At 41.0% G+C, this 69,154-nt stretch overlaps 7 protein-coding genes and 2 pseudogenes across 8 annotated transcripts in view; all 9 read left to right on the forward strand.

The window, feature by feature from the left end:
• The first annotated feature begins 551 nt into the window (after positions 1-551).
• On the forward strand, positions 552-6,481 carry LOC104422826 (protein DETOXIFICATION 45, chloroplastic). 2 transcript variants are annotated; one of them, XM_018864575.2, is made up of 15 exons: positions 552-702; positions 911-1,621; positions 2,141-2,274; positions 2,670-2,813; positions 2,897-3,045; positions 3,193-3,328; positions 3,434-3,530; positions 3,612-3,712; positions 3,974-4,137; positions 4,878-4,949; positions 5,055-5,171; positions 5,265-5,360; positions 5,466-5,587; positions 5,852-5,909; positions 6,237-6,481. In XM_018864575.2, the coding sequence occupies exons 2-15, from the start codon at positions 1,338-1,340 to the stop codon at positions 6,246-6,248; spliced, it is 1,686 nt and encodes a 561-aa protein (XP_018720120.1). In that variant the 5' UTR covers positions 552-702; positions 911-1,337; the 3' UTR covers positions 6,249-6,481. The 2 variants fall into 2 exon arrangements, with proteins under 2 accessions (XP_018720120.1, XP_039159800.1); XM_039303866.1 differs by having other exon boundaries at positions 585-702; positions 1,336-1,621.
• A 2,156-nt stretch (positions 6,482-8,637) lies between these two features.
• LOC104422827 (protein STRICTOSIDINE SYNTHASE-LIKE 5) lies at positions 8,638-12,007 on the forward strand. Its single transcript, XM_010035268.3, has 4 exons — positions 8,638-9,221; positions 10,680-10,990; positions 11,100-11,232; positions 11,526-12,007. Exons 1-4 carry the CDS (start codon positions 8,781-8,783, stop codon positions 11,778-11,780), a joined length of 1,140 nt encoding a protein of 379 aa, XP_010033570.3. The 5' UTR covers positions 8,638-8,780; the 3' UTR covers positions 11,781-12,007.
• A 13,669-nt stretch (positions 12,008-25,676) lies between these two features.
• LOC104422828 (protein STRICTOSIDINE SYNTHASE-LIKE 6) lies at positions 25,677-31,035 on the forward strand. The gene is made up of 4 exons (XM_010035269.3): positions 25,677-26,227; positions 29,935-30,242; positions 30,336-30,468; positions 30,705-31,035. Exons 1-4 carry the CDS (start codon positions 25,787-25,789, stop codon positions 30,957-30,959), a joined length of 1,137 nt encoding a protein of 378 aa, XP_010033571.2. The 5' UTR covers positions 25,677-25,786; the 3' UTR covers positions 30,960-31,035.
• Positions 31,036-32,079: 1,044 nt separating this feature from the next.
• Positions 32,080-34,790, forward strand: LOC104422829 (annotated as a pseudogene).
• A 6,824-nt stretch (positions 34,791-41,614) lies between these two features.
• On the forward strand, positions 41,615-46,156 carry LOC104422831 (protein STRICTOSIDINE SYNTHASE-LIKE 6). Its single transcript, XM_010035270.3, has 4 exons — positions 41,615-42,258; positions 45,027-45,334; positions 45,429-45,561; positions 45,797-46,156. Exons 1-4 carry the CDS (start codon positions 41,821-41,823, stop codon positions 46,049-46,051), a joined length of 1,134 nt encoding a protein of 377 aa, XP_010033572.2. The 5' UTR covers positions 41,615-41,820; the 3' UTR covers positions 46,052-46,156.
• Positions 46,157-46,905: 749 nt separating this feature from the next.
• Positions 46,906-50,491, forward strand: LOC104424000 (protein STRICTOSIDINE SYNTHASE-LIKE 7-like). The gene is made up of 3 exons (XM_039302738.1): positions 46,906-47,414; positions 49,966-50,251; positions 50,359-50,491. Exons 1-2 carry the CDS (start codon positions 46,974-46,976, stop codon positions 50,110-50,112), a joined length of 588 nt encoding a protein of 195 aa, XP_039158672.1. The 5' UTR covers positions 46,906-46,973; the 3' UTR covers positions 50,113-50,251; positions 50,359-50,491.
• On the forward strand, positions 50,221-51,239 carry LOC120288827 (annotated as a pseudogene).
• Positions 51,240-54,848: 3,609 nt separating this feature from the next.
• On the forward strand, positions 54,849-60,030 carry LOC104422832 (protein STRICTOSIDINE SYNTHASE-LIKE 6). The gene is made up of 4 exons (XM_010035271.3): positions 54,849-55,594; positions 58,677-58,984; positions 59,078-59,210; positions 59,450-60,030. Exons 1-4 carry the CDS (start codon positions 55,142-55,144, stop codon positions 59,702-59,704), a joined length of 1,149 nt encoding a protein of 382 aa, XP_010033573.2. The 5' UTR covers positions 54,849-55,141; the 3' UTR covers positions 59,705-60,030.
• A 4,098-nt stretch (positions 60,031-64,128) lies between these two features.
• Positions 64,129-69,154, forward strand: part of LOC104422833 (serine acetyltransferase 2) — a 5,189-nt gene continuing 163 nt past the window's right edge. The window contains exons 1-10 of the mRNA XM_010035272.3: positions 64,129-64,613; positions 65,364-65,561; positions 65,642-65,701; positions 66,494-66,589; positions 66,671-66,695; positions 67,028-67,122; positions 67,755-67,921; positions 68,032-68,105; positions 68,612-68,671; positions 68,806-69,154. The exon at positions 68,806-69,154 is cut by the window's right edge and continues 163 nt beyond it. Coding sequence (XP_010033574.2) covers positions 64,383-64,613; positions 65,364-65,561; positions 65,642-65,701; positions 66,494-66,589; positions 66,671-66,695; positions 67,028-67,122; positions 67,755-67,921; positions 68,032-68,105; positions 68,612-68,671; positions 68,806-68,843 — 1,044 coding nt within the window. The 5' untranslated portion in view covers positions 64,129-64,382 and the 3' untranslated portion in view covers positions 68,844-69,154. The remainder of the gene's footprint in view (positions 64,614-65,363; positions 65,562-65,641; positions 65,702-66,493; positions 66,590-66,670; positions 66,696-67,027; positions 67,123-67,754; positions 67,922-68,031; positions 68,106-68,611; positions 68,672-68,805) is intronic.

The following is a 69,154-nucleotide window of genomic DNA, read 5'->3' on the forward strand; positions in this document are numbered from 1 at the left end:
TATTATAATTTTTAAGAAATAAAAAAAAATTTAAAAAGAGTTTGTCGATTTAGGAAACCGAAAATCACCGGTTTCAATTTTATGCAACAAGGAACCGAATCAACACCCTAAAAATCAGACCAAATCAGTCGGTGCGGATGCTGATTTCTGATTCAATCGGCCTAATATGCTCACGCTCATGAGAAATTGGTGAAGTGGAAAGGCAATGCCATCGCCAACCCCTCGACCTCATGCTTTTTCATGTTGTTGTCTTTGGGTGCCGGTGGACAAGGAAAGGGATTGGGAAGTCATTATCGGTTCTAGTTGTCTCCTTAATTATGGCCCTCCAACCTTTGTGGAGGGAAGAAGAGCACAAGTACATTTGTCTTTTACAAACCTCGCGTTTCTTCACGAGGCAATGCAATGCAATGATTTAGTAGATCTGGCGAGAGTTGACAAAGTTGGGTAATCGCAAAACGATACATTATGCGGTACACACTACAGTTCATCTTGCATTACGTGGCTACTGTACTGTAATTGCATCGCACTCCCCAAGGACGCTCACCAGATGGATGGGGTCCCATCCCCATGTTGCCTACAGTTTTCGGTTGGGAAGTCTCTTCTGAGCGCCACGTTATCTTTATGATCGTACAGAAAGAAGTTAAAAAAGGGAGCTCGGAGTCACAGGAGGCATTGCTAAAGAAAGCTCAAGAATTACTGGAGGTATGCTCATTTCTCTCTCTCTCTCTCTCTCTCTCTCATTCCCAAAACTTGTTCTTTGATGTTTTCTGCTATTTTGTTGATCGCAAAGCTTTAAAATTCGTTTTCAGTGAGAAAGAAAAGGAACAAAAAATAATAAAAGAAAGAGTCAAAAGTGATTTGGTGCAAGAACGTTGCTTCACCGGTCCTTGTTTGTTGATTCTTTTTACAGTTTCGGAGAAAACGAGGAAAGAACAGCAAGATTTTTCGGTGGGGCTTGCTTGGATTGAGGAAATTGTTGAGAGGGTCGATCCACATTACTCAATCGAGTGGCGGAGCTCTCTTTTCTTGTTCCCATCTGCTGTTTTCATTTACCTTCTGGAGCTTTCTTGCATTATTGAGCTCCATAAACTGAATAACTACAGTTGATTTTGGCTAATTACTCAAGCTTCATTTTCAATCGGACAAACCAAAACATTAATGAGTGGCAAGTTTCTGTCTATATCAGGCAAAGTCACTCTGATATGTCGATTTTAAAGTGCGCGATATGAGTCCAGTTTAGTTTATATTGTATTAGAATTCTCTCTCTACTTCACAGACAGAGTCTGCCTTTGGTGGTTCTTACTTGCTGAACCCGCAACTCCTTGGCACCTCTAGTTATGGCAGTTGCTCAGTTCACCAATGCGCCTTGCTGGGGTGTGGCTGGTAAGGAAAGGGAAAGAAGGCCATTTGTGAATTTGAGCCGCGAGTTGCCCTTAAATAGATCGGAAGTCACTCAAACCGGTGGCCATTCCTTGGTGAAAAAGAGGAGAGTATCGATCTTTGGTGGCGTTTCTAGGCGTTGCCAGTCAATCAGTGATCAGCAAGCATTGGATTTTGAATTGCATACAGATCCTTATAATGAAGATATCTCTACGTCAACCGATGGAAGTGCACTGCATGAGTAAGGCTTAGTAGCTATAAGTTATTACCTCTTTCTTTTGATCAGTACCTGCAATCGTTCCCTCTTTTTATTAATTTCCTCACCCGCATTTTGGTGCCGAAGCACTTCCTGCAATGTGCTAATTCTATTTCATGATTTTTGGACATGTATTGATGACTACTCTCCTCGGTTATGATAGTACCACTTGCTCTGGTGTCCAATTTGAGCTTAGCATGACAGAGTCATCTCCCCTGTCTGACCATAAATGGTGATCTCATTAAAAAAGCCAAAATTTGGAATTATTGGGTAGATTTGACCGGATTTTAGGTTGCGATAAGGTAGATTTCAGAAACACAAAGCATGTCAACTCATTATGAGTAAACGAAAGGCATGTCAGACTTCACTGTATTTAGTGAGCACCTGACCCTGTTTTGCTCTGGGTGTCATTTTTGGAGAAACAGGCGCCACCATATGAATCTTTACCACCTGAATTTTTCGTACAACCTGGTTTTCCACTCACTGTGTTATCGATTCCTGCAGTGAGTCGACACAACATTCAACAGACTCCCAAAATCTCCAGACTGAGCTGATAATGCTCTCTTTACCTGCAATTGCTGGACAAGCGATTGAGCCCTTAGCGCAATTGATGGAAACAGCTTACATCGGTAGACTTGGTACATCCTTGCTCTTACTTGGATAGTTTTGTCTGTTAAGCTAAACACACTTTCATGTTACTGCCCCCCGCTCTTCAGATATGTGCCTCCTAGGAGTCTTACCAGCTGGATAGACATTATTGGTTACAGGAAGTTGGGACACTGTACATAATAGACACATCTTCAAAACTTATAGAGTTAGCAGTACTTGGGCTCTAGATTAGACATCAGAGCTGCTTCTTGCTTATACATTTTGTTAAATCAGTTTCACAATATTATCCTTTCTTATCTCAGTTTTCTCTTCCTTGTGAATTGAACTTGCATCAATAAATTTTCCTAGCAAAGATTTTAAACTGATATTACTAGCTTTGAATATAAGCATAACGCCAAAATCTCACTTGTGTTCTGACAAAAAGGACCTCTGGAGTTGGCATCTGCGGGCGTTTCAATGTCAATCTTCAACATCGTGTCTAAGGTCTTTAATATTCCTCTCCTAAGTGTTGCAACATCATTTGTGGCTGAAGACGTTGCAAGGAGTGCAGGCAACAATTCTGCTCCATGTAAGTACCCACTCACCAGAAAAGAGAGATTGATATTGCTGGAAATTCAGTCGCACGCTCAGTTCAAATTTCCCAATGCACAGGTGGTCAGTATCAAAATGGAGCATATGAAAGAAGGGAGCTGCCTTCAGTATCTACTGCCTTATTATTAGCTCTAGCAATTGGTGTCTTTGAGGCACTGGCTTTGTACTTCGGCTCAGGATTGTTTCTCGACATGATGGGCATATCATCAGTGAGTGGAACTTTCTTGGTCTTCCATTTTCATATTGACACGCAGAGTAGATCTCTGGTTCCACATGGCACCTGAGACTTCTATTGTGTTCAATGTCTTTGTTCTTTGACTGGTGCCAGCATTCAAAGGCTTTTACATTCTGAACAGGGCTCTTCTATGCGCATACCAGCAGAACACTTTCTTAAATTAAGAGCTTTTGGCGCTCCAGCAGTCGTCATGTATTTGGCTGTTCAGGGCATATTTCGTGGCTTCAAGGACACAAAAACTCCTATTCTGTCTCTGGGCAAGGATTTGGTTTACTGTCTGAAATTACATTGAAAAATAATCTCATTTGTGATGCTTTTATCAATTTCCATCTCACTAACTGATGTGGAACTCTTATCGACAGGTTTGGGCAACTTTTCTGCTGTATTCTTCTTTCCACTGTTGATGTACTATTTCCACCTCGGTGTGACTGGTGCTGCCATTTCTACAGTTTTGTCTCAGTATGTAACTCAATCTATTACTGTCTAGATTTCTTACTCATGTATCACGTAAATGACCATACTGTGATTCTTTTTCTGCAGATACATTGTTGCCTTTTTGATGATTTGGCATCTCAACAAGAGGACTGTCTTGTCACTGCCTAATGCACACAATTTGCATTTTGGTGGCTATCTGAAATCTGGTATGTGGGTCTTCACATTGACTTCCATATTTTTCTTGGGATAACTATCATCTTAAGGTCTTACAAGAGAAACATCATTACCTCCTGAATCATTGCACAGACATCTGATGTGTGGATCAAAATGAATTCCTTGATGCGTTGCCTCATAATCACCTTGTCACATCTATAAGTGCTCATTCTATCTCAAAAGCACATTGTCATTTATAAGAGTCATCAAAGAAAGATACTCTAAGCTTCTAACCAATAAGTTATTTTTCTCAGGCGGCTTTCTTCTAGGGAGAACTATGGCTGCTGTGATGACCATAACCTTGAGCACATCTATGGCCGCTCGTCAGGGAGCATTAGCCATGGCTGCACATCAGATATGCTTGCAAGTCTGGTTATCTGTTTCTCTCCTTGTCGATGCGCAAGCGGCAGCAGGCCAGGTAAGCAATCTTCAACAATGTGCTTATCTGATATAGGAATGCTAACCAAATTTTCCACTTTTGCTCCCATTCATAAATGAGTCTGTTTCCTGATAAATATGCATGCCAATTACTAGAACTTAAGTGTGTGTGGATACCATATTTTTTCCTTTTATTCAAAATTGCCTCTTGGGTGTTCAATATACCTCCCTAAGACAGACTATGTACATTTCAATTTGTCTTTGGATAAGTGGTTCCCTTTTATAGTAAGGATTGGAAACAAATTTGAGGACCTTTAACTCGACCTTAAATCTAGTTGCAAATCCTGAGATGATGAATTCCCTTTATCCCAAAAAACAACTCATCCTTCAAGCAATTCTAAGTTGGAAAAAATGTACCAGACTCACTCTTCTACCCCATATGTTATCCAATTGATTAACTGGATGGAATAAGTGCACTACAAGTTCTTAAACTTGTAAACTAACACAAATACTTGATTGCACCTTTCGGATAAGTTTTAGGACTAGATTGATTGTACATTTTGAAAGCGTCCAGACTTGATTACACTTTCACTACATGTTTTAGGACTTTTGATATATTTATCCTTTTGGATTTGTAGTTCTTTCTCAATTTTACTCAAGCCCATTGTTGTTTACTTTGAAATGAATCTCCACTTTTATATTGATGTCTTCTTTTTTACCTGAATGGTGTGCACACTAAGATATCTGAATCATCTGCTAAATCCCGGTTCCTTTTGTTAGGCTATGATTGCAAGTTCATATGCAAAAGGTGACTATAGCACTGTAAAGAAAATTGCATTCTTCGCTCTTAAGGTAACATATTTGGACAGATTATTGGATTGTGGTTTCTACCTTGTACTAGATTCCATTTCCTTTTTAGGCCTTCCTGTTGCTTGACTTGTAGTACGTTTTCTCCAGACAGGACTAATTACCGGTGTGTCCCTAGCTCTGTTGTTGGGGTTGTCATTTAATTCTCTGGCAACTTTGTTCACCAAGGACGCACAAGTACTACAAATTGTTGGATCAGGCTTATTGGTACAATTCCTGCCTAATTTTCGTTCTTCTGGGATTTTTGTTTAAAATTAGCTATTCTTTTCAGTTATATTGATTCTAACTCAATCTATGTAGTTTGTAAGTGCCAGCCAACCGATCAATGCTCTGGCTTATATTTTTGACGGTCTCCATTATGGCGTGTCAGACTTCTCATACGCAGCTTGGTCTATGGTAAATGAGTCTCACCTAGCAAATTGCATGACAGTGATCTTGACTTGGTTGTTCTCATAATATTTATTTAGCATGTCTTCTAATAATTACACTGATGATGGGCAGATGGCCGTGGGTGCGTTATCTTCTGTGTTTTTGCTTTATGCTCCATCCATTGTTGGTCTTTCGGGAGTCTGGTCTGGATTAACTCTTTTCATGGGCTTGCGCACATTAGCCGGATATGCAAGGTGCGGACTGTATGCTCCCTTTGCTTTATTCTTTCTCCATTATTTGTTAGCATCAGCGTTCTTTAGCATCTCTAATCCTTGTTCCACTCTGCTTTTGCCCTGGCTTTTGTGTTTTATTCAAGAGGTCATGCCGCTTCCCATCAAACAGACATTTATTCTCGTTTCACCTACTATTTGTTCCTCTTGATGCACCACATTGTTTCTAGTTGTGTCACTACACACCAATCAATGCTTATAAGATCTGACAAAACTGTGCATTATTAGATTAAGCTCGAAGGAAGGTCCGTGGAAATTTTTGCATGGAGATGCCTATAAGTTGCAGGTGAGTGGTAAAACTTTCATTCTCAGTGATATGCTATTTCCATCGTCCATTATGGTAATTTTTCTTCAACGATCAATGTTTTGTATATGCTGTCATGTGATACTATTTTAGCTTATGAATCAAAGGAAGTTTGACATCTGAAAGCATTAATCAGTGAAAATGCTATTAAAGATATAGCCACCTAAGCAGTTTATCTATTTTGAGCAATTTCTTTTCCATTATCAAAACTACTATTGAGCATACGCTATCTTTAAATACGGTTGATACTAGCATATTACATGTTCCGTCAATTATGAGCTTAACCTCTCGAGTCGCATACTTGTGCAGGTTGCCATTTGAGATAAGAATCAGGAGGGGAGCTTCGTTTTCGTTCCCCTAGTTTCTTTTTGGTTCCAATGGAGTTGCATTGCCGTTCACACTATGCGTAGCTCATGTATAATTTGTATATAGTTCTTGTACTCAACTCATCGTACCGGATGAGTTCGCCATTCCTTTTGCAGCATTTGAAACACGTGTAGTAACATCAGCCTCAATATTCATATCTCAATTCTCTCCCCGATTTACTATCATCATTGACTATTGTCGCTTTTAAGGTCTGTGCTAATTAGATGCTATACATTGTGTGAATCTGCGTTAGAATTGTTGTGGATAGAAAGATTCCACGCATGTGTCATGGGCTGATCGTATAGGATTAAGATTGTGCAGTGACTTAGGCTTCCTTAGATCGCGTAAGCTTAGGCCTTTTCCAGTGATCATAGAGAGATAGTCTCGAGAAGTTTGTATTGCTGAATATTTGGATGGATATAAATGAGGGGAGAGCTCCTTTATTTATACAAGAAGTCTTCTCATTACATCCGATGATTGACTCTAGATTTAATGGACAAGATATTATCTTCACGTCTATCAACTACCGGCATTTAAGCCATGAAAGCTCTAGAATTCAGCACAATTATCGTCTTGCCCATATCTAAAAATGTTCCGGAAACCTTAGGAGATTTTGAATGATCTTCGTTGATCAAGTATGGTTGGTCTTTTGGTGACGGGAATCTTGAGATCGTGACGCATGCATCTATTTTGGAATGACAGTCTCTCCTTTTTCTTTGCTCATTTGTATTTTCAGCTAATAGAGGAAAACCCAGGATTAGCATTTGTGCAAATCTCGATTGATATGCGGTCGCACATATGATTCCGGAGAATTCTGAGAATGAAAAATCATTACGTAGAAATCATCTATTGCAAGTGTATTATCTGTATTTTACTAGAGCTTCCATCTAGCGCAAATAATGGTAACCTTTGATGTAGAGTATGATGAGACCAGTGCACAGCTTTGCTGATGAGTCAAAAACCAAGAGAGTATCAAAATTGGATCATGGAGCAGGCACGGCTCTTGCGAGAGACAATTGCGACACCTGAGAATGAGAACAAAAGTCAGACGAAACATTGCAGTCATAAGCTACAACATCTTTCTTGTTACCTCTTTTTAAGTCCGAAACATCGACTTTGTCCGACACCGAGTCACTGAAACCTCCTCGTCGCATCCATGTCCGAGTCAAGACCCGATTCACCATCAACCAAATCTTGGCTCCCTTTTTAGCAGCCATGGTTCTATACCAACACGAGTCCTTTGATCCGGCTCCAATGACAGGATCGGTCGCTGCTCCGAGAATGAACCATCACATGATGATTGGCGCGATGACGGTCAGGGCATTGCCCATGTTCGGTCCTGAAAATGCCACACATGACCCAGCGTCGCAAACCATTTATTTTGGGTGGGAAGTCGGGTGGGTAAAGCAAGTTGAGGTGAGTGACTCCGGAGGTGACCCGGTTGGCGGAGGGACTGGGTTAATGCCGGTGGATGGCCAGCCGGCGTCGCCCTTGGACATGGTGGCGAGCTCATTGTGTGCGACTCGACTCCTACAAGATTGGCCGACGATTTTGTTAGACAGCAATCACACATTGGAATTACAAAAGATATAAATTGCTCCGGTCAAATAAATTTGTCTCAACATCCCTTGTCCAAGGTCCAAAATATCTTGAATTATTTGAGGATATTAGTGAAGACAATAGTCCAATAAAAAGATATTTTATTTTCCCCAAAAATGTCCCAATCGATAAGCACTGATCGATATGGTTAGTGAGCTGTCCTTCACTAATCAATCAATCGCTCAATTAAATATAATCCGCCGGCCATTTGGGCATGACAAGGTCTTGAAGCCGACAGCCGTCAGAGCAGGTATCAAGGTATTGAAGCGAATGGGATTAATCCAATTCGGAGTCCAACTTTGTAAGCTAAGCACGTGATTTGGTTTGGAGTTTGGAATTTGGACTCTATACAAGAGGAGAAAGTCCATGATCCATTTTGAAATATAGGCTAAAAACTCTCAGATCTAATATTTGTAAAACCAAAATGGGTTGTGATTATCCATATGTTAAAAAATTTTACGCGTTCTAGGATCTAATAATTGTAAAGAAAAAAAAAGTAAATAAGAGATTATGCATAATTTTAAGTAATTCGGATTAGATAAACAGTGCTTAATAAAAAAACTTAGCCACCTCATATGCGTCGTCCTGAGGATTCTCGAGGATCAAGACATGTCCGACGTTGACGGGAACGGTGTCATCGCCCAAGCATCGCCGCCCACGTCGTCGGATGTGCGGCGGCCTAGTATTCTAAGGCGAAAGTCCAAGCAAACATGCAACAACAAAGTAGCTATATTCCAAGATTTGTGGCCACTTTTGCGTCATCAGATACTTCACCACCCCTCTGAACTGAAGTCAAGAAAGACGACGAGCCATTTCCCGATTCTCTCGCCGAGCTTTATACTCGCGAGAACATCCACCACGAACCTCTCTTCATCACCCGTCGCACACATGTCTGAGTCAAGAGCCGGCCCCCCGCCGCCGCCGCCACCCACCAAAACCTCGCTGAAGCCCTCGCTCACAGTCACCATCCTATCAGTTTTGGCTCCGGTTCTAGCGATCACGATCCTGTACCGACTAGAGCCCTTTGATCCGGCTCCGCTGCCCCCCCATGGGCTGTCCGGGACAGTCGCCGCCCCGAGGGAGAACAGCCGCATGCTGCGTGGCACGGAGATGGTCGGGGCCGGGCGAGTGGTGGGCCCCGAGGACGTGGTATACGACCCTGAGTCGGGGGTCATCTACGTGGGGTGTGCGGACGGGTGGGTAAAGCAGGTGGAGGTGAGCGGCTCAGGCAAGGACTTTGCGGTGGAGGACTGGGTCAACACCGGCGGGAGGCCACTCGGCCTCACCCTTGGGCGGGACAGCGAACTTATTGTGTGCGACTCCTATAAGGTCGTCGGTACTTACCATCTATGTTTGTGAGATCATTAAACTGTTACATTATTCCTATTGAAAGTATGGCATAGGAGGGACAAATATTGATTGGAATGATTTAATTCTAGAATCTCTTGCTCTGATATTAGACATGATTTTGCAAGACTACTGATAATTGTTGAGAAAAATTAAGCTATTAGATGAAAATTAATTTTTATACATTTAAATATATATTGGTATTATCAAAGGACAATCATTGCAAGATGATATCTTGTCATTACATGGAGTAAGCTTGAGCTTACTTGTGTCCGGGTCCATCGTCTTTGACCTTTTCTTTTAAGTAATATCAATATAAAATCAATGGACAAAAATTATATATGACAAAATTATAAATATTTCATAACCGAATGTTTAGTTGTAATATCTAATAAAAGACTCTAAACAACATTACTTAATATATTACTTTTCAGATCAATTTTAATGAATATTTCTACTATTAATTCAACTTTTTAATACAATGACCTATTTGTATTGATCAATTACATATGCAAAAATTACCCAAAAAAAAGTCTTAAACCCATCATACTTATGCCAATTCAATCATAAATATTTTAATTTGACAGATTTAGGTCTAACACTTTTAACAATTTACCAATTCTGTTCAAAATCTTTAAATTGTATCAATTTAGTCCTCAAACTTTTAATAATTTGTCAATTGAATCTTAAACTTTTGACAAAAATTAAATTAGCACAATTGAAATGTTTACAACTAAATTGGTAGTCATACAGTAAGTTTAAAACTAAATTAGCATAATTAAAAGACTAATGATTGAATTGGTTATTGTACAATAGGTCTATGACTTTTAGGACAATTATCCAACCCTCAGGCCTATAATCAGAATTATATAATCGAATTCACTATCCATAAATTTTGCAGAAATAGAAGTAATTCTAAGCACGTTTAAGTTCCTAAATTATGATCGTTATAAATTAAATGAGTTTTTGCGGGAGAAGTGAGCAGATTTAAGGATGCGTGTTATTATTACCATGCCCTTAATTATTAGACTTCCTATGCTTTGACGTAGGGTAATGTATTAATTACCCGCTTGATTCTTTCGCTGTCATGATTGGTCATCGTGACTATCATTTTATTTTTCGCGAACATATAAATATATATGTCGCGTTTTCACATTACGAAAATCTATAATGCGATGGGAATAGCTAATTATGTTCTGACAACAGCCCATGCATGCATCAAGTCAAGCAAATTTTGTCGGAATTGTCCTGGAACTCATTTCATTCATGACCGAAGAGTAAAAATTCTTAGAAATCAGTAAGAAATCGAAACTAATGAATATTTTTTGGCTAGAAATTAGTGAATTGTCGTTGGGACGCATTTTGTCCAAAAAGGTGACTATATATAGAATTAGGACTCTCGAATAATATGCATAGTATTGAAACTGTCATATCCCACAGGGGCTGCTGAAGGTGAGCAAACGCGACGGAACCGTGGAGCTATTGACGGATGAGGCGGAAGGCCTGAAGTTCAACCTAACGGACGGTGCGGACGTGGCCCGTGACGGGACGATATACTTCACCGACGCCTCATACAAGTACACCTTGAAAGAGGCCATTTGGGACGTCCTGGAGGGCCAGCCGCACGGGAGGTTCTTGAGCTACGACCCGACGACCAAAGAGACTCGAGTGCTGGCTCGGGATCTCTACTTCCCCAATGGCGTCGCGCTCTCGCCCGACCAAAGTTTCGTGATCTTCTGCGAAACTGTCATGTGAGTTCGATGTGATGTTCAGAAAGACTTCTTTAGCCAAAATCCTCACAAACTTCATAGATAAGATCAAGCGAGTCTTCTTTGTTTTCTTTTCTTATGGGTTTTCCAGGAGATGGTGTAAGAGGTACTATATCACCGGTGAGCGAAAGGGACATATCGACACATTCATCGACCGTTTGCCAGGTTATCCGGACAACATCAGATACGATGGAGAAGGCCATTACTGGATTGCTCTGTACTCGGTGAGTAAGATCATAGTCGACTTCACGTGTTCCTTGCAATTATCAGTGCTTTAACATGCATGCTTCATTTGAGGAGCTTCTTTTTATCAAGGCATTGAATCTCTTATAATCGTCGACGAGTCAAATACCATGCTGGACGCTGCTGTACTCATATCGCGTATCAACCCCATGAACTTTGTTGAGGTTTCTGCGATTCACTCGCGACGGATTACTTGCTGGCCGAATTCCACAGCCAGAATATGCATTATGCACTGTATCTTCATTCACGTAACATAACGGAAAAAAAATTGCAGGGGAGCTCGATGTTCAACAAACTGTTGTTGAAGTATCCATTCATAAGAAAAGGAGCTGCGATCTTGGAGAGATTCGACAGACGACCGGTGATGGACAAGAACAGCGGGGTTTTTCAAGTCGACCTGGAGGGGAAACCGGTTGCGCATTACTACGATCCTCAGCTGTCATTCATATCGAGCGGGAACAAGATTGGTGACTACTTGTACTGTGGCTCCCTCTACTACCCTTACATCCTTCGCCTCAAGTTAGACTAGAGGCTTCTTGTTGTGAAATGGGATTTAAGCAACCGGGCCGTGATTATGTTTTGATTAAGCCGTGCTTGATTCGGCTTAGGTTTTGCTTTCTTCTCTCTGGTGTCATGCAAACAAAACTCGTTGGATAATTGGTACTGAGAGAAAACTCATAAATGTACCAACATACACGGAAAAGTTGTAAAAAAGTCTTAAAACATTTTATGTTTGTGCCAATTAAGTTCTAAATATTTTTTTAATTCTAATTTAATTCAATTTTTTTTTTTTTACTTTGTGCCAATTTAGTCCTTTCCAGCTAGCTTTAGCCGAATTTTGATGACCTAGGCGTCGGGCGGCGACGTGGCACGATCGGCACTAACGCAAACAATTTGTAATAATATTTTAATATTTTTGAAATTTGTATTTTCTTTTTTTCTTTTTCCTTCTCCTTCTTCCTCCAGCAGGTTGCCGGACCTCAGCCACCGACCAAAGGTAAGGCTCGAGCCCTCGCCAATGGCTGCAAAGGGCAGCCTCGCGCTAGGCTGCGAGGCTTTACCCTCGCCAACCTACTCAAGGCCGCTCAAGCTGGCCCTCGACCTTGCTAGATCCGGCGAGGTCAAGCCTCGCCTAGCCTCTAGCGAGTCAATCTTGCAGCCTCTCGAGTATTTTGGACCGTCGGCGGCCTTGGGCTAAATTTTCCACAGCACCACTTGGTTGTCCCCATCCAGGTTTCTCTCCGGCCTTTAGACACCAAGTTCAGCTCGCAATCTCGTTCTCTTGAGATACTTCGAGACGACAAATTATCGCCCGCAAAGACTGGGCCCCTGATCTTTTGTCAACGAGACAGTTGTTGTCATTGCCGTCATTACCAGGCATCGCATTCCCACAATTCTCCGGGCTTCGATACTAACTAATGCAAAGGAAACGGATAGCCACGAGAAAACTCGCAAACATATTCGCGAAACCTAAAAAGGTATAGAGTGCACTAAGAAAAATCTCTCAATTTTCTAGACGCTGAAAAGGAACAAAATTCCATCAAATGAAAGTAAAAAGACATATTTATATGAGTAAAACTCTAACCCTAGCAATTTCTTCACATTATAAAAAAATTGCAATTGGGCGAGAGAGCGATAACAACCCCAAATAAGAAAATGTTATGACTTTCGATGCGATATCAGCCACCCTAATACATCTGACTTTTTAAAAACATCATGAGCAGAATAATGTACGATTTCGATTGAATATTTAGATACCTCATAATGCGAATTAGATTTAATAAAGTTCATGAAAGGTCAATTGCCTTTCAATTTGCAATCGCATTCTCTTGAGATGCATAGAGACAATGAACTATCGCCCGCAAAGACTGGTTCCCCTAATCATTTGTCAATGAAATGATTGTTGTCATTGCTATCGTTACCAGGCATCGTGTTCCCACAATCCTCTAGGCTTCAATACTAACAAATACAAAGGAAACGAACAGACACGAACAAACTCGCAAACATATTCGCGAAAATTAAAAAGCATAGAATGCATTAAGGGAAATCTCTCAATTTTCTAGCCGTTGAAAAGGATCCATCAGTACATGTTGGAGAAATTCCTCTTGAAGTGTTTTGAAGTTGACAAAACGTTTCCATCAGTCTAGTCTGAAGGATTGCAGACTCTGTTATTTAAAGTCTGAAAACCTACGAACAGCCAGACTCAAGACTCAAAGTCTATCCTCATTGACAGTCTCTAATCCGTTGAAAAAATGCTATCCAGAACTGGATGTTTCATTAAGGATGTGGCATTATCGACTGGAGAAGATCTCTTGGCTGGATATGACATAACGGAATTCTTTATTTGATCACAATTGATTCGAATATTAATGATCTGATGATTGGCAAAGTATACTTGGAAGGTTCTACTTATGGAAACCGAGATCCTGATTGTATGGGCGAACATGATTGATGGGCTATCGACATGTTCCTTTAATAGCTCGAATGATCTTCCTAATTGATTCCGTCCAATGGGTAGATTGGAGGAATTCCTTTGATAAGTGCCAACGGGTATGATGGCATGAAGGAGTATATAAGGAAGACGTTCTAGTTGTTCGAAAGAGTGCACGATAGAAGAATTCCAAAGTCTGAAGCTCCTTGTTTCTAGTCAATTCATTTGTTGAGCATAATCGTGTAAACAAAAGAGAGTCTATATTCGTGAGAAACCTTGAGGAAGTGTGGTAGAACATCTACCTTTGTGGAATCAAGGAAAAGCCGTCTTTGTAACTTCTCTTTTGTTCATAGTGAAATCCAGCCGGTGGGGCTGTCGGTGCGGAAGAGTGGACGTAGGCTTGGAATAAGCCGAAACACTATAAATCTTGTGTTCATTTTCTCTTCCCTAACCTTTACTTTACTTTGATCGTATTTTCCTTTCTATCGATTGCCTAAAATCGCTTCCGTATCTCGAAAATTTATTTGTGCACCTATTCACCCCCTCTAGGTGATTATACTAGCTATCTCAATTGGTATCGAGCTTTGTGTACTCACTTTTGTTGAAGTGTTTTACTTGAGTTAAAGATCCATGGCTAGTATGTTGGCTCGGGGCTGGTAGAAGGGCAAAGCAATACCAGACCACCTTACTTTGATGGAAAGGATTACAACATATGGAAGAACAAGATGAAAACATTCCCAAGATCAAAGGATCCCTCGTAATGGGATGTTGTAGAAAAGGAATCATTCCTAAAGCTGCATCTTGTCTCGAAAGAGGAAAAGATGTTGTTGAGTCTAGCGAAATGACTCAGGAAGAGAAAATCAAGAGACAAGCTCTTGATGCAAAAGCAATTTATTCCTTATATTGTGTTTTATCCCCTACCAAATATAACAGAATATCTTCTTGTGTTACAGCTAAAGAAGTCTGGGATAGATTACATATTACTTATGAAGGAACCGATCGAGTGAAAGAGACTAGAATCAACATTCTCCTCGGCCAATATGAAGCCTTCAAAATGAAACCAGGAGAATCTATAATTGATATGTTTAGTCGTTTTACAGATATTGTGAACGGTCTTGAAAATCAAGGTCAACCAATTTCTGATCCCATGAAAGTAAACAAGCTACTGCGTGGACTCTCCAAGGATTGGAATCACATAAAGACCTCAATCAGAGAGACCCAAAGTATCATGCCTCTATCTGTTGATGAGTTGGTTGTGACTCTTCAGTCTTATGAAGTGGAACGAATCAATGAAGATGAAGACCCTAAAGGTAAGAAATCCATTGCATTAAAATCTAATGATGATTATGATGTTACAGATTCTGAAGACGATATGGATGATGAGGAACTTGCTCTCATGATAAGAAGATTCGGAAAGCTGAACAGAAAAGGAAGAAGATTCAATCCAAATAAACAAAGCTTTCAAAAGCAAATGACTAAGTCTCGTTGAGGATGATGAATCAAACAAAGATATAGTCTCGCTTTGAATGTAAGAAAATGGACACATCGTATCAAACTGTCCTCTTCGAGGAAGAAGAAAGGAAAGACTGAAAAGTACCGAAAAGCTCTTAAAGCTGAAACTCGGAGTGATACAGGAGTGTGAAGAAAGTGATGAAGATTATGCCAATATATGTCTCGATGGCACAATCGGATTCAGATTCAAATTCCGAGACAGATTCGAGACTCGAAAGCGAATTTGAAGTAAGTAACTCCAAAATCCCTATTAAGGTTTCAAAGTATATTGATGAATTGTGTTTCATCTTAAGACTTCTCTTAAAAAAATTTCCGAACTCAAGAAAGAAAATTCTGCTCTAAAACAACAGGAAAATATTTTGAAAGAAAAAGTGAAAAATTTAGACAAGAACGTTTCTTCTCTTAAAGAAAGTGAAGACAATTTGTTAAAAGAAAATGCATTCTTGAAAAGAGATATCTCAAATATTTCCAAAAGATTTTCTATAGGATCTGAGAAACTAGAAAAATTATTTCTGTTCAAAGACCTTATTTTAATAAATCTGGTTTGGGAATGACTGATGAAACCATTCCTTTAATTGATTTTCCTAAGGTGAAAGAAAGAATCAAACAAAGACCCACAAGAGATGCTTACAAAAATCATTTTAAAAAGAATCTTTGTAAAACCAGTAGGTTGCAATGCTCTCGGATGCTCAAAGTGCAATAGTATAGATCATTTTGAAAAAGAATGTCCTATGATTTGGAGACCTGTTAAAAAGGTATGAGCAAAAACCGCATATCATACTAACACCAATGGACCCAAGAAAATATGGGTACCAAAGAAGGCTTGAGTTTCTTTTTTAAATGCAGGTCACTATCAAGAAAAAGGTAAAATGGTATTTTGATAGTGGATGCTCAAGACGCATGACAGGAGACTCAAATTACTTCATAAAGCTTGTTCGAGTAAATGGTGGAAAAGTTTCTTTTGGAGGAAACAACAAAGGAAAAATTGTGGGATTTGGGCGTAAAGATTGGAAATCTCAAAATCAACAATGTTTCCTTAGTGGAAGGGCTCAATTACAATTTGCTCAGTACTAGTCAGCTATGTGATACTGGTTTCAAATTCAACTTTCAAGAGGGAATATGTTCTAGAATTAGTAAAGATTCTACTCAGTCATTCATGGGTCGAAGACATGGAAATATCTACCTCTTGGATGTGAAACCAGATGAATCACAATGTCTAATCTCAATCCAAGACGAAGCAAACTTATGGCACAGAAAGCTTGGGCACGTCAATATGAAGCAAATAGCCAAAATCTCAGCAAAGAAGCTTGTTCGTGGACTACCCAATTTATCATATCAAAAGTCGATCTATGTACACCATGTATATTGGGAAAACAGGTAAGAAATTCCTTTAAACCAATAAATCAAGTTTCCACTAAGCGTATGTACTGCGGCTTTTGCATATGGATCTTTTTGGACCAACCGAACGCAAAGCATTGGAGGTAAGAAATACTTTTGCCTGGTAATTGTGGATGATTACTCACGATTCACTTCGGTATATTTCTTGGCAAGTAAGTCTGAAACCTTCTCTCACTTTGAAAAGTTTGCTAAAAAGGTTCAAAATGAAAAAATGGTATGTTATATCGAGTATAAGAACAGATCATGGATGTGAGTTTGAAAATCATGATTTTACAAAATTCTGTGATAAATCTGGTTTTCAGCATGTATTCTCCTCTCCATATACTCCAGAGCAAAATGGAGTTGTGGAAAGAAAGAATAGATCTCTTCAAGAAATGGCTAGAACTCTTTTAATTGAAAGTAACATCTCTTCACGTTTCGGGTGAAGCGGTTTTACAAAGATGTTATATTATAAATAAAGTCTTTCTAAGGCCTATTCTGGAAAAAAAAAAACCCTATGAACTATTCAAATAAAAGAAGCCTATTGTTTCATATTTTCATATATTTGGATGCAAATGTTTTATATTGAAAAATGCAAATGATCGAGTTGGAAAGTTTGAAGAAAAATCAGATGAAGGCATCTTCCTTGGATATTCAACCACAAGCAAAGCGTACAGAGTCTACAACAAGAAGACTCAAACAGTGGAAGAATTAATGAATGTTAAATTCCAAGATTCTATGCAAAATGAATCCATTCATACTCATCTTGAAGAATCTGAACCTGCTCCAGACTTTACAAAGTCTAAAATAGCTCGAGACTTTGAAGGACCAAAGCAACAAGTGACCGTTGAAGATTCAAGTGAAGAAAGTGACCATCAATCGACAAATTAACCAGCAAGAATCGGAAACATAAGTCTAGTCATCCCAAAGATCTTATTATTGGCGACATCAATGAAGGAATTCGCACAATATCCAAAAGGCACGAAGAGTCTAGTGTTGTGGCTCTTATTTCTGAAATAGAACCCAAAAGCATAGAAGAAGCTTTATCTGATGAAAGCTGGATTGAAGCTATGCAAGAAGAGCTCAGGCAATTCAGTATTAATGATGTCTGGGAATTAACTCATAAACTGAAAGGTAAGTATGTTATTGGAGCTAAATGGGTTTTCAGGAACAAGATGAACGAGAAATGAAAGGTCATAAGAAACAAGGCAAGACTCATAGCCAAGGGATATACACAAGAAGAAGGGATAGACTATGACGAGACTTACGCACCAGTAGCAAGGTTAGAAGCAATTCGATTATTACTTGCTTTTGCTTGTTATAAGAATTTCAGGTTATTCCAAATGAATGTCAAAAGTGTCTTCCTAAATGGATTCATCCAAGAGGAAGTCTATCTGGAACAACCACCTAGGTTTGAAGACCCAAAGAAACCCGGACTCGGCATTCGAGACTCAAAAGGCTTTATACGGCTTGAAACAAGCTCCTCGAGCTTGGTACGACATGATCGAGTAAGTTTTTAATTGAAAATGGATTTGTTAAAGGTAAAGTAGACACTACTCTTTTCATTAAAAGAGAAAGCAAGAGTTTTCTACTTGTTCAAATATATGTCGATGATATTATTTTTGGATCCTCTAATGAAAGTATGTGCAAGAAATTTTCTAAGACTATGCAGGATGAATTTGAAATAAGCGTGATGGGTGAGTTAACCTTCTTTCTTGGACTTCAAGTAAAACAATTGAAGGAATGAACTTTTATTTATCAAGAAAAATATGCTAATGATATTGTGAAGAAGTTTGGCTTGGACAATTGCAAAAAGGCTGATATACCAATGTCAAGCTCCGTGAAGATAGATAAAGATGAAGGATGAAAGAAAGTTGACCAAAAGTTATACAGGAGTATCATCGGTTCGCTTCTTTATCTTACTGCTTCTAGACCTGATATTTTGTTTAGTGTTTGCATTTGTGCCAGATTTCAAGCAGACCCTAAAGAATCACATTTAAATGCTGCAAAGCGTATTATCAAATACATTGCATCAACTTCAAGCTTCGGTCTCGGTATCCTAAAAGGGAGACTTTACTCTTCTTGGATACTCGGACGCGGACTTAGCCAGATGCGAGTTGATAGAAAGAGCACCTCGGTACATCCCAACTACTTGGAGCGGGCGGTGTCTTGGTTTTCAAGAAAGCAAAGTACAAGAGCTCTCTCTACGGCGAGCGAGAATATGTAGCTCTTGGAAGTTCTGTTCACAAATTTTGTGGATAAAACAAAGCTAAGAGACTTGAATTGAAGATTCATGCACGAAGATTAAATGTGACAACACCAACGCAATCAATCTCACCAAAAATCCAATTCTTCACTCAAGAGCAAAGCATATAGAGATTCGACATCACTTCATTAGAGATCATGTTCAAAATGGAGAAATTTCGATTCGGTTTGTTGACTCAAAGAACCAAGCGGCGGGTATATTTACAAAGCTTTTGGAGAAAAATCAATTTGAAATTATCCGTTCAAGACTCAACATTTTGAAGTTTGAAGAAGTTAAAGTCTAGAGACTCTCGGACTCGAGACTATAAGACTTTGATTTGCAAGACTTTATTTGTAAGTTATTCTCTCTCTAATCTCATTTTGAAAAGGTACGTTGATCAACCGTGTTGATTATTGTTATCTCAATCGCTATCTTTAATTGACGAAATTATTGCATCGTTTCATTTAGAAAAAGAAGTTATTTTGATGTGACTATTTTTCGAAAAAGGCAGTTATTTTTTTAAAATGCATCTTTTCACTTACCATTACGACGGTTGGTATCCCCTCCTTACGTTTGTCTTATATATAATCGGTTTCTCCTCGCTTAACTCCAAAACCCTAAAAAGCACCAATCTTCTATGCCTGTTTTCTTCTCTTGTTTAATCTTCGAAAAAGTTGTCATCTTTCTTGGGAAAGTCAAGCAAGGAATCTTTCAAAGACTAAGAAAAATGTCGTCTTCAAGAAAGTCTTCGAGGATCGCAAGCGGGGGACCACGGTGAATGAGTGAGGGGCCTACGCACTTCGATCTCATCGAAGAAGAAGTGTCTCCAAATCAGCAAAGAGAGCCCACAACATTCTCGGCGGCGTCATTCTCCTCCATCTAGTCCTCAAGATGTTGATCATCATCAAAATGAAGAAATCATTGAAGATGCAGACCTTGTAAGAGTTCAAAGGCCCTCTTTTATTTATAAGTTGTATCGTGCTTTAAAAGGGACTGGTACTCCGTTGAACTATGTGGATGATTTTCTTAAGGACAAAGGATATGGAAATGAATATATCTTTTTGCGAAAAATGGAAAGTTTGGGAATTGCTCGTAAGGGTGTGGCAGAAGAATCCCTTGCGAATATCCCAAGTGACCCTCGTGATTAGGGAGTTAATCCGGTGGATGGAAATGATGATGACAAAATATACAGCGAATTTCAGCTAAGAATGGGAATTGCGGCGGAAAATCGAGGAAAAGGGGGAGAGTTGTTTAGATCGAAGGAACATATGGATCTATACTCAAAATTGCTGAAGCGTGGGGTGATAAACCCTATGAGTGTGGATTTTGACTTTCTGGATGCTGTAAATGTGAATTTAAGGGAAAAGTTTGGTCATCTTCAACTTGAGAAATTCTGCTCTGACTCCACAGAAGCCTATCCTCAACTATCTACATATTTCTATTTAAATCTTAGTTTCTTGGATTCGAATAGATTCTCCTTGATGTCAAAGATCAAGACTTTGTTGTGGATATGGATATCTGGTAGATGTGTTAGGAGTTGAGAGAGGAAGGTATCAACGGATCAAAGTTTCTATTGCTCGTACTACTCGGGAACTTGTTAAAGACAAGAGAACGAGAGGGAAAGATTTCCTATTCAAGGATGAGTGCATTTAACATCTTGCTGCAAAAAATTGTAATTAATTGCCTCAGACCGAAATCAACTTCCAAGACTAATGTCTCAAGTTCAGAGGCAAAGCTAATGTATGCCATCATCACTGGGAAAATGTTTTCACTTCCTCACACTATTATGTTCCATATGTATAGAGCTGTGATGAAGGACAGATGACAACTTCCTTATCCAGGTCTTGTAACAAAATTATTCAGACATCTAAACATTCAGCCTCTGCAAATTCTTTGTGCTCGATCGTGCGATCATATGGTGGTAGGACTGAAAATAGTGACCAAGATGCGTCTGAAGGAACTAAGCAAGGCATTGGAGAAATTTAAGGAGAAGACTCCAGTCAAATCTCATCAATTCTCTTCGTAGGAAAAAGGAAGGGGAAGGGACCCATGGATGCTCCATCCAAGAGAAGAAGAGCTCTCCTCGTTGAGGATGAAGATGATGAGGATAACATCACTATCTCTGCTTTGAAGAATCTCATTCAATCTGTTCTAGAGAAAGAGTCAGAACAGCAGACAGAAGAAAGAGCAGAGAAAGAGGCAGAGGAAAAAGAAACAGAGGAAAGAGAAGAAGAAGAAGAAGAAAGAGATGTTGAGCAAGAGAGAGTTGAAAAAGAAGAAGAAGAGAAAAGAGATCAAGAAGAAGGAGAACATGAGGAGCACTCTCCACCTGAAGGCATGGACACGGGGAGACCAAGAGAAACTAGGATTGACCTCAAATCCGCAACCAGTGAGGGAGTCGGTCGATCCCAGCCAGATCGAGAGGAGGTTTTTGCCTCTCAGTTTCCTGAGGAAGGTCATGAGGTTTCTTCGCCAAATCTGCGTGATTATGCTAATCTACCATCGTCTGCATTTATTCCATCAGATTGTGCTAATGCCAGTACGCAGACCGAAAATTCAGCAGACTTTCGCAGAGTGATGGAAATTCTCTTGGAAATGCAAGGTCAGATTTATGCATTGGGATGTGAAGTTCAGAACTTGCAGAATGCAGGACAAGTCTCTTCGGATTCATTAAATGATCAAATCCAAGCCCTTTCTCTTCAGATTCAGGCTAATGCTAAGGGAGAAGATGTTGCTCAGCTGAAGGAAAACTTTAAAAGGCTGGAAGGCATCGTTCAGTCGATGGGAGATTTTCAGCTTGTTCGTATTCCCAAGAATTCCTAACTTCATTTTCATATCAATATTTTTTTGCTGACAAAAAGGGGAGAGTTGCGAGACTTGAAAAACTTTGAACTTAAATTTGAACTTTTTGCTTGTTTTGTTTGTGGTTTGTTTTGACTTGACTTGTGTCCGGATGTGGACTAAATATGGGATTTGGATTTGACTGCTTATTATTAACTACTATTGATGTCTTATGGATGGCTTTATTGCATACTGGACTAACCTATTTTATGTGATTGCAGATTCTAGTGTTATTCATTTAGCCATTTTATCTATAAGATATGCATATGTGTTTGAGAAATATTTTGCAGGTCAAAATTTTCCAAATCTGCAGGAAAGTTTTGTCACCATCAAAAATGGGGAGATTGTTGGAGAAATTCCTCTTGAAGTGTTTTGAAGTTGACAAAACGTTTCCATCGATCTAGTCTAAAGGATTGCAGACTCGCTATTTAAAGTTCGAAGACCTCCGGACAGCCAGGACTCAAGACTCAAAGTCTATCCTCATTGACAGTCTCTAATCCGTTGAAGAAAGGCTATCCAGAACTTGATGTTTCATTAAGGATGTGGCCTTATCGACTGGAGAAGATCTCTTGTCTGGATATGACATAACGGAATTCTTTATTTGATCATAATTGATTCGAATATTAAGGATCCGATGATTGACGAAGTATACTTGGAAGGTTCTACTTATGGAAACCAAGATCCTGATTGTATGGGTGAACAGGATTGATGGGCTATCGACATGTTCCTTTAATAACTCGAATGATCTTCCTAATTGATTCCGTCCAATGGGTAGATTGGAGGAATTCCTTTGGTAAGTGCCAACGGGTATGATAGCATAAAGGAGTATATAAGGAAGAAGTTCTAGTTGTTCGAAAGAGTGCACGATAGAAGAATTCCAAAGTCTGAAGCTCCTTGTTTCTAGTCAATTCATTTGTTGAGCATAATCGTGTAAACAAAAGAGAGTCTATATTCGTGAGAAACCTTGAGGAAGTGTGGTAGAACATCTACACTGTGGAATCAAGGAAAAGCCGTGCTGTAACTTCTCTTTTGTTCATAGTGAAATCCAGCCGGTGGGCTGTCAGTGCGGAAGAATGGACGTAGGCTTGGAATAAGCCGAAACACTATAAATCTTGTGTTCATTTCTCTCTTCCCTAACCTTTACTTTACTTTGATCGTATTTTCCTTTCTATCGATTGCCTAAAATCGCTTCCGTATCTCGAAAATTTATTTGTGCACCTATTCACCCCCCTCTAGGTGATTATACTAGCTATCTCCGTACAAAGACACATTTATACAAGTAAAACTCTAACCCTAGGAATTTCTGCACATTATAAGAAAGTTGCCATCGGGTGAGAGGAGAAAATTGTCTAAAAAGTCCTAAATCTATTGCACTTTTGCTAATTCAATCATAAACCTTTTAATTTTGCTAATTCAGTCCTAAACATTTTCACTTCTTGCTAATTCAGTCTGTTCAGCCAATTTTGGCTGGAAAATGCTGACGTGAATACCAGCAGTGCCACATAGGATAGCCGGCCTTGCGCGTGGACAATTTTAATAATATTTTTTTTTATTATTTATTATTTTTTTCTGCTTTTCCCTTTTCTTTTCTTTCTTTTCTTTTTGGCTTTTTTTTTCCTTTTCCAAAGGCCAGCCACCGGCCCCCGGGCGATGGTCGGCCACCGGCCACAGCCGGTCGGGTGGCCTCGCCCACCACACGGCGGGCTGGCCGGGTGAGGAGGAGCTCGGCGAGGGGCCCTCGCCCGGGAGTGGCCCAACAAGGGTCGCCAGGTGAGGCCGACCCTCACCGAGCCCGGGCGACGGTGACACCAAGCAAGGCCACCCTAGCTCGGGCGAGGGCTGGCCTCGCGGGGCTTGCCCTCGCCGGGCGGGCTGGCCTCGCCAGGCTTGCCCTCGCCCTTTGCCGGCCAACACCACCCACTCGATGAAATCACCTCTCTCTCCTCTAGCGTCGGCGCCGCCGCTGCCGCCATCATCTTCGTCTTCTCCACTGAGGAAGACGCGCCTCTCGCCTTACCTCTTCGCCCTGCTGTCGTTCGTCGTCTTCATCTCTGTCCTCTACGGCGAGGACCTGGCTTGCATCTTCAGCCAATAGCTCCAAGTCCACCCGAGCTCGGCCAGGGGCAAGGGCCAGCCTCGCCAGATCTGGTTTGGGCGAGGCCGACGCTTGCCTGGGCAAGGGCGAGCCTCGGCGAGGGCTCCCCTCGCCAGATCTGGCAAGGCCGGCCCTCACCCAATCGACCCTTGCCAGGTTGCACCTAGGCGAGGGCTCCCCTCGCCGAAGTTCCTCCTCGCTTGGCTGGGCCTCGCCTATGGCAGGCGAGGCCAGCCGGCTGGCTATGGCTAGTGGCTGGCCTAGGAAAGGCAAAAGAAAAAGGCAAAAGAAAAGAAAAAAAGGAAAAAAAATACAAAAATACAAAAATATTAAAATATTAAAATATTATTAAAAATTGTCCACGTTAGCGCCTGCAGCCCCTACGTGGCACCACCAGTGTCCACGTCAGCATTTTCTGGCCCAAATTGGCCGAATGGACTGAATCGGCAAGAAGTGAAAAGGTTTAGGACTGAATTGGCAAAGTCAAAAGGTTTACAACTGAATTGGCAAAAGTATAATAGTTTAGGACTTTTTGGACAATTTTCCCAGTGAGAGAGTGATAGCATCCATTCGTTTCATAGAAAATAACTTCCCATAAAATATTTTTGAATTTTCCAACATTCATTTCAAGGAAAATGAATTGCTTGAGAAAAACATTTTCCATGAAGAGAAACAAGTTTTCTAAATTAGGGAAAATGTTTTTCACTTTTTAAAAAGTGAAAAACATTTTCTTTACTTAATTTCTCTTATCTCACACTCCTATAAGCCTTCACTTCATCCTCCTCTTCCTTTTTTTTTTTAATTCGAATTATTGTTTATTTTCTTTGTTTTCCCTCTTCTTCTTTATTTTTATGTTTTCGTTTTGTTTTTTTTTCTTTTTTAAAATTGAGTTTTTAATTCTTTTCTATTCACTCTATCAATAAGCGAGCCGGATCTGGTGTATCATAAGGGATTTGCATTTTCTATGGATTCTTACGTCCTTTGTCTTTCCTTTTCTTTTTCTTTTTCCTTGGCCGGTTGGTAGCCACAGCGGCGACCGGCCACAGGCTAACTCCAGCCTCCCGAGGCTAGATTTGGCAAGGGCGAGGCTCGAGCTTGCCGATCTCGGAGAGCCCGAGCTCCATCGAGGACAGCAAGCTCGATACTCAGCCAATCCAAGCGAGCCGCATCCTTTGGTTGGCAAGCTCGTCGGATCTGGCAATTGTGTCTTGGTCGACCGCCAAACAACTGACCACGTTGAGGCACACGGTAGCAAAGGAAGGAGGAGGAAGAAGGAGAGAGGAAAAGAAAAGGAAAAAGAAAGAAAATTTAAAAATAATAAAAATTCATTTTAAAAAATATATAAAAATTAAAATTAATTTGTTTGGTCAATTAAAATATTAAAATTAAATTTTTTTGATAATTTTCCCAAGAAAATCAAATTAAATAAAACACTAGAAAATATAGTCATTTTATCAAAAATGATTTTTTAAAAAATATTTTTCGAAAACGTAATATTTTTCATAAAATGAACATAAATAAAATATTACGACTTTCGATGCAATGATAGCCGGCCTAATACATTCGACTTTCTAAAACATCATGAGAGGAATAATTTACGAGTTCACTTGAATGTTTAGATATTTCAAGATTCGAATTAGATTTAACGAAGTTCATGAAAGGTCAATTGTCTTTCTATCATACACTCCGAAAGGTTTCAAGGTTCGTGGAACACGTTCCGCGTTCGACGCTGACGGGGACGATTTCATTGCTGAAGGATTCACGTGGTTCGTGGCCAGGAATCGTGACACGTACCGCGGCTCAGTACATCGCGTCGGAAATTCGTATGAAAACAGGCAATAAGAAAAATCTCATAAGGAAACGACGTGATCGTAAAGTCCAAGGTTTGAAGTGACAGAGCCGCCCGGCGTTTTGATTACTCCACTTCGCCTTCGAACCGAACCGAAGGAAGACGACGATCCATCTCCCGATTCTCTCGCCGAGCTTTACGCTTGCCAAAACATCCGCTGCCGACTCCTTTCCATCGCCGCACCCATGTCCGCGTCAAGAACCGACTCGCCGCCGCCGCCGCCGCCAACCAGATCCGCCCTAAAGTCCTCGCTCGCAGTCACTCTCCTATCAGTCTTGGCTCCGATTCTCGCGGTCACGGTCCTCTACCGACACGAGCCCTTCGACCCGGCTTCGCCGCCCATCCACGAGCTGCCCGAGACGGTCGCCGCCCCGATACAGAACGGCCGCATACTGGGCAGCGCAGAGATGGTCGGGGCCGGGCGAGTGGTGGGGCCCGAGGACGTGGAGCACGACCCGGCGTCGGGTGTCATCTACGTGGGCTGCGCGGACGGGTGGGTCAAGCGGATCAAGGTGGGCGGCTCGGCCGGCTACGCCGCGGTGGAGGACTGGGTCAACACCGGCGGGAGGCCGCTCGGCCTCGCCCTCGGGCGCGACGGCGAACTTATCGTTTGCGACGCATACAAGGTCAGTACCAACCGTCCGAATTTTTGTTTGCTACAACTACATACTTCCGTGAGATCTTCTTTTTGCTGGAATTAAATATTTTTGAGATATTTTGTGAAAGGAATTTTATTTTATTTTTTGGTCGAAGTGAGAGGAATTAATTAATTAGAAACTGTGTCATATCTACCATTCATATTTTCAATGAAATCAAGATACGGCATTATCCTCAACCGAAGAAACTGGGTGGTTGAGGACAGTGCCATAAGGCATGTCAATTCAGTTGTAAGCATTTAACTCATTCACACTCACTCTAGGTACGGAAGGCTATTATACATGCTTACCCGGTAATAGTCAGGACCGAAGTCTCGATACTATTATATTTGCCTACCTAGTAATAGTCAAGACCGAAGTCCCAACGTGGTGTCTACCTTCACCAAGTTCCCTAATTTTATGTCTATCTTTATCTTCCAAAAAAAAAAGGAGGGCAGCGTGGGGTCTTCCACCCCAGGACGGATCTCCCCGCTTGTTTCATCCATGAGCTTTTAAGGACCTGCTCAGATCCAAGAGTAACTCTTTTATCCAGTGAGCAGAGAATCTCGCTCGGGATTTTGCCCAAATCCCATTAGGAAGGTTCCGTAAATATAAAAGAAAAATAAAAAAGGGTAGATAAAAAAATATATTAGAATAGTATCACTAGAAAGAGATTATTAAAATTATTGGAAATAAGAATCGGATTTTCAAAATAGAAAACACTACAACTATTGTAGCCCACCTCAGGTAGACTATAGGAGCGGATAACGAAAAGAACCTGAAATTTTTATTTGAAGATTGGAGCTATTAAAATATGATATTTATTTTGTAGTGTAAATCTGAGCCACAAGTTCCTACGTAGATCATTCTTATAAAAATTGCTTTTATAAAATGCGTAAAAAGAATCACAGAAACTGCAAATCAAATTTGGCGGGGCACTTGTTAGACAACTGTATAAAATCTGCATGGAAAATCAAGATATTATCTTATAAAATACATTTAAAAAGTGAAAATAAAAATCCAAATAAGTACTCGTGGGGTTTTATTTAGGAGAATCAGGCAATTAGTCAAATGAAGTTTCGAGATTGGCTGCAAGACGAATTTTTAAAGGATATATTTGGGGGCAAAGATCAAGACCACTGAAAATCATTAAGGGCGCGTTTGGTTGTGTTTCATTTTAAAAATTGTTCCAGGAACAGAAATAGAAAAAAAAGTGTTTCTGTTCGGGAACAATTTTGAACAAAACAACGCGTTTGGTAAACTTGTTCGGGAATAAAAAATAAACAGAAACATGTTTGGTAAATTTGGATAATTTTTTATTTTTTTTATTTTTTCTATTTTTTTTCTTATTTTTCCTTTTCTTCTTTTTTTCTTTTTCATTTTTTTCTTCTTTTGGCCGGTCGCGGCCAAGGCCTTGGCCGGCGACCGGCCGGCGAGGGTCGGCCTCGCCTTGATCCGGCGAGGCCGAGCTCGCCCGGCCGGCGGGCGAGGCGCGGCCTCGCCGGGCCACCGCCGAGGGCGAGGCCGAGGCTCGCCGCCGCCGGGCGAGCTCGGCCTCGCCGGAATCTGGCGAGATCGAGCTCGCCCGGGCCGGTGCGAGGTCGACGTCGCCATGGCTGGGCGAGCTCGATCTCGCCCAGATCGGGCGAGGCCGAGCTCGCCCGGGCCGGCGAGCCTCGGCCTCGCCGAGCCACCGCCCGGGCGGCGTGCTCGCCGGCCGCCGGGCGAGCTCGGCCTCGCCCGATCGGGCGAGATCGAGCTCGGCCTCGCCCGATCCGGGCGAGATCGAGCTCGCCCGGGCCGGCGCGAGGTCGGCCTCGCCATGGGCTGGCGAGCTCGAGCTCGCCCGGATCCGGCGAGGCCGAGGCTCGCCGGCCGCCGGGCGAGCTCGGCCTCGCCGGATCGGGCGAGCTCGAGCTCGCCCGGCCATGGCGAGGCCGACCCTCGCCCGGCTACGGCGAGCTTCGGCCTCGCCGGGGGACGGCGAGCTTCGGCCTCGCCGGGCGGCGAGCCTCGCCGTGGCGGGCGAGGCCGCCGGACCCCTCGTCGGCCGGTCGCCGGCCATGGCCGAGGCCGGCGACCGGCCAAAAGGAAAAAGAACAAGAAAATAAGAAAAAAAGAAAAAGAAAAAAAAAAGTATTTCTCATTTGTGTTTGAAACAAGAAACACAAAATTTGTGTTTCTTGTTGTTCCTTTTGTTCCAGGGAACAAAAAAACAGAAATTTCTGTTCGGGAACGAAACACCGGTCGCCCAAACAGGCCCTAACTAACCGATGAATCTAGCAAAAAAATAAGGTAGCAAAAAAAAAAGATTTACAAAGAAAAATTACTTGGGTGTATCGGCCGACGTCGATTTATTAGGCCCCGCATGGTAATGTTCTTTTTCTTGTTTATGAACAAAAATTTTGTTTTTTTGTTCCCGGAAAAAAAAAGAATAGAAACACGTTTGTTTGCGTTTTTGTTCAAAATCTATTTTTTTGTTCCCGGAATAAAATTGAAAGAGAAATTAGAAACAAAAAAAAGTTATTTTTTTGTTCCATAAACACTTTTGAAGAACATTTTTTCTCTCTCCTCTCTTTTCTTCTTCTTTTCTTCTTCTTTTTTCTTTGGCCGGTCGCCGGCCTCGGCTATGGCCGGCGACCGATCGTCGAGGGCCAACGACACCGTCGGCGACCTTGCCGGAGCGTCGCTGGCCCCGGCGAGGCCAAACGTCGCCGGCCCCTAGCGAGCCTCGCCGTGGCTGGGCGAGGCGACCAGCCTAAAGAAGAAAAAAAGAAAAAAGAAAAAGAAAGGAAAAAAAGGAAAAATATTAAAAAATATTAAAAAATTAAAAGAAACAAACAAATATATAAATTTACCAAACGTGTTTCTATTCATTTTTTATTCCGGAACAAGTTTACAAAACGCGTCTTTCGGTCAAAATTTTTTTCCCGGAACAGAAATATATATTTATATTCATTAAATTTTTTAACAGAAACGTTACCAAACGCGCCCTTATAGTCCGATGCACATCAACCCTTCCTCAGGCCCATTAGCCAATATTACATAATTCAATATTCATTCATTGTCCATTAATTTTTGCATTTGATATAACACGAACAATTACTTTTTAATGTTCATAATTGATAATGATTATAATGGGGAATATTATTCAAAAAGTCATAAACTTATTGTACATCAACTAATTTAGTTATAAACATTTCAATTGTACAGCAGAGGTTGCTAGGCCTCCTTGCCAACCCTCAATAATAAAAAAGAAAAAGAAAAAAAGTCAATAAATAAATTCTCAAATTTCTAAAAAAATTCACAAAACTTGTCTAGATTAGCACCAGTCATCCTATGCCAACACCGAATGACCAGTGTTCACATTTGTGATTTTCAATCAAAATTGGTTGGAATGACTACATTGGCAAATCGTAAAAAAAAATTAAAACTAAATTGGCATAACTAAAAATTTAGAATTGAATTAGCCGTCATATAATAGGTTTAGGTTTAGCACTTTTTGGGCAAATATTCCGGCTCCCTTCTTTAGCTGTCTTTTGAGGTGGAGAAGCGAGTAAATTTAAAAATGTGTTTGAACATAATTGTACCCTAAATGATATATGTAAATATATATATATATATATATAGAAAAAGGGTTTTCGAGTAATACTAATATGCATTAGTATTGATTCTATTTAAATGGTTGTATGCAACAGGGGCTACTGAATGTGAGCAAACATGGAACGGTGGAGCTGTTGACAGACGAGGCAAAAGGCGTGAAGTTCAAACTCACAGACGCTGTGGCTGTGGCCACTGACGGGACGATATACTTCACCGACGCCTCGTACAAGTACACCGTCGGGGAGTTCATTTGGGACATTCTAGAGGGTCGGCCGTATGGGAGGTTCTTGAGCTACGACCCGGCGACCAAAGAGACTAAGGTGCTGGCTCGGGATCTCTACTTCCCCAATGGCGTTGCGCTCTCGCCCAACCAAAGTTTCGTTATCTTCTGCGAAACCGTCATGTGAGTTCGACGCAATGTTTACAAAGACTTCCTTTTGCCAAAAAACCTTCACAAATTGATGGTTGATAAATATGAATGATTTGCATTCCTTAGGCGGAGGTGTAAGAGGTACTACATAAATGGTGAGCAAAAAGGGCATATCGACACATTCATCGACGGTTTGCCTGGGTATCCGGATAACATCAGATATGATGGACAAGGCCATTACTGGATCGCACTCGCCTCAGTGAGTCTGTCATTGTCGATGAGTTTCTTGTCTATATTTCTTCTATTGTGAATGTAAATCGCAATTCTAGTTAATTGAGAGTGTGTCTGCTTATTAGCTGATTCAGCATTCCTATACATTTCTGTTGTTCCAACTTGAACAATCTCTGATGCAATGCAGCAGCATCGTGCACTGCTCAATGAACATGCATGATGCACTGAATCTTCCTTCGCATAACATATGAATTGGTTTCACAGGGGACCTCGGTGTCATGGGATTTGGCGTTCAAGTATCCCTTCATAAGGAAAGCAGCCGTGATCTTGGAGAGACTAAACAGGCGGCCGGCAATGGAAAAAAATGGTGGGGTTTTTCAGGTCAACTCGGAGGGAAAGCCAGTCGCACATTACTACGATCCTCAACTATCATTGATAACGAGCGGGAACAAGATTGGTGACTACTTGTACTGCGGCTCCCTTCACTATCCTCACATCCTTCGCCTCAAATTAGATTAGAGGCTTCTTGTTTTAATTAAGGGTACATTTGTTTTACTAAAAATCTCATAATAAATAAAAATACTTTCTAGAAAAATGATTAATTTTTATTTGTATGGTAATTTTAAGGAAATTGATTTTCTTCTTTTCAGACGGGGAGAGAGGTCGTTTTCCTAAAATTATACTTATCATTTTCAATCAATAAAAACTTTTTTTATAAATTAATTAATTTTCTGTTGTTCATTATGGTCTCCCTTCTAAGCTGTGCTTGACGTGGATCGGTCAAAAGAGGATGTTCCTTATCATGTCAGTGAATGTTGTCAATTAAATATAATCCGTCGGCCATTCGGGTATGACAAGGTCCTGAAGCCGACAGCCCTCGGACCAGATATCAAGGTACCAAAAAGAATGCGATTAATCCAATTTGAAGTCCAGCATCGTAAGTGGTTTGATTTGGAGCTTGGAGTTTGGACTCTAAAGGACAAAGTCCAAGATCCATTTTGAAATATAAATTAAGGTTCTAGGACCTAATATTTGTAAAACCGAAATGGGTTGTGATTATCCATATGTTAAAATATTTTATGTGTTCTAGGATCTAATAATTGTAAAAAAAAAAAAAAAAAAAAAAAACACTAGGAGATTATGCATAATTGAAAGTAATTCGGATTAGATAAAATCGCCCAAGCACCGCCGCCCACGTCGATGGAGGCATGAGAGGCGACCTGATATTCTAAGGCGAGAACCCAAACGAACATGCGACAACAGAATAGTTATATTTTAAGATTTGTGGCCACAATTGTGTTGTCAGATACTTCACCTCCCCTTTGAATTGAAGGGAAGAAAGACGATGAGCCATTTCCCGATTCTCTCGCCGAGCTTCATACTCACAAGAACATCCACCGCGAACCTCTCTTCATCGCCGTAGCACACATGTCCGAGTCAAGAGCCAGCTTCCCGCTGCGGCCGCCGCCCACCAAAACCTCGCTGAAGCCCTCGCTCGCAGTCACTATCCTGTCAGTCTTGGCTCCGGTTCCAGTGATCACGATCCTGTACCAACTAGAGCCCTTGATCCGGCTCCGTTGCCCGCCCGCCCCCCCATGGGCTGTCCGGGACAGTCACCACCCCGAGGGAGAACAGCCGCATGCTGCGCGGCGCAGAGATGGTCGGGGCCGGGCTAGTGGTGGGCCCCGAGGACGTGGTATATGACCCGGAGTCGGGGGTCATCTACGTGGGGTGTGCAGACGGGTGGGTAAAGCGTATCAAGGTGAGCGGCTCAGGCAGGGACTCTGCGGTGGAGGACTAGGTCAACATCGGCGGGAGGCCGCTCGGCCTTGCCCTCGGGCGGGATGGCAAACTTATTGTGTGCGACTCCTATAAGATCGGTACTTACCATCTATGTTTGTAAGATCATTAATCTGTTACATAATTCCTATTGAAAGTATGGCATAGGAGGGACAAATATTGATCTCTAGAATCTCTTGCTCTGATATTAGATATGATTTTGCAAGACTACTCGTAATTATCGTGAAAAATTAAGTTGTTAGATGAAAATTAATTTATATATATTTAAATATATATATATTGGTATTATCAAATGACGATCATTTCAAGATGATATCTTGTCATTACATGGAATCAGCTCAAGCTTACTTTTGTCCGGGTCCATCGTCTTTGACCCTTTCTTTTAAGTAATATCAATATAAAATCAATGGACAAAAATTATATATGACAAAATTATAAATATTTCATAACCAAATGTTTAGTTGAAATATCTAATAAAAGACTCTAAACAACATTACTTAATATATTACTTTTCAGATCAATTTTAATGAATATTTCTACTATTAATTTAACTTTTTAATACAAAGAACTATTTGTATTGATCAATTACATATAAAAAAATTACCAAAAAAATAGAAGTCTTAAACCCATCATTATGCCAATTCAATCATAAATATTTTAATTCGACAGATTTAGTTCTAACACTTTTAACAATTTGCCGTTCGGTTCAAAACCTTTAAATTGTATCAATTCAGTTCTCAAACTTCTAATAATTTGTCAATTGAATCTTAAACTTTTTGACAAAAATTAAATTAGCACAATTGAAATATTTATAACTAAATTGGTAGTCATACGGTAAGTTTAAAACTAAATTAGCATAATTAAAAGACTTATGATTGAATTGGTTATTGTACAATAGGTCTACGACTTTTAGGACAATTATCCAACCCTCAAGCCTATAATCGGAATTATATAATCGAATTCACTATCCATAAATTTTGCAGAAATAGAAGAAATTCTAAGCACGTTTTTTTTTAACAGAATTCTAAGCACGTTTAAGTTCCTAAATTCTGATCCTTATAAATTAAGTCTTAACAAAATGAGTTTTTGAGGAACAAGTGAGTAGATTTAGGGATGCGTGTTATTATTACCATGCCCTCAATTATTAGACTTCCTATGCTTTGACGTAGGGTAATGTATTAATTACCCGCTTGATTCTTTCGCTATCATTATTACTCATCGTGACTATCATTTTATTTTTTGCGAACATGTAAATATATATGTCGCGTTTTCACATTACGAAAATCTATAATGCGATGGGAATAGCTAATTATGTTCTGACAACAGCCCATGCATGCATCAAGTCAGCAAATTTTGTCGGAATTGTCCTGGAACTCATTTCATTCATGACCGAAGAGTAAAAATTCTTAGAATCAGTAAAAAAATCGAAACCAATGAACATTTCTTGGCCAGAAATTAGTGAATTGTCTTTGCGAGGCATTTTGTCCCAAAAAGTTGACTATATATAGAATTAGAATTCTCGAATAATATGCATAGTATTGAAACTGTCATATCCCACAGGGGCTGCTGAAGGTGAGCAAACGCGACGGAACCGTGGAGCTATTGACGGATGAGGCGGAAGGCCTGAAGTTCAACCTAACGGACGGTGCGGACGTGGCCCGTGACGGGACGATATACTTCACCGACGCCTCATACAAGTACACCTTGAAAGAGGCCATTTGGGACGTCCTGGAGGGCCAGCCGCACGGGAGGTTCTTGAGCTACGACCCGACGACCAAAGAGACTCGAGTGCTGGCTCGGGATCTCTACTTCCCCAATGGCGTCGGGCGAGAGCGCGACCAAAGTTTCGTGATCTTCTGCGAAACTGTCATGTGAGTTCGATGTGATGTTCAGAAAGACTTCTTTAGCCAAAATCCTCACAAACTTCATAGATAAGATCAAGCGAGTCTTCTTTGTTTTCTTTTTTTATGGTTTTTCCAGGAGACGGTGCAAGAGGTACTATATCAACGGCGAGCGAAAGGGACATATCGACACATTCATCGACCGTTTGCCAGGTTATCCGGACAACATCAGATACGATGGAAAAGGCCATTACTGGATTGCTCTGTACTCGGTGAGTTAGATCATAGTCGACACTTCATGTGTTCCTTGCAATTATCAGTGCTTTAACATGCATGCTTCATTTGAGGAGCTTCTTTTTATCAACGCAACACAGTAAGAATCAAGGCATTGGATCTCTTATAATCGTCGACGAGTCAAATACCATGCTGGACGCTGCTGAACTCATATCGCGTATCAACCCCATGAACCCTGTTGAGGTTTCTGCGATTCACTCGCGACGGATTACTTGCTGGCCGAATTCCACAGCCAGAATATGCATTATGCACTGTATCTTCATTCACGTAACATAACGGAAAAAAAATTGCAGGGGAGCTCGATGTCCAACAAACTGTTGTTGAAGTATCCAATCATAAGAAAAGGAGCTGCGATCTTGGAGAGAATTGACAGACGACCGGTGATGGACAAGAACAGCGGGGTTTTTTAAGTCGATCTGGAGGGCAAACCGGTTGCGCATTACTACGATCCTCAGCTGTCGTCCATATCCAGCGGGAACAAGATTGGTGACTACTTGTACTGTGGCTCCCTCTACTACCCTTACATCCTTCGCCTCAAGTTAGACTAGAGGCTTCTTGTTGTGTAATGGGATTTAAGCAGCCGGGCCGTGATTATGTTTTGATTAAGCCGTGCTTGATTCGGCTGAGGTTTTGCTTTCTTCTCTCTGGTGTCATGCAAACAATGCTCGTTGGATAATTGGTAGTGCCAGAGAGAAAACTCATAAATGTACCAACATACATAGAAAACTTGTAAAAAAGTTTTAAAACCTTTTACGTTTGTGTCAATTAAGTTCTAAACATTTTTTTAATGTCAATTTAGTCCAATTTTTTTTCTTTGTGCCAATTTAGTCATTTCCAACTAACTTTAGCCGGATTTTGCTAACTAAGCGTCGGCCGACTGACGTGGCACGATCAACTCTAACATGAACAAATTTTAATAATATTTTAATATTTTTGAATTTTGTATTTTGTATTTTCTTTTTTCTTTTTCCTTCTCCTTCTTCTTCTAGCAGGTTGCCAGACCTCGGCTACCGGCCAAAGGTGAGGCTCGAGCCCTCACTAGTGGCTACAAGGGCAGCCTCGCGCTGGGCTGCGAGGCTTGACCCTTGCCAGCCTACTCGAGACTGCTCAAGCTGGCCCTCAACCTCGCTAGATCCGACGAGGTCAAGCCTCCCTAGCCTCTGGCGAGTCGGGCTTGCAGCCTCTCGAGTATTTTGGACCGCCAGTAGCCTTAGGCTGAATTTTCCACAGCACCACTTGGTTGTCTCCATCCAGGTTTCTCTCTGGCCTTTAGACACCAAGTTCAGCTGGGATAAGTACAATATTAGTGCCATAAGTTGTGTACGGCGCTTATTTTAGTGCCAACTCCGATCCGATTAGCCGAAAATCCAATGTGGCACTTTTTTATTAATTTTTGAAGCTGACGTGGCTCGCCGGAGAGTACAATCAGCATCCCAACACCAAAACAACACCATTTGGTGTCTCCCCCAATTCAAAACCTTAACACCAAAACGACGTTGTTTGCCATCCTCGACAGCCCCCGCGCTTGGCGGTTGCGGCTTCGACCCCGACCCCAACCCGACGATGGCCACTCGGTGGCTATAGCTCCAACACTAATCCCGACCTCGACCCCAATCGCGACGATGGCCACTTGGCAGCCGCTATGGGTGTCAAAAACCGTCCTGAAAACCGAACCGAGAAATTCGATTTTTTCGGTTCAATTTTTGGTTCGGTTCGGTTCTCATTAAAAACCGAAATTTTTTTATCGGTTCGGTTTTTATCGGCTAACCGAACCGAGCCGAACCGATAAAACTGATAAAAATTAAAATCCTCTTCTTCTCCACTTTCTCCAGTCTCCATGGGTCACAAGACTCATGACCTTATTTCTAATTATCTCTCGTCTTGGCGACGGTGACCTCGACGGCGAAGGAGACCGTGACGGTGACAGCGACGGCCACAAGGACGGCAACCGTTTGAGGGATGTCTCTCCTTCATCCCTCTTCGGCTCTTCCTTCTCCTCTCTCCCCCATGACGCAGCTGCCACCTCGTCACTCCCAAGGTTAACCCATCGACCCTAATTGAGCCTTGGCTTGGGCTCTGCTTTGCAATTGTGTGCGAGTCTAATGGGAAAATGCGATCTCCGACGGTGCTTACTGCTTAGGGTCACCAACAGGCTCCAGGAGGGGAAGCGTCCCCTCTACGCCATCATCTTCAACTTCATTGACTCCCACTACTTCAACGTCTTTGCCACTGTCGGCGGCAACCGGGTACTCCCCAAGTTCTCAGCTTTATGGGTTTTTGCCTCTTCTCGAGCATCTGCAGCTGTTTAACTAAACTGGGTTGTTCGTAGCATTCTCTATTTTCACTTGGTCAGTGCAATTTGGATAGGAAAATCGTGTTTTTTTTTAGTTTATAAGATCAACGTGGAGCAAAAAAGTGTTTTACTTGTTTTGTTCTTTTCTTTTTTTCCTTCCAGGTTACTGTTTATCAGTGTCTCGAAGGGGGAGTAATAGCCGTGCTGCAGTCATACATTGATGAAGATGTAAGGCCAAACAACTTCTAGTAATTTCTCTAGTGGTTTACCCACTTTGTGGATAATGTGCATTTCATGTACTTGGATACTTTGGTTGGTGCTAAGCTTGTCAGCAGCATTCCCTGATGATAGCAAGCTCTTTCCGATTCTTTCTTGCTACTTGGGCTTAGTGATATTAGCAGTACTCAGTTTGGTTTGTTGAGGGATTGTGGGTTGAAGTTTCTGGTTGTCAATGACAATTTGATTCTGAGTGAGATGAGGGTTCAGAATGCAGATTTGTCATCTCTCAATTGTCTTTTGTTGGCACCACTTGATATGATCTTTGGAGATGCTTTTAATGTTAGTGCCTGTGCTATTGGAAATGGAAAGAAAATGAGAGAGAGAGAGAGAGAGCTAGGAATATAATTGGTCATAAAATCTGAGTCATCTTCTTATGTAGCAATTTGGCTAGGATGGAACAAACCTTTCCTGCTAGTTAAAAGCTTAGGATCCGAGTTGAACAGAGAAAAAAAAACCGAAAACCAAAAGCGGAAAACCAAAAATGAAAAACCGAACTGAACCGAAATTTTCGATTCGGAAGATTTTTCTAACGTTTCGGTTCAGTTCGGTTTTTCAAAAAAACCGGACCGAACCGAACCATTGACACCCCTAGTAGCCGCGGCTCCGACCTCGACCCCGACGATGGCCACTGATAGCCGCAGCTCTAACCCCGACCTGCACAACGATGGCCACTCGGTGGTCGCAGCTCTAACCCCAACCCCGACCCCAACCCTGACGACGGCCACTCGGCGGCCAAGTCGAAGGCCGAGATCTAGTCAATGCTCAGGGAGGCCGCCAACGAGTGCGCCGTCATTCATGTCTCCCTCTCCATCTCCGATCTCGTCGATGCTCAGGGAGGCCGCCAACGAGTGCGCCGTCATTCATGTCTCCCTTTCCATCTCTGATCTCCTCAACGAGTGTCTGGCCTGTGTCTTCCAGTACCTAGGCTTCGGCGACCAAGGCTAGTGCTCCCTCGTGTGCCATTGAGGGCATCCGAATAGCGCCGAGCAATGGCGGCTGAGCGAGCGACGGCATCCCAGCGACGGCGGAGGCCGAGCGATGAAACCTTAATTTCAATCCCCAAATAAAAAATAAAAAAATCCCCAAATGAGTTAAACGGCATCGTTTTTGTGAGGCCATTTATGTAGGACGGCAAAATGACATTGTTTTCTTAAGGAGGACCAAAAACAACGTCGTTTAAGGTCTTGTCGATTTTATTTTTTTTTCTTTTAAAAAGCCATGTAATCATTTTGGTCGGAATCTTTCATTAGTGGCATCAAAGTGATCGTTTTTCCTCCGATTTGGCACTTAAGTGATCCGACGGAAACTTTTGATACTAAAGTGAGCACCATACACAACTTATGACACTGATAGTGTACTTCTCCTAAGTTCAGCTCGCAATCTCGTTCTCTTGAGATACTTCGAGACAACAAATTATCGCCCGCAAAGACTGGGCCCCCTGATCTTTTGTCAACAAGATAGCTGTTGTCATTGCCATCGTTACCAGGCATCGCATTCCCACAATTCTCCGGGCTTCTATACTAACTAATGCGAAGGAAACGGACAGCCACGAGAAAACTAGCAAATATATTCGCGAAACCTGAAAAGGTATAGAGTGCACTAAGAAAAATCTCTCAATTTTCTAGACGCTTAAAATCTCTCAAATTCCATCAAATGAAAGTAAAAAGACATATTTATATGAGTAAAACTCTAACCCTAGCAATTTCTTTCACATTATAAAAAATTTGCAATTGGCGAGAGAGCGATAACAACCCCAAATAAGAAAATGTTAAGACTTTCGATGCAATATCAGCCACCCTAATACATCTGACTTTCTAAAACATCATGAGCAGAATAATGTACGATTTCGATTGAATATTTAGATACCTCATAATTTGAATTAAATTTAATAAAGTTCATGAAAGGTTGATTGTCTTTCAATTTGCAATCGTATTCTCTTGAGATGCATAGAGACGATGAACTATCGCCCACAAAGACTGGTTCCCCTAATCATTTGTCAACGAGATGATTGTTGTCATTGATATCGTTACCAGGCATCGTGTTCCCACAATCCTCTAGGCTTCGATACTAACTAATGAAAAGGAAACAAACAGACACAAACAAACTCGCAAACATATTCGCAAAAATTAAAAAGCATAGAATGCATTAAGGGAAATCTCTCAATTTTCTATCCATTGAAAAGGATCCATCAGTACAAGACACATTTATACGAGTAAAACTCTAACCCTAGGAATTTCTGCACATTATAAGAAAGTTGCCATCGAGTGAGAGGGGAAAATTGTCCAAAAAGTCCTAAACCTATTGTACTTTTGCTAATTCAGTCATAAACTTTTTAACTTTGACAATTCAGTCCTAAATATTTTCACTTCTTGCCAATTCAGTCAAATCGGCCAATTTTGGCAAGAAAATGCTGACGTGGATGCCAGCCATGCCACATAGGACAGCCGGTCTTGACATGGATAATTTTAATAATATTTTAATAATATTCTTTTTTTTTTTTTTTTTTCCTTTTTTCTTTTCTTTTCTTTCTTTTCTTTTTGGCTTTTTTGTTTTTTTCCTTTTCGGTGGCCGGCCACCGCCACGCCTAGCCGACTAGCCTCGTCCACCACGGTCGAGGCCCGGGGGGAGGAGCTCCGCAGGGAGCCCTCACCCGAGGCACGGCCGGCAAGGGTCGCTGGATGAGGCCGACCCTCACCGGGCATCGGCCAAGCGACGACAACGCCAAGCAAGGTCGCCCTAACTCCGGGCGAGGGCCAACCTCTCCCGGATCGGCGAGGGAGCCCTCTTCGAGGCTCGCCCTCGCCCCGGCCAGCCCACGCCATCCACTCGATGAAATCACCTCTCTCTCCTCTAGCATCGGCGCGCCACCGCCGCCATTGTCTTCGTCTTCTCCACCGAGGAAGACGTGCCTCTTGCCTTACCTCTTTGCCTTGCGGTCATTCATCGTCTTCGTCTCTATCCTCTACGGCAAGGACTGGCGCATCTTCGACAAACGGCTCCAAGTCCACCCGAGCTCGGCTAGGGGCTAGGGCCGGCCTTGCCGAGATCCGGTCCGGGCGAGGTTGACACTTGCCACGGGCGAGGGCGAGCCCCGACGAGGGCTCCCCTCGCCGATTTGGCGAGGCGACCCCGCCCGGCCGAGCCTCGCCTATGGCGAGCGAGGCCAGCCCGGCCTGGCGTGGCTGGTGGCCGGCCATCGCCTATGGCTGGCCATTAGGAAAAGGCAAAAGAAAAAGCTAAAAAGAAAAGAAAAAAAGGAAAAATAAAAAAATTAAATTAAATTAAAATATTATTAAAAATTGTCCACGTTAGCGCTGGCAAGTCCAGCATTTTCCGGCCCAAATTGACCGGATGGACTAAATCGGCAAAAAGTAAAAGATTTAGAACTGAATTGGCAAAGTTAAAATGTTTATAACGAATTGACAAAGGTATAATAGGTTTAAGACTTTTTGGACAATTTTCCCAGTGAGAGAGTGATAGCATCCATTCGTTTCACAGAAATTAAATTCCCATATAATATTTTCTGAATTTTCCGACGTTCGTTTCAGGGAAAATGAATTGCTTGGGAAAAACATTTTCCATGAAGAGAAACAAGTTTTCTAAATTAGGGGAAAATGTTTTCCACTTTTAAAAAGTGTAAAACATTTTATTTACTTAATCTCTCTTATCTCACACCGCTATAAGCCTTCACTTCATCCTCCTCTTCCTTCCTTTTTTTTTTTTTATAATTCGAATTATTTTTTATTTTCTTTGTTTTCCTTCTTCTTCTTTATTTTTATGTTTTCGTTTTGTTTTGTTTTTCTCTTTTTAAAATTGAGTTTTTAATTTTTTCCTTTTTCTTTCCTTTTCTTTTTCTTTTTCCTTGGCCGGTTGGTAGCCACAACGGTGACCGGCCACAAGCTAACTCCAGCTAGACCCGAGGCCAGATCGGCGAGGCGAGGCTCGAGCTCGCCTGATCCGGGCGAGCCCGAGCTCCATCGAGGCCAGCAAGCTTGACACTCGGCCAATCCAGGCGACCCGCGTCCTTTGGTGGGCAAGCTCATCGGATCTGGCGATTGCGTCTTAGTCAACTGCCGAACAACCGACCACGTCGAGGCACACGCTCTGGAGGAAGGAGGAGAAAGAAGGAGGGAGGAAAAGAAAAAGAAAAAAGAAAGAAAATTTAAAAATAATAAAAATTCATTTTAAAAATATATAAAAATTAAAATTAATTTTTTTGGTCAATTAAAATATTAAAATTAATTTTTTTATAATTTTCCCAAAAAAATCAAATTAAATAAAATACTAGAAAATATAGTCATTTTATTGAAAAATGATTTTTTAGAAATTATTTTTCAAAAACGTGATATTTTTCATGAAACGAATAAAAAAAAATATTACGAATTTCGATTTAACGATAGCCGGCCTAATACATTTGACTTTCTAAAACATCACGAGAGGAATAACTTATGAGTTCACTTGAATGTTTAGATATTTCATGATTCGAATTAGATTTAACGAAGTTAATGAAAAGTCAATTGCCTTTCTGGCATACACTCCGAAAGGTTTCAAGGGTCGAGGAACACGTTCGGCGCTCGACGCTGACGGGGACGATTTCATTGCTGAAGGATTCACGTGGTTCTGACACGTACGGCGGCTCAGTACATCGCGTCGTTAATTCTTATGAAGACAGGCAATAAGAAAAAACTCATAAGGAAACGACGTGATCGTAAAGTCAAAGGTTTGAAGTGACAGAGCCGCCCCGGCGTTTACAGTTACTCCACTTCGCCTTCGAACCGAACCGAAGGAAGACGACGATCCATCTCCCGATTCTCTCGCCGAGCTTTACGCTTGCCAAAACATCCGCTGCCGACTCCTTTCCATCGCCGCACCCATGTCCGCGTCAAGAACCGACTCGACGCCGCCGCCGCCAACCAGATCCGCCCTAAAGTCCTCGCTCGCAGTCACTCTCCTATCAGTCTTGGCTCCGATTCTCGCGGTCACGGTGCTCTACCGACATGAGCCCTTCGACCCGGCTTCGCTGCCCATCCACAAGCTGCCCGGGACGGTCGCCGCCCCGATGCAGAACGGCCGCGTACTGGGCAGCGCGGAGATGGTCGGGGCCGGGCAGGTGGTGGGGCCCGAGGACGTGGAGCACGACCCGGCATCGGGGATCATCTACGTGGGCTGCGCGGACGGGTGGGTCAAGCGGGTCAAGGTGGGCGAATCGGCCGGCGACGCCGTGGTGGAGGACTGGGTCAACACCGGCGGGAGGCCGCTCGGCCTCGCCCTCGGGCGCGACGGCGAACTTATCGTTTGCGACGCATACAAGGTCAGTACCAACCGTCCGAATTTTTTGCTACAACTACATGCTTCCGTGAGATCTTGTTTTTGCTGGAATTAAATAATTTTGAGATATTTTGTGCAAGGAATTTTATTTTATTTTTTGGTCAAAGTGAAAGGAATTAATTAATTAGAAACGATGCCATATCTACCATTCATATTTTCCATGAAATCGAGATACGGCACTGTCCTCAACCGGAGGAACTGTGTGGTTGAGGACAGTGCCGTAAGGCGCAATTCAGTTGTAAGCATTTAACCCACTCTCACTTTTTCTAGGTGCGAGAGATTACTATATCGCCTACCTGGTAATAGTCGGGATTGAAGTCTCGATGTGGTGTCTACCTTCATCAGGCCCCATAATTTCCTGCCTATCTTTGTCTTCTCGACATGTCTATTTTTGTCTTCTAGACAAAAAAAAAAAAAGGAGGACAACGTGCGGTGGCAAATCTCCGGCCTGTTTCATCCTTGGTCCTTTTAAAGACCTACTCGGGTCCAAAAGTAAATCTTTTATCCACTGAACAGAGAATCTCACTCGGGATTTTGCCCAAATCCCATTAGGAAGGTTCCATAAATAAAAAAGAAAAATAAAAAAGGGTAGATAAAAAATATAGGGAAAATTTCAAAAGAGGACCCGAAGTGTCATTATTTTCTCAAATAAGGGCCCGAAGTGAACTCTATTTCAAATAAGGACCTAAACTGGCCTTAGTTGTTTCAAATAAGGACCTAAAGTGGTTTTGGTTATTTCAAATAAGGACCCAACCTTGCCAATCGCCGACTGGATAGATTTTTCGACCAGTCAAGAGTATTTTTGTTATTTTGCATTTCACCTTTTCTTTCTTTCTTTCTTTCTTTCTTTTTTTTTGGTTATTCTTCTTCCTCTTAGCCGATGGTCGACCGACCACCGGCGATGCCCACAGAGGGCTAAGCAAGGGTCGCCCCCACTAGCGAGGGCCAACCATGTTGGCCACAAGTGAGGGACGGCCTCGCTTAAGCATGGCGACCCTTGCCCAGGGGCCATCTGTGAGGTCGGCCCTAACCGAGTCCTAGGCGAGGGCAGTCGACGAGGTTGCCCAGCCCTTGTTGGCCTCACCTGGGGCCAGCACAGGCCGACCTCGCGAATGGCCCCTAGGCGAGGGTCGCCATACCCAGGTGAGGCCATCCCTCACCAAGCCCTTTGTGGGCATCACCAATGGCCGACTGGCCACCAGCGAAAAGGAAGAAGAACCAGCCAAAAAAATGGAAAAAAAAAAAAAAAAAAAAGGAGGAATACCCTTGATGTTGGAAAAACAAGTCCTTATTTGAAACATACATAATCACTTCGGCTCTTATTTGAAATAAACATAACCACTTTAGGTCCTTATTTGAAATAACATCCACTTTAGATTCTTATTTGAAAAAGTGAAAGCACTTGAGGTTTTTATTTAAAACAAGATTCACTCGGGTCCTTATTTGAGAAAAATAAAGTACTTCGGGTCCCTTTTTAAAATTTTCCCAAAATATATTAGAATAGCATCACTAGAAAGAGATTATTAAAATTATTGGAAATAAGAATCGGATTTTCAAAATAGAAAACACTACAACTATTGTAGCCCACCTCAGATAGACTATAGGAGCGAATAACGAAAAGAACCTGAAATTTTATTTGAAGATTGGAGTTATTAAAATATGATATTTATTTTGTAGTGTAAATGTGAGGCACAGGTTCCTTTTGAACGTAGATCATTCTTCTAAAAATTGCTTTTATAAAATGCATAACAAGAATCACAGAAACTGCAAATCAAATATGGCAGGGCACTTGACAACTGTATAAAATCTGCATGGAAAATCAAGATATTATCTTATAAAGTATATTTAAAAAGTGAAAATACAAATCCAAATAAGTACTAGTGGGGTTTTATTAAGGAGAATCAGCCAATTAGTCATATGAAGTTTCGAGATTGGCTGCAAGACGAATTTTTAAAGGATATATTTGGGGGCAAAGGTCAAGACCACTGAAAATCATTAACTAACTGATGAATTCTAGCAAAAAAAATAAGGTAGCAAAAAAAAAAAAACAATTTACAAAGATAAATTACTTGGGTGTATCGGCCTACGTCAGATCTATTATAGTCCCATGCACATCAGGCCTTCCTCAGGCCCATTAGCCCAATTACATAATCGAATATTAATTCACTGTCCATTAATTTTTGCATTAGATATAAAAATAAATTAGAAGCACGCGAACAACTACTTTTTAGTGTTCATAATTGATAATGATTCTCATGAGGAATATTATTCAAAAAGTCATAAACTTATTATACATCAACCGATCTAGTTGTAAATCTTTCAATTATATGACGGGAGTCACTAAAATTCCCCCCCAACCCTCAATAGTCAAAAAGAAAAAGAAAAAAAGTCAATAAATAAATTCTCGAATTTCTAAAAAAAAAATTGCAAAACTTGTCCAAATTAGCACCAGTCATCCTATGTTAATGTCGAATGATCGGTGTTCATATATGTGATATTTAATCAAAATTAGTCGGAATGATTACATTGGCAAACTGTTAAAATATTTAAAACTAAATTGGTATAATTAGAAGATTTAGAATTGAATTAGTCACCATATAATAGGTTTAACACTTTTTTGGCAAATATTCCGACTCCCTTGTTTAGCTTTTTGAGGTGGAGAGAGAGAGAGAGAGGGGGAGGGAAGGAGGGTAGGAGAGTAATACTAATATGCATTAGTATTTATTCTATTGAAACTGTCGTATGCAACAGGGGCTACTGAATGTGAGCAAACATGGAACGGTGGAGCTATTGACGGACGAGGCGGAAGGCGTGAAGTTCAAACTCACGGACGCCGTGGCTGTGGCCACTGACGGGACAATATACTTCACCGACGCCTCGTACAAGTACACCTTCGGGGAGTTCATTTGGGACATTCTGGAGGGTCGGCCGCATGGGAGGCTCTTGAGCTATGACCCTGCAACCAAAGAGACCCAGGTGCTGGCTCAGGATCTCTACTTCCCCAATGGCATCGCGCTCTCGCCCAACCAAAGCTTCGTGATCTTCTGCGAAACCGTCATGTGAGTTCGACGCGATGTTTACAAAGACTTCCTTTTGCCAAAAAAACCTTCACGAATTGATGGTTGATAAATACGGACGATTTGCATTCTTCAGGAGGAGGTGTAAGAGGTACTACATAAATGGCGAGCGAAAAGGGCATATCGACACATTCATTGGCGGTTTGCCGGGATATTCGGATAACATCAGATATGATGGAGAAGGCCATTACTGGATCGCACTCGCCTCGGTGAGTCTGTCATTGTCAATGAGTTTCTTGTCTATTATTCTTCTATTGTGAATGTAAATTGCAATTCTAGTTAACTGAGTGTCTGCTTATTAGCTAATTCAGCGTTCCTATACGTTTCTGGCGTTGTTTCAACTTGAACAATCTCCGGTGCGATTCAACAGCATCATGCACTGCTCAATGAACATGCATGATGCATTGAATCTTCCTTCGCATAACATATGAATTGGTTTCATAGGGGACCTCAGTGACAGGGGATTTGGCGTTCAAGTATCCCTTCATAAGGAAAGCAGCCGCGATCTTGGAGAGACTGAACTGGCGGCCGGCGATGGAGAAGAACGGTGGGGTTTTTCAGGTCGACTCGGAGGGAAAGCCGGTCGCGCATTACTACGATCCTCAACTGTCGTTGATATCGAGCGGGAACAAGATTGGTGACTACTTGTACTGCGGCTCCCTTCACTATCCTCACATCCTTCGCCTCAAATTAGATTAGAGGCCTCTGGTTTTAATTAAGGGTACATTTATTTTACTAAAAGTCTCATAATAAATAAAAAATACTTTCTAGAAAAATGATTAATTTTATTTGTATGGTAATTTTAAGGAGATTGATTTTCTTCTTTCCAGACGGAAAGAGAGGTCGTTTTCCTAAATTTATACTTATCATTTTCAGTCAACAATTTTTTTTTTCAAAAATTAATTAATTTTCCATCGTTCATTATGGTCTCCCTTCTAAGTTGTGCTTGACGTGGATCGGTCAAATGAGACGAGGATGTTCCTTATCATGTTAGTGAATATTGTCAATTAAATATAATCCGTCGGCCATTCGGGTATGACAAGGTCCTGAAGTCAACAACCATCGGAGCAGATATCAAGGTACCGAAAAGAATGCGATTAATCCAATTTGAAGTCCAGCATCGTAAGCAAAGCACGTGGTTTGATTTGGAGCTTGGAGTTTGGACTCTAAAGGACAAAGTCCAAGATCCAATTTGAAATATAAATTTAGGTTCTAGGACCTAATATTTGTAAAACCGAAATGGGTTGTGATTATCCATATGTTAAAAAGTTTTATGTGTTCTAGGATCTAATAATTGTAAAAAAAAACAAAAAACAAAAAACAATAGGAGATTATGCATAATTGAAAGTAATTCGGATTAGATAAAATCGCCCAAGCACCGCCACCCACGTCGACGGAGGCATGAGAGGCGACCTGATATTCTAAGGCGAGAACCCAAACGAACATGCGACAACAGAATAGTTATATTTTAAGATTTGTGGCCACAATTGTGTTGTCACATACTTCACCTCCCCTTTGAACTGAAGGGAAGAAAGACGACGAGCCATTTCCCGATTCTCTCGCCGAGCTTCATACTCGCAAGAACATCCACCGGGAACCTCTCTTCATCGCCGTAGCACACATGTCCGAGTCAAGAGCCAGCTTCCCGCTGCGGCCGCCGCCCACCAAGACCTCGCTGAAGCCCTCGCTCGCAGTCACTATCCCATCAGTCTTGGCTCCGGTTCTAGCGATCACGATCCTGTACCGACTAGAGCCCTTTGATCCGGCTCCGCTGCCCCCCCATGGGCTGTCCGGGACAGTCACCGCCCCGAAGGAGAACAGCCGCATGCTGCGCGGCGCGGAGATGGTCAGGGCCGGGCGAGTGGTGGGCCCCGAGGACGTGGTATACGACACGGAGTCGGGGGTCATCTACGTGGGGTGTGCGGACGGGTGGGTAAAGCGGATCAAGGTGAGCGGCTCAGGTAGGGACTTTGCGGTGGAGGACTGGGTCAACATCAGCAGGAGGCTGCTCGGCCTTGCCCTCGGGCGGGACGACGAACTTCTTGTGTGCGGCTCCTATAAGGTTGGTATTTACCATCTATGTTTGTGAGATCATTAATCTGTTACATAATTCCTATTGAAAGTATGGCATAGGATGGATAAATATTGATCTAGAATGATTTAATTCTAGAATCTCTTGCTCTGATATTAGACATGATTTTGCAACTCTATTGATAACTGTTGTGAAAAAGTAAGCTATTCGATGAAAATTAATTTTAATATATATATATATATATATATATATATATTAATATCTATTGGTATTATCAAAGGACGATGATATTTTGTCATTACATGGAATAAGCTTGAGTTCACTTGTGTCCGGGTCCATCGTCTTTGACATTTTCTTTTAAGTAATATCAATATGAAATCAATGGACAAAAACTATACATGACAAAATTATAAACATTTCATAACCGAATGGTTAGTTATAATATCTAATAAAAGACTCTATACAACATTACTTAATATAATTTTTCAAATCAATTTTAATGAATATTTTTGCTATTAATTCAACTTTTTAATACAATGAACTATTCGTATTGATCAATACATATGCAAAAATTACCATAAAAAGTCTTAAATTCATCATACTTATAGCAATTTGATTATAAACCTTTTAATTTGACAGATTTAGTTCGACTCTTTTAACAATTTGTCAATTTGATCCTAAAGCTTTAAGGATGCATTTGGGGGTGGCTTTTCCAAGCCACTTTGGGCATCCAAGCCCTTTGGGCTAAAAAGATTATGTTTGGGAAATTCTTTTGCGAAGATAATCAAGGGAAAGTAGGCCTTTGGAAGGCTAAAAGCCCAAGGCAGGTGTGAGGCTACCTTGGGCATTCGGCCTTCTCAGCATGCCAAGGGAGAGATAAGACAAAAAAATTTCTTCCAAAAATATCCTCATTGATATTTAATTAATAAGTTTTGCCCTCGTCACTATTCACCTTCTTCTCCATTGAGATTGGCCAACGAGGATGCGTGGGGCTATGAGGGGCCGGCGACAAGCTGGAAAGAGGCCAATGTGGTTTGGCAATGGTTGTCGGCTAGTTGCTTGACCTTGGTGACCCTTGGCAAGTCGCGTCGCTACAACCCAAATTTGGGTCACTAGACCTGCGCGAAGAGATCGCGCAACCATCGGCAACCTAGATTTGGGTCGCGGCGAGGTCATGCAACCTTCGACAACCCAAATCTAGGTCACCCAAGTCACCATTGCAATCCAAATCTAGGTCGCCACGACCTAGCAACCCGACGGCAGTGAAGAATCGAGACTTGGAGAGTTTGAGGGAGCAGAGGGTGTTCCCGTAGGTGATGGCGAGGGAGGCGTCGGTGACGCAACGGTAGAGGGAGAGGTTGAAGGCGGCGTCGTTGGGGTAGCAGGCGAGGGCGGTGGGGAGGTGCTTGGAGCAGAGGGGGCCGAGGGACTTGTGGTGGCGAGACTCAATGGCGTGGAAGGAGCAACAGATGAAAGAGAAGGACTTGTGGTCTCCAACAGCTGCCTGAGGTCTCGCAACCTGAGATGTTGGCCGCCGACAATAGATTTCAATCGCCGATGGCCACCTACCCTTCGTCAGCCAACTATTTTTTTCTTTTTTTTTCTTTTTTATCACAAAAGCTCTCTGTAAATGTAAATTTTTCAAAACACTATTTTGTTCAAAAGTACTTCATAATGGACTTTTAGATTACAATTTACCAAACGTAATTTGCATTTTAAAAACCTCATTTAACTTAAAATCCTTTACATTTTCTCAAAAGACCCTAAATTGTATCGATTCAATTCTCAAACTTTTGATAATTTGTCGATTTAGTCTTAAACTTTTTGACGAAAACTAAATGACCATAATTGAAATGTTTAGAACTGAATTGGTAGTCGAACAATAAATTTAAAACTAAATTAACATAAATAAAAGACTTATGATTGAATTGGTCATCGTACAATAGATTTATGACTTTTTGGACAATTATCCAATCCTCAAGCCTATAATCATAATTATATAATCAAATTCACTATCCGTAAATTTTGTAGAAATAGAAGTAAATTCTAAGCACCTTTAAGTTCCTAAATTATGATCGTTATAAATTAAGTCTTAACAAAATGAGTTTTTGCGGAAGAAGTGAGCAGATTTAAGGATGCGTGTTATTATTACCATGCCCTTAATTATTAGACTTCCTATGCTTTGACGTAGGGTAATGTATTAATTACCCGCTTGATTCTTTCGCTGTCATGATTGCTCATCGTGACTATCATTTTATTTTTCGCAAACATATAAATATATATGTCGCGTTTTCACATTACGAAAATCTACATCAATGGGAATAGCTAATTATATTCTGACAACAGCCCATGCATGCATCAAGTCAAGCATATTTTGTTGGAATTGTCCTGGAACTCATTTCATTCATGACCGAAAAGTAATAATTCTTAGAAATCAGTAAGAAATCGAAACTAATGAATATTTTTTGGCTAGAAATTAGTGAATTGTCGTTGCGACGCATTTTCTCCCAAAAAGGTGACTATATATAGAATTAGGACTTTCGAATAACGTGCATAGTATTGAAACTGTCATGTGCCACAGGGGCTGCTGAAGGTGAGCAAACGCGACGGAACCGTGGAGCTATTGACGGATGAGGCGGAAGGCCTGAAGTTCAACCTAACGGACGGCGCAAACGTGGTCCGTGAGGGACGATATACTTCACCGACGCCTCATACACGTACACCTTGAAAGAGGCCATTTGGGACGTCCTGGAGGGCCAGCCGCACGGGAGGTTCTTGAGCTACGACCCGACGACCAAAGAGACTCGAGTGCTGGCTCGGGATCTCTACTTCCCCAATGGCGTCGCGCTCTCGCCCGACCAAAGCATGTGAGTTCGATGTGATGTTCAGAAAGACTTCTTTAGCCAAAATCCTCACAAACTTCATAGATAAGATCAAGCGAGTCTTCTTTGTTTTCTTTTTATGGGTTTTCCAGGAGATGGTGTGAGAGGTACTATATCAACGGCGAGCGAAAGGGACATTCGACACATTCATTGACCGTTTGCCGGGTTATCCGGACAACATCAGATACGATGGAGAAGGCCATTACTGGATTGCTCTGTACTCGGTGAGTAAGATCATAGTCGACTTCTTGTGTTCTTTGCAATTATCAGTGCTTTAACATGTATGCTTCATTTGAGGAGCTTCTTTTTATCAACGCAACACAGTAAGAGTCAAGGCATTGGATCTCTTATAATCGTCGACGAGTCAAATACCATGCTGGACGCTGCTGAATTTATATCAAGTATCAACCCCATGAACCCTGTTGAGGTTTCTGCAATTCACTCGCGACGGATTACTTCTGTAGGAAGCCAATGCTGGCCGAATTCCACAGCCAGAATATGCATTCTGCACTGTATCTTCATTCACGTGACAAAAAAGAAAAAACTTGCAGGGGAACTCGATGTTCAACAAACTGTTGTTGAAGTATCCATTCATAAGAAAAGGAGCTGTGATCTTGGAGAGATTTGACAGACGACCAGTGATGGACAAGAACAGCGGGGTTTTTCAAGTCGATCTGGAGGGGAAACCAGTTGTGCATTACTACGATCCTCAGCTGTCGTTCATATCGAGCGGGAACAAGATTGGTGACTACTTGTACCGTGGCTCCCTCTACTACCCTTACAACCGTCGACTCAAGTTAGACTAGAGGCTTCTTTTTGTGTAATGGGATTTAAGCAACCGGACCGTGATTATGTTTTGATTAAGCTGTGCTTGATTCGGCTGAGGTTTTGCTTTCTTCTCTCTGGTGTCATGCAAACAATGCTTGTTGGATAATTGGTAGTGCCAGAGAGAAAACTCATAAATGTACCAACATACACGAAAAAGTCTTAAACCTTTTGCGTCTATGCCAATTTAGTTCTAAATTTTTTTTTTATTTTGCTGACTAGGCGTTAGTCAGGCTGACGTGTATGATAAACAATAACGTGAATAACTTTTAATAATATTTTAATATATTTAAATTTTGTATTTTCTTTTTCTTTTTCCTTCTTCTCCTTCCTCTAGCTAGTCGCCTGATCTCGGCCACCAGCCAAAGGCGAGGCTCAAGCCCTCACCAATGGCCGCGAGGGCAGCCTCGCCAGCCTGCTCAAGGCCGCCCAAGCTAGCCCTCGACCTTGCTAGATCTAGCGAGGTCAAGCCTTGCCTAGCCTCTGGCGAGCCGGGCTTGCAGCCTCTTGAGTATTCTAGACCGCCGGCGGCCTTGGGCTGAATTTTCCACGGCACCACTTGGTTGTCCCCATCCAGGTTTCTCTCCGGCCTTTAGACACCAAGTTCAGCTCGCAATCTCGTTCTCTTGAGATACTTCGAGCCGACGAATTATCGCTCGTAAAGACTAGGCCCCCTGATCTTTTGTCAACGAGCCGTCTAGGTAACACGGACACGTTCAAAAGGCCTCCGTGTCGTGTCGGACACCCCGACACGTGTCCGACACGCTCGGACACGCGTGTCGTAGTTTCCGACACGTGGTCAACTTTTTCGACACGCGCGTCGGAGCGTGTCCGGATGGCAGATCTGCAGGTGCGAAGGAAGAAGGTGATAGAGGGTGGAGACAAGGGTGAGGGAGCCGTCGCTCACGCGAGGGAGGGCTGCAACCACCGACTGCAACGCCGGAGAAGGCTGCGACTGCCGACTGCGCCGAGAAGCCTTCTTGATCGTCTTGGTCGGCTGCGACCGCCGACTGCAACGCCGAGATGAAAAACCACAACACCGCGATGGAGGGCTGGACACGAGGCTTCGACGGCAAAGGGAAGAATGGAGGCGAGGCAGCAGCGAGAGAGGTGGAGACGTCAAACCGAGCAAAGGAGAGGAAAATATGGTGATTGCTAGGGTTTTTTCCCTTTGGGCTGTTTTTAGGGAGAATAGAAAGGAGAGAGACGAGGCGTCGACGGCTTCTGGGGAAGGAAAGCCTCGTGCAGGGAAGCGACAGGCGCAGGTGCAGGGGAAGTGACAGGCGCAGGGGTGGGTGAGGGTGGGGGAAGAAAACGTGTGCTGAAATAAATGGGTGGGACCCATTTAAATCCTAAAAAAAAAATATGAAACATTAAATAACTTCATTAATACATGATAAGGCTAAAAAATAAATAAATAGACAGGTTAAAAAGTTATTTCAAAAATAAAAGCACTAGCTATTAAATAATGATAAATTTTGATCATCATAGAAAAATATAAATTTATTTTGACTCTAATCTTTCATTAGTTAATTATTTCATCAATAACTTTTGTTAAAGTAAAAAAAATGTATTTTCAATTTTTTATGAATAAATTTATTAATGTTATTAGTATAGATTTATTATAGGCTCTTATTTTATTTTATTTTATTTTATATTTATGAATTTGAATAAATTAATTTGAATATAATAATTAATCAATGTATATATAAAAATATTTATTTAATATTTAACGTGTCGGAACGTGTCGGAATTCTCTACTTTTTGAGAAATGGCGTGTCGCGTGTCGTGTCGTGTCGTGTCGTGTCGCATCGTGTCGTGTCGCGTGTCGCGTGTCGGTGCTACCTAGGTTGCCGTTGCCGTCGTTATCAGGCATCGCATTCCCACAATTCTCCGGGCTTTGACACTAACTAATGCAAAGGAAACGAACAGCCACGAGAAAACTCGCAAACATATTTGCGAAACCTAAAACGTATAGAGTGCATTAAGAAAAATCTCTCAATTTTGTAGACGCTAAAAAGGAACAAAATTCCATCAAATGAAAGTAAGACATATTTTAATGAGTAAAACTCTAACCCTAGCTATTTCTTCACATTATAAAAAATTTGCAATTGGGCGGGAGAGCGATAACAACCGCAAATGAGAAAATGTTATGACTTTCGATGCGATATCAGCCACCCTAATACATCTGACTTTTTAAAACATCATGAGCAGAATAATGTACGATTTCGATTGAATATTTAGATGCCTCATAATTCGAATTAGATTTAATAAAGTTCAAGAAAGGTCATTGCCTTTCAATTCGCAATTGCATTCTCATGAGATGCATCGAGACAATGAACTATCACCCGCAAGGAGTGGGTCCCCTAATCATTTGTCAACGAAATGATTGTTGCCATTGCTTTCATTACCGGGCATCGCGTTCCCACAATCCTCTAGGCTTCGATACTAACTAATGCAAAGGAAACGGACAGACACGAACACAGTCGCAAACATCTTTGCGAAAAGTAAAAAGCATAGAATGCATTAAGGGCAATCTCTCAATTTTCTAGACGTTGAGAAGGATCCATCACTACAGAGACACATTTATACGAGTAAAACTCTAACCCTAGGAATTTCTGCACATTATAAGAGAATTGCCATCGAGTGAGAGAGTGATAACAACTCTAAGACTCTGTTCGTTTCACGGAAAGTAACTTTCGAAAAAACGTTTTTCAAATTTTCCAACGTTCTTTTCACGAAAAATGAATTGCTTGGGAAAATCATTTTTTATGAAAGAAAAAAAGTCTTCTAAATTAGGAGAAAATGTTTTCCACTTTAAAAGTGGATATCACTTTATCTCTCTTATCTCATACTCCTATAAGCCTTCACTTCATCCTCCTCCTTCTTCTCTTTCTTTTTAATTAGAATTATTTTTTATTTTCTTTATTTTCCCTCTTCTTCTTTATTTTTATGTTTTCTTTTTCTTTTTTAAATTAATTTTTAATTCTTTTCCTTTTTCTTCCCTTTTCTTTTTCTTCTTCCTCGGCTGGCCATCGCCACAGCGACAACCGGCGACTAGCCACAAGCCAATTCCAACCTCCCCCAAGGCTAGATTCGGCGAGGGTGAGGCTCGAGCTCTTTGGACCTGGCGAGCCGCTAGCTTGTTGGCCTCGGCGGAGCTCGGGCTCACTTGGATCGGGTGAGCTACAAGCTTGCTAACCCGATCTAGGTGAGCCCAAGCCTCAAGTTTGCCGGATCTAGCAATTGCGTCTTGCTCAACCGTCCGGGTCATTCTCGTCAAGGCACACGACAGCCAAGGAAGGAGGAGGAGGAGGAGGAAGAAGGAGGGAGGAAAGAAAAAAAAAATTAAAAATGATAAAAATTCAATTTTAAAAAAATATATAAAAATTAAAATCAAAATTTTCGGTCAATTAAAAATATTAAAATTAAATTTTTTTGGTAATTTTGCCCAAAAAATCAAATTAGATAATGAATAATAAAAAATATTTTCCACTCAAATTTCAGATTTCAGCCGAATATCAGAAAATATAATTATCTTCTTGAAAAATGACTTTTTAAAAAATGCTTTTTAGAAATGTAGTATTTTTCTTGAAACGGACGGATCTTAAATAAGAAAATATTACGACTTTCGATGTAGTGATAGCCGGCCTAATACATTTGACTTTCTAAAACATCAAAAGAGTGAATTGCCTTGCTGGCATACGCCCCCAAAGGTTTCAAGGGGCGAGGGACACGTCCCGCGCTCCACGCCGACGGAACGATTTCATTGCTGAAGGATCCACGTGCTTCGTAGGCCGGGAATCGTGACACGTACGGCGGCTAAGTGCCTCGAATCGGAAAATCTGATCAAAACAGGCAATAAGAAAACGACGTGATGGCAAATTCCAATGTTTAAAGTGACAGAGCCGCCCCTGGTTTTACAGCTACTCCACTCTACCTCGCCTTCGAACCGAACGGAAGGAAGACGACGATCCATCTCCCGATTCTCTCGCCGAGCTTTACTCTTGCCAAAACATCTGCTGCCGACTCCTTTCCATCGCCGCACCCATGTCCGCGTCAAGAACCGACTCGCCGCCGCCGCCGCCGCCGCTGCCGCCGCCAACCAGATCCTCCCTAAAGCCCTCGCTTGTAGTCACTCTCCTATCAGTCTTGGCTCCGATTGTCGCGGTCACGGTTCTCTACCGACATGAGCCCTTCGACCCGGCTCCGCTGCCCATCCACGAGCTGCCCGGGACGGTCGCCGCCCCGATGCAGAACGGCCGCGTACTGCGCGGCGCGGAGATGGTCGGGGCCGGGCGGGTGGTGGGGCCCGAGGACGTGGAGCACGACCCGGCGTCGGGGGTCATCTACGTGGGCTGCGCGGACGGGTGGGTCAAGCGGGTCAAGGTGGGCGAATCGGCCGGCGACACCGCGGTGGAGGACTGGGTCAACACCGGCGGGAGGCCGCTCGGCCTCGCCCTCGGGCGCGACGGCGAACTTATCGTTTGCGACCCATACAAGGTCAGCATCAACCGCCCGATTTTGTGTTTGCGACAACTACATACTTCCGTGAGATCTTGTTTTTGCCGGAATTAAATATTTTTGAGATATTTTGTGAAAGGAACTTTTTTTTTCTTTTGGTCGAAGTGAAAGGAATTAATTAATTAGAAACTGTGCCATATCTACCATTCATATTTTCAATGAAATCGAGTAACTCTTTTATCCCGTGAACATAGAATCTCGCTTGGGATTTTGCCCAGATCCCATTAGGAAGGTTCCATAAATATAAAAGAAAAATTAAAAAAGGTAGATCAAAAATATATTAGAATAGTATCACTAGAAAGAGATTATTAAAAATATTGGAAATAAGAATCGGATATTCAAAATAGAAAACGCTACAATTATTGTAGCCCCCCTCAGATCTACTATAGGAGCGGATAACGAAAAGAACCTGAAATTTTTTATTTGAAGATTGGAGCTATTAAAATATGATATTTATTTTGTAGTGTAAATCTGAGTCACATGTTCCTTTCGAACGTAGATCTATTCTTATAAAAATTGCTTTTATAAAATGCCTAAAAAGAATCACAGAGATTGTAAATCAAATTTGGCAGGGCACTTGTTAGACAACTGTATAAAATCTGCATGGAAAATCAAGATATTATCTTATAAAGTATATTTAAAAAGTGAAAATACAAATCCAAACAAGTACGAGTGGGGTTTATTAAGGAGAACCAGGCAATTAGTGAAATGAAGTTTCGAGATTGGCTGCAAGACGAATTTTTTTTAGGATTTATTCTGGGGCAAAGATCAAGACCACTGAACATCATTAACTAACAGATGAATTCTAGCAAAAAATAAGGTAGCAAAAGAAAAGATTTACAAAGATAAATTACTTGGTTGTATCGGCCTACATCAGATCTATTATCGTCCGATGCACATCAGGCCTTCCTCAAGCCCATTAGCCAAATTACATAATCGAATATTAATTCACTGTCCATTAATTTTTGCATTAGATATAAAAATAAATTAGAAGCATGCTAACAATTACTTTTTAATGCTCATAATTGATAATGATTCTCATGGGGTATATTATTCAAAAAGTTAAACTTATTGTCCATTGAACAATTTAGTTATAAACCTTTCAATTATACGGCCAGCCTCTCCCACCAACCCTCAACAGTCAAAAAGAAAAAAAAAGTCAATAAATAAATTCTCGAATTTCTAAAAAAAATTGGCAAAACTTGTTGAGGTTAGCACCAGTCTTCCTATGTCAATGTTGAATGACCAGCGTTCACATATGTGATTTTCAATCAAAATTGGTTGGAATAACTACATTGGCGAATTCGTCAAAAGATTTAAAATTAAATTGGCATAATTAAAAGATTTAAAATTGAATTAGCCGCCGTATAATAGGTTTAACACTTTTGAGCAAATATTGGGGCTCCCTTGTTTAGCTATCTTTTGAGATGGAGAAGCGAGTAAAATAAAATATGCATTAGTATTGATTCTATTATTGATTCTATTGTAACAGAGAGGGGGAGGGAGGGAGGGAGAGAGAGGGAGGGAGGGAGGGAGGGAGGGAGGGAGAGAGAGAGAGAGAGAGAGAGATAGATAGATAGATAGAGATAGAGATATGTGATTTTCAATCAAAATTGGTTGGAATAACTACATTGGCGAATTCGTCAAAAGATTTAAAATTAAATTGGCATAATTAAAAGATTTAAAATTAAATTGGCATAATTAAAAGATTTAAAATTGAATTAGCCGCCGTATAATAGGTTTAACACTTTCTGAGCAAATATTCGGGCTCCCTTGTTTAGCTATCTTTTGAGATGGAGAAGCGAGTAAAATAAAATATGCATTAGTATTGATTCTATTATTGATTCTATTGTAACAGAGAGAGAGAGAGAGAGGGGGGGGGGAAGGGAGGGAGGGGAGAGAGAGAGAGATAGAGCGATAGATAGAGATAGAGATATGTGATTTTCAATCAAAATTGGTTGGAATAACTACATTGGCGAATTCGTCAAAAGATTTAAAATTAAATTGGCATAATTAAAAGATTTAAAATTGAATTAGCCGCCGTATAATAGGTTTAACACTTTCCGAGCAAATATTCGGGCTCCCTTGTTTAGCTATCTTTTGAGATGGAGAAGCGAGTAAAATAAAATATGCATTAGTATTGATTCTATTATTGATTCTATTGTAACAGAGAGGGGGAGGGAGGGAGAGAGAGAGAGGGAGGGAGGGAGGGAGGGAGGGAGGGAGGGAGGGGAGAGAGAGAGAGATAGATAGATAGATAGATAGAGATAGAGATATGTGATTTTCAATCAAAATTGGTTGGAATAACTACATTGGCGAATTCGTCAAAAGATTTAAAATTAAATTGGCATAATTAAAAGATTTAAAATTAAATTGGCATAATTAAAAGATTTAAAATTGAATTAGCCGCCGTATAATAGGTTTAACACTTTCTGAGCAAATATTCGGGCTCCCTTGTTTAGCTATCTTTTGAGATGGAGAAGCGAGTAAAATAAAATATGCATTAGTATTGATTCTATTATTGATTCTATTGTAACAGAGAGAGAGAGAGAGAGAGGGGGGGGGAAGGGAGGGAGGGAGGGAGAGAGAGAGAGATAGAGCGATAGATAGAGATAGAGATATGTGATTTTCAATCAAAATTGGTTGGAATAACTACATTGGCGAATTCGTCAAAAGATTTAAAATTAAATTGGCATAATTAAAAGATTTAAAATTAAATTGGCATAATTAAAAGATTTAAAATTGAATTAGCCGCCGTATAATAGGTTTAACACTTTCCGAGCAAATATTCGGGCTCCCTTGTTTAGCTATCTTTTGAGATGGAGAAGCGAGTAAAATAAAATATGCATTAGTATTGATTCTATTATTGATTCTATTGTAACAGAGAGAGAGAGAGAGAGAGGGAGGGAGGGAGAGAGAGTAATACTAACATGCATTAGTATTGATTCTATCGAAACTGTCATTTCCAACAGGGGCTACTGAATGTGAGCAAACATGGAACGATGAGAGTAATACTACTATGCATTAGTATTGATTCTATTGAAACTGTCGTTTGCAACAGGGGCTACTGAATGTGAGCAAACATGGAATGGTGGAGCTGTTGACAGACGAGGCGGAAGGCGTGAAGTTCAAACTCACGGACGGCGTGGCTGTGGCCAGTGACGGGACGATATACTTCACTGACGCCTCATACAAGTACACCTTCGGGGAATTCATTTGGGACATTTTGGAGGGTCGGCCACACGGGAGGCTCTTGAGCTACGACCCCGCGACCAAAGAGACCCAGGTGCTGGCTCGGGATCTCTACTTCCCCAATGGCATCGCGCTCTCACCCAACCAAAGCTTCGTGATCTTCTGCGAAACCATCATGTGAGTTCGACGCGATGTTTACAAAGACTTCCCTATACCAAAAAACCTTCACGAATTGATGGTTGATAAATATGGATGATTTGCATTCCTTAGGAGGAGGTGTAAGAGGTACTACATAAATGGCGAGCGAAAAGGGCATATCGACACATTCATTGGCGGTTTGCCGGGGTATCCGGATAACATTAGATACGACGGAGAAGGCCATTACTGGATCGCGCTCTCCTCGGTGAGTCAATCATTGCCGATGAGTTTCTTGTCTATTATTCTTTTGTTGTGAATGTAAATTGCAATTTTAGTTAACTGAGAGCGTGTTTGCTTATTAGCTGATTCAACGTTCCTATACGTTTCTAGCTTTGTTCCAACTTGAACAATCTCCAGTGCGATGCAGCAGCATCGTGCACTACTCAATGAATATGCATGATGCACTGAATCTTCCTTTGCATAACATATGAATTGGTTTCACAGGGGATCTCGGTGTCATGGGATTTGGCAATCAAGCATCCCTTCATAAGAAAAGCAGCTGCGATCTTGGAGAGACTGAACAGGCGGCCGGCGATGGAGAAGGACAGTGGGGTTTTTCAGGTCAACTCAGAGGGAAAGCCGGTCGCGCATTACTACGATCCTCAGCTGTCGTTGATATCGAGCGGGAACAAGATTGGTGACTACTTGTACTGTGGCTCCCTTCACTATCCTCACATCCTTCGCCTCAAATTAGATTAGAGGCTTCTTGTTTAAATTAAGGGTAAATTTGTTTTACTAAAAACCTCATAATAAATAAAAAACAATTTCTAGAAAAATGATTAATTTTTAATTGTATGGTAATTTTAAGGAAAATGATTTTCTTCTTTCCAATGGAGAGAGAGGTCGTTTCCCTAGATTTATACTTATCATTTTCAGTCAATAAAAAACTTTTTTCATAAATTAATTAATTTTCCGTCGTTCATTATGGTCTCCCTTCTAAGCTGTGCTTGACGTGGATCGGTCAAACGAGGATATTCCTTATCATGTCAGTGAATATTGTCGGATAAAAAGTGGACCATTTTTAATGTTGATGAAAGCGACATTTTTAGGTTTCCCCATTGTCTATCATGTTGGCTTCATCGCTCGTGTTCAGATATTGGCCCATTCTCATTTGGAAACATCTTTTGGTCAAATAAGCAAAGTATGATCGTGCCTTGGAATCTAAAATTGGGCGGGTACCAAAGCATGGATATCCCGTCGGTCCGTCTCCCCACCGTTGATTTTCGAGGAAATTTTTTGGCCCGGGTTTATGGATGGCCAGCACTCGACCCGATTGAAAAAGTGAGTTTAGTCCCTAATGAGAAGCTGAATCCGAAATCTTCGACATTAGTGCAATGAAAAGTCTCATGTCAAGAAATTGTTAAAAATTCCAACCCAGAGAAATTCTCTAAAAGAATACCAAGTGAGTCCCATATGCAAGTAATATGGGATGTGTTTCAAATGAAGTTACATAAAAGTGCCCATGGAGTTTAAAAGTAAATAATAGGGATAATGACACTAATAATCTCTAAATTTTGATTTATTGTGTAATATCATTCTTAGATTTTTTCAACCGTTCAAATTCATGAATGTCCAATCTTGTCCATAAATTGTAGATTTGTTTGATCTAACCTCTTACTTTATATATCAAAGTCAAATCAATTTTTTTGATACTATTCACAAATTTTCATAACTACACTAGTTGCCATTTTTAAAATTTCTTTATGCTTCAATCCGTTCACTAAATTAAAAAATAATTACACTATCTTTTGTCTCTTTTTGGTCTTTATAAATATTACGATAGTTCCATTAAAGTATATTCTAACTTATGATCTCTATATTTGTATAAGTAGAACCTCATTTAGAGTTATGTCAAGTTGATGTTTCTACCATTTTAAGAATACGTGTCATAAGGATATCTAAAAACCATCTGAATTTACCTATATATAATTGTACTTACATTAATCTAAATCTTAATCCTAACTTTTAGATACATAAAACTTTCAAGTTTTGGTGTTTTGTGTTTTCTTAATTAAATTTAGTCCCTTCTGTAAATGAGGCAAAAAAACAAAATAGCAGGATTATCAATTCAATACAACTTTAAATGAGGCTACTTTTAATATTATATGATCATAAACCAAAATATACATTAATGAAACCGTCGTAATATTTATAAAGACAAAAAAATGTCATAAAAAAGTAATGAAAAGATGATGATTTTTTTGTTAATGTGGAACCTGGATTGAAATGAAAAAGATATTATAAAATATGGGCAATAGTAAGATTTTGAAAACGTGTGAATAGCATTGGAGGACTGATTTGACTTTGTCATAGAAAATTGAGGGACTAGATTGAACAACTTGAAAATTTATGGACTATATTAAACACTTAGGAGTGTTCAATTACCATATTTAACAAATAAAAAATGTAAGGATGACATTACACACATTATGCCAAAGTTTAGTGACTATTAATGTCGTTTTCTCTAAATAATGAGATCACAAGAATCCCAACTTGAAAATGAAAATAACAAGGCGTGGAAAAATAAAACTTGGGTATTTTATGAAATATTGAGAAAGAGAAAATAGAGACCAGTATTTTATTCAATATTCACCAAATGAACATGGGTATTGAGTGACTAGCATAGGTGAAGCCCATATACGTGGAAATTGCACCAAACGAATATTAAACTAGTAAGTGGGCATGTGCCAAGGCGCAACCAAGTTAGGAATGAATGGCGGGTGATCCGATCAAATTTTCTTCTCTTTTTTTTAATTTAATTCGTGATCGTCGTTTCTTCCATCACACATTTTAGTTTCTTTTCCAAAACGGACGACGTCTTCAATCATGATATCTTATTCTCAAGACATTCAGGCATGCTTTCTTAATCGAGTGCCATGGTCAAAAGGTTGTCCATATCGCGGGAGACGACAAAAGCATAGGCTGCGTCGAGCAGGAACATAACACGGCGTCCGAGTCAGAGTGATGGAAGCCATCAAAGATTTCAATTTCGAATCTTGATGTCGATCCAATGACTTTTTTTTGGGGGGGTCATAGATCCAATGATTAAAAAGTGAATGATTGAATGCCACCAAAACCAGAAAAACAGAGAGCAGCCGAAGAATGTCCCTAGCCACTTCCATGGCTACATTCAACCATGCCCGCACGCACCACGGGTCCATGGTGGGAAAAAGAAAAAGGCATGTTATACCGGCTTTTTCTGTTCCTTATACTGTTTTCATGTTCGCTCCATTTCATCATTCGACGGTTCTCCTTTTTTAAGGATGGAAAAGAGATGTTGTCATAGGAATATTTTGTTTGATTAAATTCGATTTTTAAATGGCAAGCAAGGGTCATCGAAGCCATGATGCTCTGCAAAATACTCCAATAGCATAACCTCTTCGTATTTGCAAGTCATTATGTGTGAGAATAATTATCCGATTAGTCTTAAAACTATCGTATGAATATCAATTCAGTCATAATTTTACAATTTTTGTCAATATGACCCTTCTAGCCAATCGTCGCCCGAAGTTGCTATCGTGGCGATACACAAGTTCTCCATGACAACGTGCCACCGACGGCTAAGAATGACTAGACGCCAAGCTAATAATTTCTAATAGCTATTAGTTAAAAGGACTAAGCTCAAACCTCATGCAAATATTTAGGACTACATTGACAAAGTTGAAAAATTTAGCATCGAATTTAGCATTCATACAATAAGTTTAATACTTATTTGGTGATTTTCTCAAATATTGTTGAAAGATATCTTCAACACTTCTACTTACTTACTCCAAGACAATATACATTATAAATCAACTGTGGAAGCACCTCTTGAATCAACTAGTTGATGAAGCTTTTCATCGTTGCTCAAGCATCATTTCATAATGGACTCAAATTCAATGCATTGTCTTTTCGGTAATTAAAAATTCAATATCACTTAATTATATGATTTATATGCTTTTTATATACATGGAGCTTTCATTCGCCTTATCAACTTATAATTTTGGATTAAACTCTGTAATAGTATATCAGAGACAAATTCCACCTTGATGTATTTTTTGGATTCGACTCGACTTACACGTGAGAAAGAAATTGAACCACGATAGCGATAAATCCCATTCAAAATTCATCACACAAGAGAATGGCACGACGACCACAAAAGCAAAAGTGAGCATATACGCTTGTCTTAGGCCTTTGTCCCTACTCCCTCCTCTGTCTACCACTCCGACCTCGTAATGGCGAGATTTCCGTAGCGCCACATCCGTCCACCGTTCCTGTCTTGTCCTTACGTTTCGGCATGTCGAGTTTAATATATTTTGATTATAATGGAGGCTCGTGCAGATCTTGTTCGCTTCGATACCGATTGCAAAGTCGTGCGTGTCGTCCCCGCCGCTCGATAAGGACCACAAGTACCCCCACCCTTTTCGCTTTCCTTGGTGCAACTTCAAGTGATGTCGAACAGACAAGTCTTGAGCAGTCGATCACACACACCATATTTGCATTCTATTACAAGATTGTCGTATCTGTTCCATCGTATGTTGTTAAAGTCCTAAGCAAATGTTTGTTTTGCTGGTGACGGGAATTCATTTTACATTTGTATTTACCACATGACGTGCTAGGCGGTACGAGTTAGGGACGTGACATAATTTAATTATCTATCATCTTTCATTCTTTTTTACCTTTCATTTGATTTAAGTTTCAAAAGTAAATGAAGAGAAGTTACGTAAAATGACAAATTTGAAAATAAAAGGATAAATTAGAGAAAGCATTTTCAATCGTGCTCGATTATTTCTCAATATTTCCCTTCTATTTCTATTGACTTTAAATATTAGAAAGTAGATGAAGAGAAAGTATATCAAGACTTTAGCTAGAGAGGATATTTTAGTTATACTCTTTGCTATTCTGACCTATTTTCAATCCAATTCCCTAAATCTATTTGTAAACAATGAAAATTTTCGATCTAATTATAGGAACGGGAACCATCCATGTAATGATCTCACCGGCCCATATTGAGAATCCCATCATGAACCGAGCGATCCGCGCCGTCAAATTTTCGGCCTCACGAGATCGGACGGTTCAGATCCCTCCCCCGGGCCGTTAAGCGTCGAGACGAGAGCGTTTCCCCCCCTTTTGTCAAGCTCGAGCAGCCACATGTGAGCCATTCACGGCACAACATAGAAACAAAACCGAGGGAAGGAAGCGAAGGGCGGTGCCTGGTAGTGGTGGTGCAGCAACAACCGTGGGGCAGGACTTCGCCGGAACCCAGCGCCGCCCGCCGCCGCTCCGCCGCTGCTCCGCCGCCGTCCATGGGGACCTCCCTTCGTCCCCGCCCGTAGAGCTTCGAGCATTTTGTCCTCCCCCCTCTCTCTTCCGTTCGTTTCCTTTTTCATCGTTCGCCATGACTTGCTTGAGCGACGAGGGCGGCGCGTCTCTGCTCTCGGAGATGGTCCCGAGGCGGCTGTCGATCAAAGGCGAGAGCTTGGAGGGGTACCTGGAGTGCCCGCCCGAGAGGGTCTTCCCCGTCTACGCGCGGGGGGTCTGGAGGCCGCCCGAGTCCGAACCCGCCGTCTCCGTCTCGGGCTCCGGCGACCCGATTTGGGACGCCGTGAGGGAAGAGGCCAAGCTGGAGGTGACCCAATTTCTGGAATTGTGAAACTTTTCCTTTTTTCTTTTGTCTCCGGTTTGTGTCTGTCTTTGTGTCCGGAGAAACTCTGCTCGTTCTGATCAATCTGTTCTGTTTCTTCTTGTTTCGTCCTTATGTTTTGTTTGAAGAAAGGTGGCGGGTGTGTCATGTGGGTTGTTTTAGCGCTTTTGATGAGATTTGTTGGAAGTCGGTTTTGGATTGGCTTGGCCCGGTAATTTTTCGTTAAAGCTGAGTGAAAGCCTCACCAATATATGAACTCACCGTATATGGTATCTTCAACATCAAGTTTGGGTTTGTTTTTACATTTAAAAGTTTCTGGAGAATTGCACCGTTTAGTGTTTAATCGAATAATTCAAGCTTAAACGAGCTCAAGGTCAAATCTTTTGTAGAAGAATGCGTACCCACACCACCTAGTTTGTGAATTTCATACGGGCAGCGCAAGCTTCTTCTGTGATGAAATGAGCATTGAGGTATTAGGTATGTGGGTGATTTCACTAATGAAAAGATGGTAAAGAACTTTTGAAGGAACTTCAGGGAGTCCTGAGAAGAGTGTCAATTGAGCTGGCTAAGGAGGAATATGCCATCTTCAAGCAGCCTTCTCAACATGTTGTTGCTTCTAGGAACGTTTGGATTGAATGCTCTATTTGTTTGTGAAGTGATGTCCGCATTCTGGTCATTCAAGTGCAGTATTCCTAATAAGTTTGCTAAAATCAGTTGCTTTATAATTCATGACAGGCAGAGAAGGAGCCTATTTTGAGCAGCTTTTTATATGCCAGTATTCTATCACATGAAAATTTGGAGCAGGCATTGGGGTTTGTTTTGGCCAATCGGCTCCAAAATGCCACACTGTTGGCAACACAACTTGTCGACATATTTTATGATGTTATAGCGAATGATAAAGCCATTCAATGTGCAATCCGCTTGGATGTGCGGGTAACGTACTTTTTGTTTAAGTAGCCGTGGTTTGCTCCTTTGTTGCAGTTGGTTTGACCTTTGAGCTTTATCTTTCGTAGGCATTCAAAGACAGAGATCCAGCTTGTATATCATATAGCTCAGCCCTATTGTACCTTAAGGTAATGTTGCATTTTGGTACTACTTAGAAAACATATATTACATAATAATTCTTTGATTTTTCATTTTACTTTGATTTTGAACTAAATGATTTCTTTAACTGTAAGTTTCACAGAAGTTACTTTTGTGGGAATCGTTATTTTCAATTTGCAATTTCTTTATCACTATTAAATTATTGATAAATGTTTTAGAAAGAAAGTAAGATGAAAATTATTAACAAGTTTCTTTAAATGAGGGGGAGAGGCGACCAGTTGAGCGACCCCTTTGACTGCCATCATGGGATCCCACACCAGCTACAGAATATTTGGTTGGATTTAAGATGTGAATAAGTTAGATTGAAGAGAATATATGTCTTTTTAATGTTGTGATAATTAATTACTTTATTTTCAAATTAAGTGGATTTCCCTGCTAAAAATTAGATTTTATTACTTATTCAGGCTGTCTTCTTACTTTATTTTTGCTAAGTTTTGAAGAAGTAATTACAACAATTCATGGTCATCTTGATAGCAAAAGTCAGGTATGTTGTTAGTACACATGGTCCTCATGATGAGAAACATTCCATTCAACCAGTTTGACGAATCTTGAGTTCAATGTTCTCCTTGATTTTGAAAATTTCAGATGTCATGACTTTGATTGCAGATATATTAGCACTGTACTTCTGCATATCTTTGAACACAGTTACTGATAGTTTACTGGTCACAGGCTATGGTCATGCAGTACTTGGAGAAGTTCTTGATTAGCATTCAGAATGCAAAAGTAATACCAACAAGACCTTCCTTTACTTTGTTTTGTAGGGTTACCATTCCTTGCAATCATATCGAGTAGCACATGCATTGTGGAGAAAAGGAAGGAAAGTACTCGCCCTGGCATTGCAAAGCCGTGTTAGTGAGGTAGGCTTGTCCGATCATTCTCAATATCTGTTATAGTCCGGAATTTGCTTTCTTAAGAATTTTCCTGCCTGTTTTCTCTAGGTTTTCGGAATTGACATACATCCTGGTATGTTTACTTCTTTTCTTAAGGTTCATGTATTCTTGAGTAATACTTCTATATTTTACTGAAGATGCATAATTGCATTATCCTAGTTTGTGCATATGCATTTGAGACCAGCAATGGTGGAGAGCGGCATTTGGTGCTAACTTTCAGAAAACATCACTGAACAAATCTAGACTTTCTGGGTTACTCAATCATGTTTTGTCATTTAAACTTCGACTTTTGCAAACAATGAAGATGATTTTAATAGATTTGGATCAAAGTTAATCTTTGGGGAGAGTTTTATTGCACTTGCAATGCTATCTCATGATCTATTCTAATTGGGTTATTTTCTGCAGCTGCTAGAATTGGAGAGGGAATACTACTGGATCATGGGACAGGCTTGGTAATTGGTGAGACTGCTGTTATTGGAGACAGAGTTTCCTTGATGCAGGTAAACCAAAATCTCTTTTCACCTCCGTTTCTTTTCTAAACCATTAGTTTCTATTTTTGGTGGCCATTTAGAAATCTTTTTGCTTGCTGATGCATATAATTCTTCCTGGGACCTCTACAAATCATAAATCACATTTAAGCATGGCTCGGTACTGTAGATCTGAATTACCGTAGTCTCACTTTTATTATGCATTGTGATGCATCAGTTTGCTCTTAGGCATATAAATGGTGGAGAAGTACTGTGGACTTATTAGACACCATTTTCGTTTGCCAAAAATTAGGAGACAATGATCAGAAGGATTCTTTGTACAAATATACAGGCTCTTTATTATATTAGGTTTTGATCTTTTGAAAACTTAGCCTTTTAAAACTCGCAACTGCTTCATTGTTAGTTGTAATCTGCACATATTGACAAACTTCAAATTTCTAGAAATCACACTTTAAGAAGGAAAAGTTATATTTGTAACTTGTCATTTTTTTACCAGTGTAATTCATTTCATACACTATGATTCTTTGCTTGTAATGCTTTTACACATCTGAAGAGGAACACGTGCTTCAGGAAGAAGTCTTCTGTTTATTCCTTTTCTTTTTCGTGAAAGGGATGACTTTATGTTTATTCAAAATGGATGATAGGGCGTGACTCTAGGAGGAACTGGGAAAGAGACCGGTGATCGTCATCCAAAGGTGGGTGAAGGTGCACTTATTGGAGCAAGTGTAACCATACTTGGAAATATTAAAATTGGGGAGGGTGCAATGATTGCAGCTGGTTCCCTGGTATTGAACGATATTCCTTCACATGGGTAAGCTCTTAATGGACTACCCAACCGCAGCTTTGATAAATTTGTCTTTCTATTAATTTGATTGACTCGTGAAGTTTGCTAATGGTTTTTTCTTACTTTTTTCACCAAAGCATGGTAGCAGGAATACCGGCGAAGGTGATTGGTTATGTAATTGAGAAAAATCCATCATTGACAATGAAACACGGTATGTCGTGCACATAAATAAACCATATGTTTTTTTCCCTTCCTATGTTTCTCTCACCTATTCCCTGGCACTCACTCTTAATGTTTTTGTTGTGGAAATGGATTTGGAGTTAATATGGTATTATCTACATCTAGACCTAGATTTAATTCTATGTTAGTTTCAGAATTTAATGGATGAATAAGTATAATTTTCCACTACATAATTGAGAGTGTGAATGTGACCATTATGCATGATTATGTAAGGAATATATGGTCATAATTGCAATCGTGTCGGCATATTTTTTCGATGCTGATCCTTTTGCTTCTACTACAACATCACAGCTCTATGCAGGGCAGAGCAATTTTATCTCTTCTGCCACTGCGCTAAATATTTTAGCGCTTTTGATTTGTCATTTTCTTTACGCTCACAGCATCCAAATTCTGGTCATCTAGAATTCTGTTGTCGATGATTGTAATAATACTCTTTTTGCACCCAGCATGTATCTCATTTAGTTACTCGAATTGCAGATGCATCCAGAGACTTTTTCGAGCATGTTGCTGTGAAATTCAAGGGTGGAAGGTCCACAGGTGATCATAATGGCATTTTGGTTTCTTCCCCTGGAAAATGTAGAGCTTTCTTATAATATCCATGTTGATAGCACAAAAAACCCAAGGGACCGGGTTTTTCCCTACATATTTCAAAGTGGTCTGATTATTTTCAGGAGTTCAAGATCCAGGAGGAAACATCGAAAGCACGTGATAAAGCTCACAAGCATCGATCTTTCTGGTGAAGACACCCGTTGGGCATTCATGCTCTATAGATTGGAGCGAACAGTATCGTGTGTAAATTTAACATGACATGGAGAGGTTTATCTACACTCGATGAACCTCTAGTCCGTCTGTAATCCTCTTCTTGATTGGGTAGTTAACATGTCAAATCTTTGCATGATGGGCTCCTTACAAAATCACAAAAAAGGCCTGGCTAGCAGAACCCGAAGAGAAGCCTATAGGGGAATTAAGATGTTCATGAGCGGGATTTGATAGAGATGGGGTGTCAGAAGTGAGAAATAT

This window comes from Eucalyptus grandis, chromosome 10 (genome assembly GCF_016545825.1).
Source record: "Eucalyptus grandis isolate ANBG69807.140 chromosome 10, ASM1654582v1, whole genome shotgun sequence".
Lineage (NCBI taxonomy): Eukaryota > Viridiplantae > Streptophyta > Magnoliopsida > Myrtales > Myrtaceae > Eucalyptus > Eucalyptus grandis.

Coding starts and splice junctions, on each gene's coding strand:
- LOC104422828 (XM_010035269.3), top strand. CDS start 25,787: ATGTCCGCGTCAAGAACCGACTCGCCGCCGCCGCCGCCGCCAACCAGA. Junction 26,228..29,934: donor TCGTTTGCGACGCATACAAG/GTCAGTACCAAC, acceptor TGTATGCAACAG/GGGCTACTGAATGTGAGCAA. Junction 30,469..30,704: donor ACTGGATCGCACTCGCCTCA/GTGAGTCTGTCA, acceptor TTGGTTTCACAG/GGGACCTCGGTGTCATGGGA.
- LOC104422827 (XM_010035268.3), top strand. CDS start 8,781: ATGTCTGAGTCAAGAGCCGGCCCCCCGCCGCCGCCGCCACCCACCAAA. Junction 9,222..10,679: donor TTGTGTGCGACTCCTATAAG/GTCGTCGGTACT, acceptor CATATCCCACAG/GGGCTGCTGAAGGTGAGCAA. Junction 10,991..11,099: donor ATCTTCTGCGAAACTGTCAT/GTGAGTTCGATG, acceptor TGGGTTTTCCAG/GAGATGGTGTAAGAGGTACT.
- LOC104422826 (XM_018864575.2), top strand. CDS start 1,338: ATGGCAGTTGCTCAGTTCACCAATGCGCCTTGCTGGGGTGTGGCTGGT. Junction 2,814..2,896: donor AGGCAACAATTCTGCTCCAT/GTAAGTACCCAC, acceptor CCCAATGCACAG/GTGGTCAGTATCAAAATGGA. Junction 3,531..3,611: donor ATTTCTACAGTTTTGTCTCA/GTATGTAACTCA, acceptor CTTTTTCTGCAG/ATACATTGTTGCCTTTTTGA.
- LOC104422832 (XM_010035271.3), top strand. CDS start 55,142: ATGTCCGCGTCAAGAACCGACTCGCCGCCGCCGCCGCCGCCGCTGCCG. Junction 55,595..58,676: donor TCGTTTGCGACCCATACAAG/GTCAGCATCAAC, acceptor CGTTTGCAACAG/GGGCTACTGAATGTGAGCAA. Junction 58,985..59,077: donor ATCTTCTGCGAAACCATCAT/GTGAGTTCGACG, acceptor TGCATTCCTTAG/GAGGAGGTGTAAGAGGTACT.
- LOC104422831 (XM_010035270.3), top strand. CDS start 41,821: ATGTCCGCGTCAAGAACCGACTCGACGCCGCCGCCGCCAACCAGATCC. Junction 45,335..45,428: donor ATCTTCTGCGAAACCGTCAT/GTGAGTTCGACG, acceptor TGCATTCTTCAG/GAGGAGGTGTAAGAGGTACT. Junction 45,562..45,796: donor ACTGGATCGCACTCGCCTCG/GTGAGTCTGTCA, acceptor TTGGTTTCATAG/GGGACCTCAGTGACAGGGGA.
- LOC104424000 (XM_039302738.1), top strand. CDS start 46,974: ATGTCCGAGTCAAGAGCCAGCTTCCCGCTGCGGCCGCCGCCCACCAAG. Junction 47,415..49,965: donor TTGTGTGCGGCTCCTATAAG/GTTGGTATTTAC, acceptor CATGTGCCACAG/GGGCTGCTGAAGGTGAGCAA.